This window comes from Pongo abelii, chromosome 15 (genome assembly GCF_028885655.2).
Source record: "Pongo abelii isolate AG06213 chromosome 15, NHGRI_mPonAbe1-v2.0_pri, whole genome shotgun sequence".
NCBI lineage: Eukaryota > Metazoa > Chordata > Mammalia > Primates > Hominidae > Pongo > Pongo abelii.
This window is the reverse complement of record NC_072000.2, coordinates 67,744,554-67,803,425: the sequence shown is the minus strand read 5'-3', so window position 1 is coordinate 67,803,425 and position 58,872 is coordinate 67,744,554. Positions and strand designations below refer to the sequence as shown.

At 42.6% G+C, this 58,872-nt stretch overlaps 1 protein-coding gene, 2 non-coding genes and 2 pseudogenes across 3 annotated transcripts; 2 read left to right on the top strand and 3 right to left on the bottom strand.

Annotated features, from left to right (window-relative positions):
- Positions 1 to 5,862: 5,862 nt before the first annotated feature.
- Positions 5,863 to 5,966, bottom strand: LOC112128858 (U6 spliceosomal RNA). Its single transcript, XR_002911311.3, has one exon. It is a non-coding gene; the product is annotated as a U6 spliceosomal RNA (small nuclear RNA).
- Positions 5,967 to 18,270: 12,304 nt separating this feature from the next.
- Positions 18,271 to 18,372, bottom strand: LOC112128846 (U6 spliceosomal RNA). The gene has a single exon (XR_002911302.1). It is a non-coding gene; the product is annotated as a U6 spliceosomal RNA (small nuclear RNA).
- Positions 18,373 to 36,280: 17,908 nt separating this feature from the next.
- LOC100455941 (10 kDa heat shock protein, mitochondrial-like) lies at positions 36,281 to 36,698 on the bottom strand (annotated as a pseudogene).
- A 1,508-nt stretch (positions 36,699 to 38,206) lies between these two features.
- On the top strand, positions 38,207 to 41,131 carry WDR89 (WD repeat domain 89; the record flags this gene model as incomplete). The annotated part of the gene is given in 1 exon segment (NM_001131926.1): positions 38,207 to 41,131. A coding segment is annotated over 1 exon segment (1,164 nt). The 3' UTR covers positions 39,402 to 41,131.
- Positions 41,132 to 42,691: 1,560 nt separating this feature from the next.
- On the top strand, positions 42,692 to 44,401 carry LOC100455576 (2-amino-3-ketobutyrate coenzyme A ligase, mitochondrial-like; annotated as a pseudogene).
- The last annotated feature ends 14,471 nt before the right edge of the window (positions 44,402 to 58,872 follow it).

Genomic DNA, 58,872 nt, shown 5'->3' with positions numbered 1-58,872 from the left:
AGTTGGCTGTAAGTATTTGGGTTTATTTCTGGGTTCTCTTTTCTGTTCCATTGGTCTGTGTACCTATTTTTATACCAGTACCATGCTGTTTTGGTGACTATGGCCTTATAGTATAGTTTGAAATCAGTTAGTGTGATGCCTCCAGATTTGTTCTTTTTGCTTAGTCATGCTTTGGCTATGTGAGCTCCTTTTTGGTTCCATATGAATTTTAGGATGGTTTTTTCTAGTTCTGTGAAGAATGATGGTGGTATTTTGATGGGGATTGCATTGAATTTGTACATTGCTTTTGGCAGCATGGTCATTTTCACAATACTGATTCTACCCGTCCATGAACATGGGATGTGTTTCCATTTGTTTGTGTTGTCTGTGATTTCTTTCAGCAGTGTTTTGTAGTTTTCCTTGTAGAGGTCTTTTGACTCCTTTGTTAGGTATATTCTTTTTTTCTTCTTCTTCTTTCTTTTTTGAGATGGAGCCTTGCTCTGGCTCACTGCAACCTCCACCTCCCGGGTTTGAGCAGTTCTCCTGCCTGAGCCTCCCAAGTAGCTGGGACTACAGGTGTGCACTACCATGCCTGGCTGATTTTTTTGTATTTTTGACAGAGATGGGGTTTCACCATGTTGGCCAGGCTGGTCTCGAACTCCTGACCTCAAGTGATCCACCTGCCCCGGCCTTCCAAAGTGCTGGGATTATAGGCTTGAGCCACCACCCAGCCTGTTAGCTATATTCCTAAGTTTTGTTTGTTTGTCTGTTTTTGCAGCTATTGTAAAAGGGGTTGAGTTCTTGATTTGATTCTCTGCTTGGTCGCTGTTGATGTATAGAAGGGCTACTGATTTGTGTACATTAATCTTGTATCCAAAAGTTTTTCTGGATTCTTTTATCAGTTCTAGGAGCTTTCTGGAGGAGTCCTTACGGTTCTCAAGGTAATTGACCATGTCTTCAGCAAACAGTGACAGTTTGACTTCCTCTTTACTGATTTGGATGCCCTTTGTTTCTTTCTGTTGTCTAATTGCTCTGGCTAGGACTTCCAGTGCTGTGTTGAAGAGGAGTGGTGAGAGTGGGCATCCTTGTCTTGTTCCAGTTCTCAGAGGGAATGCTTTCAGCTTTTCCCCATTCAGTATTATGTTGGCTGTGGTTTGTCATAGATGGTTTTTATTACATTAAGGTATGTCCCTTATATGCTGATTTTGCTGAGAGTGTTAATCATAAAGGATGCTGGATTTTGTCAAATGCTTTTTCTGCATCTATTGAGATGATCATGTGATTTTTGTTGTTAATTCTGTTTATGTCGTACATCACATTTATTGACTTGTGTATGTTAAACCATCCCTGCATTCCTGGTATGAAACCTACTTGATCATGGAGGATTATCTTCTTGATATGTTGTTGGATTCAGTTAGCTAGTGATTTTGTTAAGGATCTTAGCATCTATGTTCATCAAGGATATCGGTCTGTAGTTTTGTTTTTTGGTTATGTCCTTTCCTGGTTTTGGTATTAGGGTGATGCTGGCTTCATAGAATGAATTATGGAGAGTTCCTTTGTTATCTTGTGGAATAGTGTCAAAAGGATTGGTACCAATTCTTTGAATGTCTGGTAGAATTCTGCTGTGAATCCATCTGGTCCTGAACTTTTTTTTTTTTTTTTTTTTTTTGGAGACAGAGTGTAGTGGCACATTCTCGGCTCACTGCAACTCTGCCTCCAGGTTCAAGCGATTCTCCTGCCTCAGCCTCCCAAGTAGCTGGTACTACAGGCACGCACCACCATGCCCAGCTAATTTTTTTTTTTTTTTTTTTTTGAGACGTAGTTTTGCTTTTGTTGCCCATACTGCAGTGCAGTGGTGCGATCTTGGCTCACCGCACCTCTGCTTCCCGCGTTCAAGCAGTTCTCCTGCCTCAGCCTTCCCAAGTAGCTGGGATTATAGGCATGTGCCACCATGCCTGGCTAATTTTGTATTTTTGATAGAGGCGGGGTTTCATCATGTTGACTAGGCTGGTCTCAAACTCCTGATCTTAGGTGATCTGCCTGCCTCAGCCTCTGAAAGTGTTGGGATTACAGGCGTGAGCCACTGCGCCCAGCCTTGTTTTTTCTTTAAGCTATTTCCCTGAATATTTCTCCCTTCACTTCTTTTTTTTTTTTTTGAGAGGAAGTCTTGCTGTGTTGCCCAGGCTGGAGTGCAGTGGCGCGATCTTGGCTCTCTGCAACCTCTGCCTCCTTGTTCAAGCAGTTCTCCCTGCCTCATACCTCTGAGTAGCTGGGATTACAGGCACCCACCACCAGGCCCAGCTAATTTTTGTATTTTTAGTAGAGACGGGGTTTCACCGTGTTGGTCAGGCTGGTAACGAGCTCCTGACGTCAGGTGATCCACCCGCCTTGGGCTCCCAAAGTGCTGGGATTATAGGTGTGAGCCACCGCGCCTGGCCGGTTTTTGTGTTTTTAGCAGAGACAGGGTTTCGCCGTGTTGGCCAAGCTGGTCTTGAACTCCTGGACTGAAGTGATACACCTGCCTCGGCCTCCCAAAGTGTTGGGTTTATAGGTGTGAGCCACTGTGCCCGGCCTGAAATTTAAGTAATTATTAATATGGTAAACATCTTTCTATTTGGAGATTGGAATTATGTCCTGATGATTTTTTACAGTTCTCGTAATTTTAATTTTTGGACCTCCTGCTAGATGGCAGTAGTAATCAATGCCAAGGGCCAGGAAGGAAACTTTTAAAACGGTTTGATAGCTTAAGTCTAATTCTTATGTTTAGTGAAGTTACAACTGATCGTACATGATTTTCAGTTCTTTTTATCCTTCACATCTGATCTACAAAGTACATGTGAAGTTTTTATCCTCTTAATATCCGTTTTTTTCCGAATAGTTCAATAATTATGCCTTTTGTTTGTTATTTCTCTGATATCAGGGTCTTTTACTGTGTTCAGTAGAGAGGAAATGAGTTTAGAACTTAGTAGATTCTGATCTTCCCACATTATAACACCAAAGTGGTTAAAAGAACTAGTTCTGCTGTATGTTTACATGAATATTATAGAGGCTATAAATATTTACATTTAGGGATGTGTTTTGATTTCTATTTCAACGTAGTCCTTTTGAATGGTCTCCTAATTTGGAAAATTAAATAGTGAATCAACCTCAGAATGCAAAAGAAAGTCTGTAGCTGTCAATAAATATTTATAAAATATTGCTTTATTGTCTGAGAGATATGTTTACATGATTATAAACTATCCAGTGTCAGGAAAAGCCTCATTCTGGCTTAATCTTATTTCATCTACCAATTAACAGTGGAAATTTTAAAAATCATTAATATGTTAAAGTGTCTTTCTGCTTGATGAATTAGGGTAGCATTTTTAGGGGAACATTTGTATTGTGAATTCACCTTAGAAGCATCCAGTCCATATACATACATACATATATATATACTTACACACATATTTATATATAAAAGGGGTGGAAAGCCTGTCAAATACTAGTTTATTCTGCAGGTTATCATTTGACATTTCATATTGCATTTCTTTAACATTCTCTATACTCCCACCTAGTGGTATTTGAGTGCTGCTTTTGTGCCAGGCACCATTCTGAGCACTTAATGTGGTAATTAATTTGTGAAACCCTATGGCATTGATATTGCTATCTCCTGTTTAAACTACAGGAAACTGAAACTTATAGTTAGTAAAGCCAGGATTTGCGCTCTGGCAGTCTGACTCTATATCCATTCTCAGCTATCATGCAATAGCTGTCTCAGCTTCCTCATCTAAAACATTGTAATAAAAGGATTATCTTTTAGGATTATTGGGAGGGTTCAGTGAAGCAATTCATGTGCAGAGGCTGACACGGTAACCTAGAATGGTAATGATCAGTTAATATTAGCTGTCATTTGGCTACTTTTCTGGTTTTCTTCCCATTCTTTTTTCATTTTTCTCTATTATAGGATGCTTGGCCTGCTGCTTGCTATCATTCTGTATAATTCATCCAGTTTCCTAGTTTGGGTTTTTGTTTGTTTGTTTGTTTGTTTGAGATGGAGTCTTGCTCTGTCATCCATGCTGGAGTGCAGTGGTGTGATCACAGCTCACTGCAACCTCCACCTCCCGGGTTCAATTGATTCTTGTGCCTTGGCCTCCCTAGTAGCTGAGACTACAGGTTTGCGCCACCACGCCTGGGTAATTTTTGTATTTTTTTAAGTAGAGACGGGTTTCACCATGTTGGCCAGGCTGGTCTTGAACTCCTGGCCTCAGATGATCCACCCACCTCAGCCTCCCAAGGTGCTGGGATAACGGGCAGGAGCCACCACGCCCGGCCTACTTTCCTAGTTTTTAAGTGCTGCTACTTCCTATAGTCTGATAACAGAATCCCATACTTTCCCTCTGAGTTGTAGACTGTTGTATACAAATGTTTGTCCTTGGCCATCCCCAGAAGTCCCTCAGGCTTATATGAGTAAAACTAAGGGCATTTCTTTGGTTTTTTTCCCCCATTTTCTTGATTTTTGGATTTACTTTTTTTTGTTTGTTTTTGTTTTTTGTTTTTTTTTTTGAGGCAGAGTCTTGCTCTGTTACCCAGGCTGGAGTGCAGTGGCGCACTCTCGGCTCACTGCAACCTTCACCTCCCAGGTTCAAGCAGTTCTCCTGTCGTAGCCTCCCAAGTAGCTGGGATTACAGTCATGTCCCACCACGCCTGGCTAATTTTTCTATTTTTAGTAGAGACGGGTTTTCGCCAGTTTGGCCAGGCTGGTCTCAAACTCCTGGCCTCAGGTGATCTGCCTGCCTAGGCCTCCCAAAGTGCTGGGATTACAGGCCTGAACCACCGCGCCTGGCCTGGATTCACTTTCTGACTCAACTCCGCTTGGTCATCCAACGCAAGAATCAGCCTGGATTCCTTCTCCACCTGCTCCTCCCCTGTGCTTCCAAATCGAGTCAGTGCCAAGCTTCACTAATGTTAACTTGCTGAATATTTCTCTGGCCAGGTGTGGTGGCTCACATTTGTAATCCCAGGTATGAGAGACTGGGAGGTTGAGGCAAGAGAATCACTCGAGCTCAGGAGTTCAGGAACAGCCTGAGCAACATAGCAAGACCTCGCCTGTACTAAAAATTAAAAAAAAAAAATAAGTTTTTTTTCTTTTTTTAATTGGCCAGGCGTGGTTGTGTGCACCTGTATTTTCAGCTATTTGGAAGGCTGAGGTGGCATGATCGCTTGAGCCTGGGAGATTGAGCCTGCAGTGAGTGGCAGTTGCACCACTGCACTCCAGCCTGGGCCACAGAGTAAGACTCTGTACAAATAAATAGTCAAACTGTAATACAGTATTCATAGTGAATAGAAGCAAAAAGAAAGAAAAGAAAAATATTTCTCAAATTTGCTTTTTTTCTCCATTCCTACTGTTGGGAACTCCATTATCTCTTTTAGTTTGATTTTTAGTTGACACATAATGTACATATTTCTGGGATATAGTGTGATGTTTTGATACACGTATACTTTATGTAATGATCAAATCAAGTTAATTAGTGTCTCCATCATCTCACATGTTGATCACTTTGTGGTGAGAACATGCAACAGTCCTCTCCTATCTATTTTGAAATAGACAGTACAGGCTGGGCCCAGTGGTTCCCACCTATAATCCCAGCACTTGGAAGGCTAAGGCCAGGGGATTTTTTAAGACCAGCTCTGGCAACATAGTGAGACCTTGTGTCTACAAAAAAAATATTAAAAAATTAGCTGGGGCATGGTGGCATCACCTGTAGTCCCAGGTACTCAGGAGGCTGGGGTGGGAGGATTGAGGCTGCAATGAGCTGTGTTTGTGCCACTACACTCCATCCTGGACAACAGTGAAAGACTGTGTCTCACAGACACACACACACACACTAAAAAGGACAATACATTAAAAAATATGGAATACTTACGAATTTTCATGTCATCTGTGTGCAAGGGCCATGCTCATCTCTGTGGCCTTCTGATTTTAGTATGTGTGCTGCCAAAGCAAGCGCTCCTTATCCTTGTCTGGACTTTTTTTTTTTTTTTTTTTTGAGACGGAGTCTCGCCCTGTTGGCTAGGCTGGAGTGCAATGGCACGATCTCGGCTCACTGCAACCTCCACCTCCTAGGCTCAAGCAATTCTCCTGCCTCAGCATCCCGAGTAGTTGGGATTACAGGCGTGTGCCACCATGCCCGGCTAATTTTTGTAATTTTTAGTAGAGACAGGGTTTCACCATGTTGGCCAGGCTTGTCTTGAACTCCTGACCTCAGGTGATCCTCCTGCTTTGGCCTCCCAAAGTGCTGTGATTACAGGCGTGAGCCACTGCACCCAGCCTCTTGTCTGGACTTTTTAATGGCCTCTATGGTCTCCCAACCTTCAGCCTTACCTCTCCCTGTTTAAATCCATCTACATCGTAAATGTGAGCAATTTAGTATGTGACTCTGGGTTGGGCGCAGTGGCTCACGCCTGTAATCCCAGCACTTTGGGAGACCAAGGCAGGTGGACCACCTGATGTCAGGAGTTCGAGACCAGCCTGGCCAACATGGGGAAACCCCGTCTCTACCAAAAATACAAAAATTAGCCGGGCATGGTGGCATATGCGTATAGTCCCAGCTACTTGGGAGGTTGAGACAGGAAAATCACTTGAACCTGGGAGGCAGCAGTTGCAGTGAGCCAAGATCGCGCCATTGCACTCCAGCCTGGGTGACAAGGCGAGACTCCATCGCAAGAAAAAAAAAATGTGTATATGACTGAGTATGTAATATTTTTGCTACTGACCCCTTCCAATTCATTTATTTATTCAAATAGTTTAGCGTAGCTGCTCTAGGTAAAAATAAGATACTGCTTTAGTCATTCCCTATAACCCACTGAATGTTCTAACTCCTTTCTTACCGAATTGGTTCTGTGAGAAGAAATTAAAAAAAATAAAGTTTGACGTTTTAGTTGGGTATACAAGATAGAAAACTCTAAGACCTTCCCTGCTGCTTGCTTCAGTGTCGTCTCCTTTCCCATCCAACATCACACATTATGATCAGCAATACCAAACTTTCTCTTCCCTTGCTTCCAGTACTTTTCATGCTTGCCTTTCCTCATATTCAGCATATTAAAATGTTCAGTGACCAGACATGAGTAACACACATTGTGGACTGTGGAAGATCCTGAATGCCAAGTCAAGAAAGTAAACTGTTCCTGAGGGAGAAAGGAAGAACCACTGATTGTCAGACTTTGCTATCATTCATGGAAATTGGGAGCATGGGTTGAAGAGAGAAGCTAATGAAGTAAATTTTGGATAATCTGAATTCTAAGTTCTGGCAGCACATGCACAAGCATTTAGCAATTCTAGAGCTTCAGAAAGAGAATAAAGAGATGAAGTTTGGAGTTAAAGATCTGGAAGTGATTATACTAAAGACTTGATCCGGTATATGCAAAATTAACATTTCAAAATGGAAAGGGACAAATGTTCTACTTAAATCCACTAATGCTTTGAGGACAGAATCAAGTTCTAGTTATCACCGTCTCTCTAGCACCTAGAAGAGTGCCTAACACTGGTGTTTAATTATTAAACATTCTACTAAGCTTGGGTTGCAGTGGGATTCAAGAAGAAGGGAACCCAAGAAAGTGATAAAGGGAAGAACATTTTAGGACATCACCAGGGATGGAGAGTCAGTATTTGAAACTTTGACTAATAAGAGTTTGTGTAAAGTCCTTACTGCAGGCAAACATCCTTTTTTTTTTGAGAGACAGAGTCTCACACTGTCACCCAGGTGCCATCTTGTCTCATTGCAGCCTCAGCCCCCAGAATCAAGCGATCCTCCCACCTTAGCCTCCCAAGTTGCTGGGACCACAGGCATGCATGTCACCATGCCTGGCTAATTTTTTGTACTTCTGATAGGGATAGGGTTTCACCATGTTGTCCAGGCTGGTCTCAAACTCCTAGGCTGAGGCAGTCCTCCTGCCTCGGCCTCCCAAAGTGCTGGGATTACAGTCATGAGCCACTGCACCCGGCCAGCGGCCTTTTATTATTTTTTTAGTTTTCTTAAGGTTGACATCAAATTGCTAGGATCACGGCTACTTCTCCAGAGATTTGCATTGCTCACTTTTTAAATTAGGGTGTCTCCCCAAATGTTACATCTCTAGGATCTGTCCTCGCCATCTTATCTAAAAGATCTGGACCCTGTCTCATCTCTTCTCATCACATTACATACCTTAAACTCTGGTTTATTTTTCTCATAGAGCTTGCCATTTTTCTTGTTATATATTTATTTCTTTATAGCTGAGTTGAATGATGAATGAATGTTGCAGCCTCAGAATAACAGTCAACTCAGTAAAACTGTTAGAACAAAATTATAGCATTTCTTTGGTCAGCGAAAATTCTCATCAGATATTTTATGAGTAAAGTTATAAATTCTAAAAAAGAAAAAGTTTTTAAACTATTTTAGATTTTTTTTTGAGACAAGGTCTTGCTCTGTTGCCTGGACTGGAGTGATCATGGTTCCCCTGATTGATCGCATAGCTTCGACCTCCCAGGCTTAAGCAATCCTCCCTCCTCAGCCCCCCCAAGTAGCTGAGATTACAGGTGCACACCACCACATTCAGCTGATTTTTAAACTTTTTGTAGAGAATGGGATCTCACTATGTTGCCTGGCCTGGTCTCAAACTCCTGGGCTCAAGGGATCCTCCCACCTCAGCCTCCCAAGGTGCTGGGCTTACAGGCGTGAGCCACTGTACTCAGCCTATTAGAGAAATTTAATCAAAAAAGTTACTAAAATTTCCGGTCAAGTATTGAAATAACTTTCTCTACTCGACCTCCTAGGCTCAAGTGATCCTCCTACCTCACCTTTCTGATAGCTGGGACTGCAGGCATGCACCACCATACCCAGCTGAATTTTTTTTTTTCATACAGTGGAATTTAATTCAGTGATACTCAGTTATAAGAAGAAATGAGCTTTTAAGACACTGAAAGACATAGAGGAACTCCGTGTGTTTATTCCTTCGTGAAGGAAACCAGAAAAAGCCACTTGCCTTATGATTCTAACCATTTGACATTCTGGAAAAGGCAAAAGTAGAGAGAGAGTAAAAAGATCAATGGTTGATAAAGGTTCAGGATGAGCAGAGGGATGGATAGGCAGAACACAGGATTTTTAGGGTGGTGAAACAGTTATATAATGGTGGATTCATTACGTGTATTTGTCAAAACCTATAGAACTGTACAAAACAAAAAGTGAACCCTAAGGTAAACTATGGACTTTAATTTTTTTATAAAAGCTACTTAATGTTGTTTTATGTGGCAATACTCTAATTTGACCACTTCCCCATTAGTGGATATTCAGGCTGTTAGGTTTTTTTTGTTATTACAATTCTTTAATAAATATCCTTCCTTACATATGCATATATTTAATTTTGGATAGATGCTTATGGGAGATTGTTGGATTCAAGGAGACACATATTTCTAGTTTTATTATATAGTACCAGAATACTTGTCAAAAAGTTTAACAGAGAGAGAGAGAGACTGTGTGTGTGTGTGTGTGTGTGTGTGTGTGTGTGTTTAGAGACAAAGTCTCATTCTGTCACCTAAGCTGGAGTGCATTGACACAGTCATTGCTCACTGCAGCCTGGAACTCCTAGCCTCAAGTGATCCTCTGACCTCAGCTTCCTGAGTGGCTGGGACTACAGGTATACGCCATCACACCCAGCTAATTTTTGTGTTTTTTGTAAGGACGGGTCTCTTTGTGATACCCAGGCTGGTCTCAGACTCCTGGTCTCAAAGTGATCCTCCTGCCTTGGCCTCCCAAAGTGCTGGGATTACAGGTGTGAGCCACTGTGCCCAGCCTAGAATGTTTACAAATGCCCATTTCCCCACACCCCATCAGCCTTGATGTTATCAGTGTTTTTAATTTTTGCCAACCTGATAGGTGAAAATGGCATCTTATTTCCTCAACTGTTAGTAAGACTGAACTTTTTTTTTTTTTTTGAGACAGTCTCACTCTGTATCCCAGGCTGGAATGCAGTGGTGTGATCTTGGCTTACTGCAACCTCTGCCTCCTGGGCTCAAGCCATTCTCATGCCTCTCAGCCTCCTAAGCAGCTGGGATTACAGGCGTGCACCACCACGCCTAGCTCATTTTTGTATTTTTAGTAGAGACGGGATTTTGCCATGTTGGCCAGGCTGGTCTCAAACTCTTGAGCTCACGTGATCTTGTTCTGCCCGCCTTGGCCTCCCAAAGTGCTGGGATTACAGGCATTAGCCACCACGCCCGGCTGAGATTGAACATCTTTTTACGTTTCTTGTTCATTTGAATTTTCCCTTTTATGACTTACTGCTTTTAGCTATTATTTTATGTTTGGATAAATTTCTTGCATAGTAAGGGTATTAACCCTTAATTGTGTGTTATGAAAATTTTCTTCCAATTTCAATTTTCTTTTAACTATATTTTCAATATATTTTACCTTATTTTAGTTATGTTTTTGTCTAATCAGATCTCTCACTTTTTGCCTTCATGGGTGGGTGTGGTGGCTCACGCCTGTAATCCCAGCACTTTGGGAAGCCGAGGCGGGCGGATCATGAGGTCAGGAGATTGAGACCATCGTGGCCAACATGGTGAAACCCCATCTCTACTAAAAATACAAAAATTAGCTGGGTGTGGCAGTGCATGCCTGTAATCCTAGCTGCTTGGGAGGCTGAGGGAGGAGAATCGCTTGAACCTGGGAGGCAGAGGTTGCAGTGAGCTGAGATCATGCTGCTGCTCTCCGGCCTGGCGACAGAGCTAGACTGTCTCAAAAAAAGTCCTCTTCTACCCCAAAATTGTATGTTTTGCTTCTTTGTGTTTAAAATGTGATTTTCCACATTTTCTACAATGAGCAGTTAAAATAGCACTAATTATTATTTATTTGTACTTATTTATTAAAATATAACTACTGTAAGGTCTACAAATCTAGGGTAGAGCTCAGTGAACTTTTACAAACTGAAGACATCTGTGCCACCAACACTCAAATCAGTACCAGCACCCAAGAAACCTCTTGGATGCCCCTTCCCAGTCATTCCCACTAAAGATAACCACCATTCTAATTTCCATCATCATACATTAGTTTTGCCTATGACTTTTTATGTTTTGTTTGCCTTTGGGCATGGGAGATCAGGGTTGTTAAAGTGTAATTTACATTCCATAAAATTTACCTTTTTAAACTTTGTAAGTATGTAGTTTGATGAGTTGACATGTGTATGTACCTACACAGTTGTGTAACCAGCACCCTGATGAAGATACCAGAGTATTTTCATCACCCAAAAAGTTTCCTTGTGCCGCTTAATAATCAGTGGCCTCCCCACAACCTCAGCCCCTAACAACCAGTTCCTATCATTTTGCTTTTTCCAGAATGTTATTTAAATGGAATCATACAATATATACGCTTTTATGTTACATATATCTCTGGTTCCTTTTTTATTGCAGAGTCAGATTCCATTATATATGTATGCCACAATTTGTTTTTCCCTTCAGCAGATGACAGATATTTCTGGGGGAGGGAGGGTCTTTGTTGTTTATTTTTTCTGTGCTTAAGCTTACCCATATTTCTGTTTTTTTCTGGGTATTTGGCTGTTATAAATAAAGTGGTGATGAACACGTGCACAGGTGTTTGTATGGACATAAGTTGTCATTTCTCTTGTGTAAATACCTAAAAGTGGGCTTGCTGGGTAAGTGTGCATTTAACTTTTAAAAAACTGCCAAACCACTTTCCAAAGTGGCTATAACATTTTACCATCAGTGTATGAAAGTTCCTGTTGCTTTTGCATTTTTGCCAGAACTTGGTATTGTTAGTTCTTTTTAATTGTAGGCATTTTAGCAAATGTGTAATAATAGGTCATTGCTAATATAATTTGCATATCCCTGATGACTAATATTATTGGGCTCCTCGTGCTTATTTGTCATTCATATATTTTCTTTGGTGCAGTATCTGTTCAAATATTTTCACATGTTTTAATTGAATTATTTGTCTTATAATTTGGTTGCAATAATTCTTTATATATTCTGGATGTAGCAACTTTATCAGATTGTGATTTGCAAATATGGTCTCCCAGTCTGTAGTTGGCATTTTCTTTTTTTTTTTTTAATATTTATTTTTGTTTGTTTTTTGTTTTGTTTTGTTTTTTGTTTTTGACAGGGTCTCACTCTGTGACCCAGGCTGAATTGGCAGTGATGCAATCTCGGCTCACTACAAGCTCCACCTCCTGGGCTAAAGTGAACTCTTCATCTCAGCCTCCTGAGTAGCTGAGACTATAGGCATGCGCCACCACGCCTGGCTAATTTTTGTATTTTTGATGGAGACAGGGTTTTGCCATGTCACCCAGGCTGGTCTTGAACTCCTGGACTCAAGCCATCCACCCCCCAGGCCTCCCAAAGTGCTGGGGATTATAGGCGTGAGCCACCATGCTTGGCCTGTAGTTCGCATTTTCTTGACTGTTCAAAAGCAGGTTTTACATTTTAATTAAGTCAAAATTTTCTTTTGCGGCTTGTACTTTTTGTATTTTAAGAGATCTTTGCCTAACCAAAGGCCATAGAAGTTTTGTAGTTCTTGCTTTTACATTTAGGTCTATGATCCATTTTGAGTTAATATTCTCTGTTCTGACTTCTCATTTGTCTCATATTAGTAAACCATTGCAGCTTTCTTTTTATTAATATTTGCATGGTATATCTTTTTTCTATCCATTTCCTTTTAATCTATCTATGGCTTTATGTTTAAAGTGGGTTTCTTTTAGATAGCATATAGTTGGGTCTTGCTTCTCTCTCCCCACCACCCCCATTCTGACAACCTCTGTCTTTTAAATAAGGTGTCATATTATTTTTATTTAATGTAATTGTTGGTATGGTTGGATTTTTTTTTTTTTTTTGAGACGGAGTCTCACTCTGTCTCCCAGGCTGGAGTGCAGTGGTGTGAGCTCAGCTCACTGCAACCTCCGCCTCCTGGGTTCAAGAGATTCTCCTGCCCCAACCTCCCAAGTAGCTGGGATGACAGGCACATGCCACCACACTTGGCTAATTTTTGTAATTTTAGTGGAGACAGGGTTTCACCATGTTGGCCAGGCTGGTCTCGGACTCCTGACCTCAAGTGATCCGCCCACCTCAACCTCCCAAAGTGCTGGGATTACAGGCGTGAACCACCATGCCCGGCCAGGTATAGTTGGATTTAAATCTGCCTTCTTACTAGTTGTTTTTATATTTTCTGTTTTTCTCATCAGTTCTTTATTTCTTTTTTCATCTTTTTCTTTTTGATTGGGTATTTTTTTTTTTTTTTTTTTTTTTTTTTTTTGAGACCTGGTTTTTCCTCTGTCACCCAGACTGGAATGCAATAGTGTGATCTGGGTTCACTGCAACCTCTGTATCCCACACTCAAGTGATCCTCCCACCTAAACTCCTGAGTAGCTGGGACTACAGGCACCTGCCACTGTGCCTGGCTAATTTTTATATTTTTTGTAGAGATAGAGTTTTGCTATTTTGCCCAGCTGGTCTCGAACTCCTAGGTCGGAGTGACCCACCCACCTTGGCCACCCAGAGTGCTGGGATTACAGGCGTGAGCCACTGTGCCTGGCCCATTATATCCTTTTTGACTTGTTAAAATCTAGCTTCAAATAATGTGATACCATTTTATGGTGTAAGAATCGTACAACATTATCCTTCCATTTCCCTCCTCCCATCCTGTCACTATTATTGTCATGCATTTTATTTATTATTTATTTAGAGATGGAGTCTTGATCTGTTGCCCAGGGTGGAGTGCTATGAGCTAATCTCAGCTCACTGCAGCCTCTGACTCCCAGGTTCAAGCAATTCTTGTGCCTCAGCCTCCTGAGTAGCTGGGATTACAGGCACCCACCACCATGCCTGGCTACTTTTGGATTTTTTGTTTGTTTGTTTGTTTTTTTGAGGTGAAGTCTCACTCTGTTGCCCAGGCTAGAGTGCAATGGCATGGTCTCGGCTTACTGCAACCTCCACCCACTGGGTTCAAGCGATTCTCCTGTCTCAGCCTCCCAAGTAGCTGGGATTATAGGCATGTGCCACCACGCCCAGCTAATTTTTTTTGTATTTTTGTAGAGATGGGGTTTCACCATGTTGGCCTGGCTGGTCTCGAACTCCTGACCTCAAGTGATCCACCCGCCTCAGCCTTCCAAAGTCCTGGGATTACAGGCATGAGCCATCACGCCCAGCCTGCCTGGCTACTTTTTTTGTATTTTTAGTAGAGAGGTGGTTTCACCATGTTGGCCAGGCTAGTCTTAAACTCCTGACCTCAGGTGATCCACCCACCTCGGCCTTCGAAAGTGCCGGGATTACAGGCATGAGCCACCGCATCCGGCTGATGCATTTTACTTTGAGGTGTCATAAATCCCTTGGTTTGTTATTACTAGTTTTTGCTTTAGACAGCAATTATCTTTCAAGGAAAAATTTAAAAGGAAAAAATGTCTTATATTTACCCTCATGTTTACCATTCCCAGTGCTCTTTATTTCTTTGTGTCAATCCAGGTTTCAATTTGTTATCATACTGTTTCTGCCTGAATAACAATTTAACAGCAACAGTTTTGCTGGCAGTGAATCTTCCCAGTTTGTGTTTGTCTGATAGTATTTCTTGTTTGTCTTTTTGAAGACTAGTCAAGTGCAGTAGTGAGAAGAGGGGAAGAGTGGAACAGGGAGTTTGACCTGACTGACTGTGAGCAGTCAGTTGGGATAACTCACTACCTTTGGACCAGACTGATAGTCTTTCTTTTATACTCTTTTTCAGAAGGCATTTTTGCTGGGTACAGAGCTTTGTGTTGGTAGGTTTTTCTGTCCTTTTGATGTTTAAAATTGTCATTCCTTTGTCCTCTGGCTTGCATAGTTTTTGATGTGAAGACTGCAGTAATTCTTTTTTTTGAGACAGAGTCTTGCTCTGCCACTCAGGCTGCAGTGCAATCACGTGATCTCATCTCACTGCAACCTACACCTCATGGGTTCAGGTGATTCTCCTGCCGTAGCCTCCCGAGTAGCTGGGATTACAGGTGCCTGCCACCATACCCAGCTAATTTTTGTATTTTTGGTAGAGATGGGGTTTCGCCATGTTGGTCAGGCTGGTCTTGAACTCCTGACCTCAGGTGATCCACCTGCCTCAGCCTCCCAAAATGCTGCAAAAGGCAGAGGTTGCAGTCAGCCGAGATTGTGAGATTGTGCCACTGCACCCCAGCCTGGGCGACAGAGTGACTCTGTCTCCAATAATAATAATGCTACTGTGAAATTTATGTATACGTTTTTGCATGAACATATGTTTAGCTTTATGAGAAACTGCCAAAGTGTTTTCCACAGAGGCTGCTACATTTTACATTCCCACCAGCAATATATAAGGGTTCCAGTTTCTTCACATTCTTTTTTAAAAAATGTATTTTTTAATTGACAAATAAAAGTTGTATATATTTATGGTGTACAGCAAGATGTTTTGATATGTGTATACATTGCGGAATGACTAGATCAAGCCAATTAACATACCCACTGCCTTACATACATTTTTTTGGGTGTGGTGAGGACATTTAAAATCTACTCTCCTAGCAACTCTTGGCAATTTTTTTTTTTTTTTTTTTTTTTTTGAGATGGAGTCTCCGTGTCACCCAGGCTGGAGTGCAGTGGCACAGTCTCAGCTCACTGCAACCTCCACCTCCCAGGTTCAAGTAATTTTCATGCCTTAGCCTCCTGAGTAGCTGAGACTACAGGCACTCGCCACCATGCCCAGCTAATTTTTTTATTTTTATTTTTTATTTTTAGTAGAGGTGGGGTTTCACCATATTGGCCAGGTTGGTCTCAAACTCCTGACTTCAAGCAGTCTGCCCGCCTTGGCCTCCCAAAGTGTTGAGATTACAGGCGTGAGCCACTGTGCCTGCCCCCTCTTAGCAATTTTCAAATATACAGTACATTGTTACTAACTGTAGTCACCATATTGTACAGTAGAGCTCTTGAACTTATTCCTCTTTCCAAGTGAAATTTTATACCCTTTGATCGACATCTCCCTGATTCTCCCTCCTCCCCAGCCCTGATTAACTACCTATCTACTCTCTGCTTCCATGGGTTTGACTGTTTTAGATTTCACATATAGATATGTATGTTTGTGTATATATGCACTTCTAGATGAGAGCATGTGATATTTGGCTTTCTATATCTGGCTTACTTTAGTTTATAATATAATGTCCTGCAAGTTTATCCTTGTTTCACAAATGACAGGATTTTGTTCTTTTTTAAGGCTGAGTAGTATTCCATTGTGCATGTACACAAATGTGTACCGGAGTAGCTGGGACGACAGGTGCACACCACCACACTCGGCTAATGTTTGTATTTTTACACCACATTTTCTTTATCTATTCATCAACTGATGAACACTTAGGTTGATTCTGTATCTTAGCTATTGTGAAAAAATGCTGCAGTGAACCTGGGAGTACAGATATCTCTTTGACATACTGATTTCATTTTATTTTTTATTTTTTAAGACGGAGTCTCTCTCTGTCACCCAGCCTGGAGTGCAATGGCACGATCTTGGCTCACTGCAAGCTCCGCCTCCCAGGTTCAAGTGATTCTCCTGCCTCAGCCTCCTGGGTAGCTTGGATTACAGGCACGTGCCACCATGCCCAGCCAATTTTTGTATTTTTACTAGAGGTGGGGTTTCACTATGTTGGCCAGGCTGATCTCAAAACTCCTGACCTCAGGAGATCCTCCTGCCTTGGCCTCCCAGAGTGCTGGGATTACAGCCGTGAGCCACAGTGCCCAGCCTATTTTTAATTTTTTTAGGAACCTTCATACTGGTTTCCATTTTGACTGTACTATAGTTTCTTTACATTCTTGCCAATACTTGTTGTTTTCTGTTTTGGGGGGTGCTTAAAAATAACCAATTCATAATTATTTTAGTTTTTTTGTTTGCTGTTAAGGCTTGTCAAGTGAAGCAGTGGGAGTGTGTAGTTACACTATTAGTAGGTGTATAATATATATCTGAATGTTCTCTGGGTTTTTTTCTGTTTTTTGCCTCATTTCTTGATAACTTGTTGGTATTTCTCTGTCTCTTTAAAATTGCATTCTGTACATCATGTGTAGAAGAAGAGTAGAGACTAAGGTAAGTAGCATTTAGCCTTGGAAATGGATATCTGTGCTTCTATTAGACTGTGAGTGTTGGGGTTTGAACAGTCTAGCCTGGTTTGGGTTTTGATGTTACTATAGTTAACATTAATATACCCAAAACTTCAAATTCCTTCAGCTATGAGCTGTTACTGTCTTGTGCTTAGCGTCAGGCCTGGGATGCTGGAGAGTTTTCTCCTTGTCGCTGCTTCACTGTCCCAGCAGGGACTGACCAACCTGGGACCAACCAAACCCAACAGGAGGTTTCTCTTCATGCTCTTCCCCACCACCTCCCAACCATTGATGCTCTTTCCACAGCGTAAGGCTTGGCAGAAGTAGGGAGGCATTCGCTCCATGATTTTTAAAAATACACACACATAAAATATCTCTGTTCTAGACCCACATTTCATTGTTAACTTGACTGGCTAAAAAGACTCCAGGTTAGAGGTAATTTTGACCCAGAATTTTCAAGGCATTATTCCTTTTTTCTCCGAGGGTTGCTATTGAGAAGTCTGATGCTGTTACAGTTCTTCAAATTTTTGATGAGACCCCTTTTCTCCGTGGACACTTGTAGAATCTTTCCTTTATCCCCAGCATTATGAAATTTCAAGATATATGTGGCTTGGTATGGCTTTCTTTTGCTATCCTTTTTGCTGAACACTCAGGTTTTTTTTTTTTTCTTTTCTGTTTTTCTTTCTGGACTTTTCATTTTTAGGATGTTTGACTTTGATTGATCAATCCTCTGATTTCATTCTTTCTTCTTCTACTTTAGTTGGGAGTATTCCTTAACCATATCTTTTAGCTCTTCTGTGGATTTTGTATTTCTGCTATCTTATTCTTAATTTCCAAGAATTCTTTCTTGTTATCTGAATGTTCTTCTTTGTTAAAATACACCTACAAGCCAGGCACACTGCCTCCTGCTTATAATCCCAGCACTTTGGGATGCTGAGGTGGGCAGATTGCTTGAGTCCAGGAGTTTGAGACCAGCCTGGGCAACATGGCAAAACCCCATCTCTTACAGAAAAACAAAAATTAGCCAGGCATGGTAGCACATACCTGTAGTCTCAGCTACTTGGTAGGCTAAGGCTGGAGGATCATTTGATCCTGGGATGCTGACATTGCAGTGAGGCAAGATTGTGCCATTGTACTCCAGCCTGGGTGACAGAGAGTGAGACCCTGTCTCTCTCTAACACACACACACACACCCCTCTAAAAATATGGCATGTTTCACTCACTGGTATGTCATTCTTGTGCAGGGGTCATGCTAATCTGTATCATACCAATTTTAGTATATATGCTGCAGAAGTGAGCACCATGGTTTTATTTTTAAATGTATGCATCTGAGCATAATCACCACCTAGAATTCTCTTGTTCTGTTTCTCAGTTTATATCTCCCCCCAAAATAAATAGTATTCTTACTTCTACCATTATAGATTTGTTTTGCCTTTTTTAAAACTTTGTATAAATGAAATCCTGTAGTACCTTTTTGTGTCAGGCATCTAACCAATTCTGAGATTCATCCACATCGTTGCATGTACCAGTTGTATGTTTTTTATTGCTATGTAGAATTCTAGGCCAGGCGCAGTGGCTCATGCCTGCAGTACCAGCACTTTGGGAGGCCGAGGTGGGCGGATCACTTGATGCCAGGGGCTTGAGACCAGCCTGGCCAACATAGTGAAACCCCGTCTTGACTAAAACTACAAAAATTAGCTGGGCATGGTGGTGGGTGCCTGTAACTCCAGCTATTTGTGAGGCTGAGGCAGGAGTATCGCTTGAACCCGGGAGGTTGCGGTGAACCAAGATCATTCCAGTGCACTGCAGCCTGGGTTACAATGCAAAACTTGGTCTCAAAAAAACAACAAAAAAAGAGAATTCTATTGTATTAACATACCACAGTTTATCAGTAAGGCCTGTATAAACAACTGGATAATTATCAAATTGTCCAGTTACTCATCTTATCTTAAAAGCTTGTAATTAGGCCGGGCACAGTGGTGCATTCCCATAATCCCAGCACTTTGGGAGGCTGAGGTGGGTGGATCACCTGAGGTCAGGAGTTTGCAACCAGCCTGACTAACATGGTGAAACCCCGTCTCTACTAAATACACACAAAAAATAGCCAGGCGTGGTGGCGCATGCCTGTAATCCGAGATACTTGGGAGGCTGAGACAGGAGAATCGCTTGTACCTGGGAGGTGGAGGTTGTAGTGAGCCAAGATCGCGCCATTGCACTCCAGCCTGGGCAACAAGAGCAAAACTCCGTCTCAAAAAAAAAGCTTGTAATTAAAGTATTAATAATATACCAACAACATATTTACCTTGCTGCTTAAGCCAGAAACCTAGGAATCATTTTTTTTTTGAGACAAGAATCATTTTTGACTGCCCTTCTCACACACCACTTGCAGTCTTACCAGAAAATTCTTTCATATTTGTGACCTACATCCAGCCACTTCTGTCATAACTCTTTCTCAGAATTTTGCACAAACCTCTAAACTAACTACTTATACTCTTGCCCTTTAGTCTGTTCTCCAGACAGCAGCCCAAGGAACCCATTCTCAGTGTCTCTTACCTGCTCTCAGCCTACAGTGGCTTGCTTTCTCACTTGAGAATAAAATTCAAAGTTCTTACCATGACCGACAGAGCTCTTCTCTGGCTCTAGTTACCTCTTTAGCCTCATTTTCTACACCTTCTTTCTTTCTCTGACTTTAGCTGCACTGGCCTACTTGTTGTTTCTCTCTGCCTAGGCAGCTCTTGCTCCATGTAATCCACTCCCTTGCCTCCCTCATTTTGTCCTGGTCTCGGCTCAAATGTCACCTCATGGGGAAGTTTCCTTTAATGATTGAATAGAAATGGCTTTTCCTGCTTCATTTTTCTTGCCTTACCCTATGTTGTTATTTTTTATAACACTCATCACTATTTTTATTATTAGAATTAGTTATTGGGCTATATTTCCACCTATCTCCTTCTATCCTGTCCTGCATGAAGAAAGGGACTTCATGACTGTTCTTTGCTGAATTTGTTATGTTCTAGGCCTGTCATGTCATAACCTTTCCAGAATTGTTTTTTTTTTTGTTTGGTTTGGTTTTGGTATTGAGACAGAGTCTCACTCTGTCACCCAGGCTGGAGTGCAGTGGCGCAATCACAGCTCAACTTGCAGCCGCAACCACCCTGGGCTCACGTGCTTCTCCTGCCTCAGCATCCTAAGTAGCTGAGACTACCACCACGCCACCACGCCCTGTACATTTAGCTCTAAAATACAAAAATTAGCTAAATTTTGTAGAGACGGAGTTTAGCCGTGTTGCCCAAGCTGGTCTCAAACTCCTGGGCTCAAACAATCCACCTACCTCAGGCTCCCAAAGTGCTAGCATTATAGGTGTGAGCCACCGCACCTGGCCAAGAATTGTTTTTGAAATCTTTTTTTTTTTTTTTTTTTTGAAGACAGGGTCTTGCTCTGTCGCCAAGGCTGGAGTGCAGTGGCACCATCTCAGCTCACTGCAACCTCCGCCTCCGAGGTTCAAGTGATTCTCCTGCCTCAGCCTCCTGAGTAGCTGGGAGTACAGACACACACTATCACACCTGGCTAATTTTTGTATTTTTAGTAGAGACGGGGTTTCGCCGTGTTGGCTAGGCTGGTCTTGAACTCCTGTCCTCATGATCTGCCTGCCTCAGCCTACCAAAGTGCTGGGACTATAGGCATGAGCCACTGGACCCGGCTGTTTTTGAATTCTTGAGTAGGGTAATTCTTTAGAACTTTTGAGCAGATTTAATGTTGTTAGAGCTTATCAGTTCCTAACTATAATGTATACAATATTTAAGTAGCTGGCTCTTAGATAATGTTAACATCATTCTGTAACAGGATATGGTTCTTTTTGTTTTTCCTCATTTTTTTTGCAGTTATTAAAGATAGCATTTGCTTAATTCTTAAAAGCATCTTTTCAAAATTAGAAAATGAAGAAATAGTAAACATGTAGTACCAATTCAAGAATTGGATTATTCCAAATTGCTTCTAACTGTTCCAAATTAAGACATCTGGTGACTTAGGGAAATTTGGTTTCTCTGTTTGGTTAACCAGCTGGTTGTTCTGGAAAGGAAAAAGGCAGTTAATTGTTCTTGTTGAAAGATTCTGGGCATTTGTGGAATTACCGTAAAGGGTGACATTTGGATGCAAGATTTACATGCAAAACTGGACATCTCAGGATGTTATTGAGGAAAATGTTTTTGTTTTTAAAAAGATGCTTTGAATGTTATATCTGGAACCTCCAGCATAATCTCACACTGCATGAGAAAGTATGTGTCATTTCCTCCCAGTCCTCCCCCTTTCCTTGGTAACAGATTCCTGTACTTTAAAAATTGTGCTTTTCCTGAGAATTTTAGTGTATTTAATGCATGGGATGCCATATGTTGCTGCAACCACTATCTTGGACGTTTATGTGAATAAGAATACCATATTCAGACTAGCTAAGCAGGATTAATTTACAGAGACATTGTCTTAGTCATTAATGAATGTGAAATTTAAAATTATATTAGAGTTGTAGCAGATGTCAGTTTAGCATACCTTCCGCTAAATATTCAGCAGTTTGAATTTGAAACAAATGGCTCTTTGGCAAATTGTCTTAGAGCTAATTCTGTGTTAGTTTAAAACATACACATACGTTTCTCTAAATTATAAATGTTTTCTGGAAATGATTCTCCTGAAATTAAACCAGTGTATGCTTTTTATCCCAAGGTATTGTTTCCTCTAGGACATACTGGTAACGCATATGTGTGATTGTTCCTATTTTACTCTTCGCTGTTTCTCTGAAATGTTAATAACCAGATTGTTAAGATTCCCCTGTGCAGTTTTGCTTCAGATAAGCTGACATCAGATATGTGTAATATAGCCAGGTGTGGTGACATGTGCCTGTGGTCCTATCTGCTTGGGAGGCTGAGGTAGGTGGGAGAATTGCTTGATCCAGGGAGGTCAAGGCTGCGGTGAGCTGTGATTGCACCACTGCACTCCAGCCTGGGCCACAGAGTGAGACCCTGTCTCAAAAAATAAAAAGAAAAAAGAAAAGGATATGCCTGATAAATATTAAGCTACTTGAATGTCTTGTATAAAACTTTTGTGGCTGCCAGTAGATTTTTCAGGTTTGCCACTGGCCTTGTCAGTTTAGACATTAGCAGCTACTGCTTCCATGTGGCTCTGCTAATACTCCCCCCTTAAAAAGATTAATATGCTACATGCTTATGTAGAGACAGTATAGTATAGGAATTAATAGCATGGGCTCTGGAATAAGAATGCTTGAATTCGGAAACCAGCTTTACTGCATATTAGCTGTGCTTTTCTTATCAGTAAAATGGATATAATAGTACTTTGGGATTGTCATGAGGTTGTCATCATCATTAAAATTTCAGTAACAGGCTGGGCGTGATGGTTCATGCCTATAATCCCAGCGCTTTGGGAGGCCAAAGCAGGAGGATTGCTTACATACAGGAGTTCAAGACCAGCTGGGCAACATAGTGAGACCCTGTTTGTATTTAAAAAAAAAAAAAGATGTTTAAAAATTTCAGCAGTGGCCAAGTGCAATGGCTCACACCTGTAATCCCAGCACTTTAGGAGGCCAAGGCGGGTGGATCACAAGATCATGAGTTCAAAACCAGCCTGGCCAAGATGTTGAAACCCCATCTCTACTAAAAATACAAAAATTAGCTGGGATGGTGGTGGGCACCTGTAATCCTAGCTACTCGGGAGGCTGAGGCAGAGAATTGCTTGAATCCAGGAGGTGGAGGTTGCCATGAGCCGAGATCGCGCCACTGCACTCCACTCTGGGCAACAGAGTGAGACTCTTGTCTCAAAAAAAAAAAAAAAAAAAAAATTTCAGCGGTATAAAAAAGAGCTAGAATCCACAAAAAATAAATAGTATGAAAGAAATGACTAAAATTTAAGTATTTTAATACAAGAGCTTCTGGCTCTTGAAATCACTTTAAATTTTTTAAAACAATGAATAACATTAAGAGGTTGGAATCATTGTGTTTTGGAGTTTTTTGGGGTTTTTTTCTCACTTGTCCCCTAAGAAGTTACAGGATGCCACCTCTGCAAGCAGATTTGGAGTTTTAAAACTACATGTTTCAGATCTGTTCACTGCTGATTGACTGATGCAGCCAAATGTAGGTTTTCCTGATCAGCAGATAGCCTTTCATCTGGTGATTGGTAGGCTGTGACTCCTTTCATTTTATGGCTATACCATCCTGTAGGACCAAGGAGTCTTCTCCATCCAGCCAGCAGCTGAGCAAAGAAAAGGTGGAGAAAACCCATTACCTCTTAATCCTAGCCTAACTGCAGCATGCATTGCTTCCACTTGCAAAAACTAGTCACATACTGTGGCTGAGACAGTCCTTGCTGGGGATCTGGAATCTGCCCTTTCATCTGAGATCCCATTGAATGTCCTATACCAAATCCCATTCCAGCAAGTCCCAGGTATATTCCACTCATACGGGCTGCTTCTCATTTCCCAAACTGAGCCTGGAGACATTAAAAAATAGCCCTACCAACTCTTTATGCCTTTGTTGAGCTCCTGCAGTAGTAAGTAGGAGTACTTACTACTTTCGAGAGATTTTTTGAGGTTGCCTACCAACTCCCTCAGTTTGCTTCTTTCCAAATTTGGGAGTATTCGTGAGAATTCTTGAAACTTGGCCAGGCATGGTGGCTCTTGCTTGTTGGCATTACAACACTTTGGGGCACTTTGGGAGGCCGAGGCAGATGGATCACCTGAGGTCAGGAGTTCGAGACTAGCCTGGCCAACATGGCGAAACCCAGTCTCTACAAAAAATACAAAAATTAGTCGGTCGTGGTGGTGCACCCCTGTAATCCCAGCTACTCGGGAGGCTGAGGCAGGAGAATCGCTTGAACCTGGGAGGCAGAGGTTGCAGTGAGCAGAGATCCCACCACTACACTCTAGCCTGGGTGACAGAGGAGATTCTGTCTCAAAAAAAAAAAAACCTTGAAATTTTATTTTTACCTTTCCTTAGTACTGCTTTGGGGAAGGGGATATTGGCATATGGAAGGAGATTCTGTTGGCTCTGCTGTATAATTTCCAGTTTATTATGAAGCTAGAATAGGGATGTGACTAGGGCAGAGATTGTTGGTGGTAGTCCTGATGGGCCTGCTAGAGCCATCTCAGGTCTAGAGATGAGTTTGACTGAAGGGCTTTTCAGCATTGAGACATTCCTAGTGTGTTAGTACCAGAAATATTTTTGTCTAGAACTACAAACATCGATGATATGTTAAAAATTTTTTGTTGGCCAGGCATGGTGGCTCATGTCTGTAATCCCAGCACTTTGGGAGGCTGAGGTGGGCGGATCACTTGAGCTCAGGAGTTTGAGACCAGCCTGGGCAACATGGTGAAACCCCATCTCTCCTAAAAATACAAAAAATTGGCCGGACATGGTGGTACGCGTCTATAATCCCAGCTACTCGGGAGGCTGAGTCAGGAGAGTTGCTTGAACCCAGGAGGCAGAGGTTGCAGTGAGCCGAGATTGCGCCACAGCACTCTAGCCTGGGGGACAGAGCCAGACCCTGTCTCACAAAAAAAAAAAAAAAAAAAAAAAAAATTGCGGGGAGATAATGTTAGGTTTACAGAAAAGTTGCAAAAATAGTACAGAGTTCCTGTATACCCTTCACCCAGCCTCCCTAATGTTAACATAACCATGGAACATTTGTCAAAACTAAGAAATTAACATTGGGATAATACTATTAACTAAATGACAGACTTTATTTGGATTTCACCGGGTCTTCCATGAATGTCCTTTTACTAGTCCAGGATCTAATCAAGGACACCATATTGAATTTCGTCATCACATCATCATGGTCTCCCCCAATCTGTGATGATTTGTTGGTCTTTCTTTGTTTTTCATGATCTTAAAGCTTTTTTTTTTTTTTTTTGTGACAGGGCCTGGCTCTGTTGCCCAGGCTGGAGTGCAGTGACGCAATCTTGTCTCACTGCAACCTCCGCCTCATGGGTTCAAGTGATTCTCATGCCTCAGCCTCCTTAGTAGCTGGGACTAAAGTGTGTGCCGCCACTCCCGGCTAATTTTTGTGTTTTTAGTAGAGATGGGGTTTCACCACGTTGGCCAGGCTGGTCTCAAACTCTTGGCCTCAAGATCTGCCTGTCTCAGCCTCCCCAAGTGCTAGGATTGCAGGCATGAGCCACTGTGCCTGGTCTGATCTTGAAACTTTTGAAGAGTACTGGCCAGGTATTTGTAGAATATCCCTCAAATTGGCCAGGCACAGTGGCTCACGCCTATAACCCCAGCACTTTGGGAGGCCAGGGCGGGCGAATTACAAGGTCAGGAGTTCGAGACCAGCCTGGCCAACATGGTGAAACCCCATCTCTACTAGAAATACAAAAATTAGCCAGGTGTGGTGGTGCACACCTGTAATCTTAGCTACTCAGGAGGCTAAGGCAAGAGAATTGATTGAATCCAGGAGGCGGAGGTTGCAGTGAGCCGAGATTGCACCACTGCACTCCAGCCTGGGTGACAGAGTGAGACTCCCTCTCAAAAAAAAAAAAAAAAAAAAGAAAAGAATATCCATCCCTCAAATTGGGTTAGTTTGAGGTTCTCTCGTGATTAGACTGGGGTTTTCTATTTGGGGAAGAATATAACAGAGGTGAATGAAATGCCTTTCTTATCACATCATACCGGGGGTTCATGATAGGAACATGACATATTGCTGATGATGTTACCCTTGATCAGTTGGTCACAGTGATGTCATCTGAGCTTCTCTGCAATGAGGTTACTATCTTTTACCCTTTCTGTACTCTATTCTTTGGATGCAAGTTACTAAGTCCAGCCTACATTCAAGGGGAGGAGAATTCAGCTCTACTTTCTACAAGGGGTATATCTACATATATTATACTTGAGTTCTTCTGTAAGGAAGATTTTTTCCTTCTCCTTCATTTATTTATTTACTGATTCATTTTTGTCAGGATGGACTCCTGGATATTTATTTTATTCTTTGGATTGTAATCCAAGAGTTTTGTGGTTTTTTTTTAAGAAGGAGTCTTACTCTGTCGCCCCAGCCAGAGTGCAGTGGTGTGACTTTGGCTCACTGCAGCCTTCACCTCCCAGGTTCAAGTGATTCTCCTGCCTCAGCCTCCCAAGTAGCTGGGATTACAGGCGTGAGCCACTGCACTCAGATGAGTATTGTTATTTTGTTGTTAAGATTGTTTTAGATTGGCCAATGGAGTTCTTGGCTCCTATGTCTTTTTGTTTTTCCTTTTAAACTCTTCTTTCTCCAAGGAACTCAAGGGCGTTTTTAATAGTTTAAATCCTAAACATTCTGATTGGTATCTAAGATAAGAAGCTTGGGAGAGTTCACTGAGAACCTTGGGCAGTGAAACACAGTCATCTTTTGAAACATATTGAAGTTCATATGCTTTTTTGGTTTTGTTTTATTTTATTTTATTTTATTTTTGTTGTTGAGACAGAATTTCTCTCTGTCTCCAGCCTGGAGTACAGTGGCGCAATCTTGGCTCACTGTAACCTCCACCTCCCAGGTATAAGCAATTCTCCTGCCTCAGCCGCCCATGTAGCTGGAATTATAGGTGGGCGCCACCACCCTCGGCTAATTTTTGTATTTTTGGTAGAGGATTTCACCATGTTGGCCAGGCTGGTCTCCAACTCCTGAGGCTCAGGTGATCTGCCCACCTCGGCTTCCCGAAGTGCTGGGATTACAGGCATGAGCTACCACGCCTGGCCATATGCTCTTTAGAGGTGTATTTTTCATTATAAAATGAAAAATAAAATCTAAGAAAGCACCAGCTCAATTTGGTGTGGCTATAGTTTATTCAGATTTGAGAGTTGTTTATTTGATATTGTGTTCCTGAAGGTTGCATGTTGTTTTTTTAAATAGTTAATATAAAAGTAACTAAACTGTGTTAAGTTTCTGAACAGCTGTAAGAATCATAGCTTTTAAAATGTGAAATGAATTTAAATGACTAAATCAAATGAAATGAAAATTAGGAAGGAAATTAATATTTGTTGCATATTTTCTTTATGCCAAGCATTGTGCCTTCTGCATACTTCTGCTTTGTGTTTCTATCACCTCTGTCCTAGTACCAGTCTTCGTTTTTGTTTTTTTTCTGGGGGGGGTTTTTTTTTGAGATGGAGTTTTGCTCTGTTGCCAGGCTGGAGTGCAGTGGCGCGATCTCGGCTCACTGCAGCCTCCGCCTCCCGGCTTCAAGCGATTCCCTTGCCTCATTCCCCTGCCTCAGCCTCCCAAGTAGCTGGGACTACAAGCGCACCACCACACCCGGCCAATTTTTTGTATTTTAGTAGAGATGGGGTTTCACCATGTTGGCCAGGATGGGCTAGATCTCCCAACCTCGTGATCTCCCACCTCAGCCTCCCACCGAGGCACCGCACCTGGCCACCTGTCTTCCTATATTGTAATTGTTTACTTTTCTGTCTCCCAACTTCTTAAAGGCGGAAGGCACGGTCTTCATCCAAATTGCCAGCACTAGGGGTTTTGCTTCTTAAACCTATTTGCGTGTGTGTGTGTGTGTGTGTGTGTGTGTGTGCACGCACCACACTGGCTGGTTTTTGTTGAGATAACTTCACTGCAGTATTTACACTGTACTCCAAATTGACAATCTCTGAAAATATTAATATTTATAAGAAACTAGTAACATTGCCTCCTGGGACAGGAAAGCGACTTGAGGACAGAGATGTTCTAAGATAGTTTGGGGACCTTTTTAATTTTGGACCATTGACTATGTTGTATATTCAAAAATATAAATACATTATTAAAACATACAGAAACTTACTAGACAGATTTTTTTATTTTTTATTTTTTTATTTTTTTTTTTGAGAAAGAGACTTACTCTGTTGCCCAGGCTTGTCTTGAACTCCTGGCTGCAAGTAATCCTTCTGCCTCAGTCTCCCAAAGTGCTGGGATTGCAGGCGTAAGTCATCATGTCCAGCTAGAGGGAATTCTATATTAAGTTGTTTTTTGTTTGTTTGTTTGTTTTGTTTTGTTTTGTTTTTGAGGTGGAGTCTCACTCTATTGCTCAGGCTGGAGTGCAATGGCACAATCTCAGCTCACTGCAACCTCCGCCTCTCAGGTTCAAGTGATTCTTCTGCCTCAGCCTCCCGAGTAGCTGGGATTACAGGCATGCACCACCACACCCAGCTTATTTTTGTATTCTTAGTAGAGATGGGGTTTCACCATGTTGGCCAGGCTGGTCTCAAACTCCTGACCTCGTGATCCGCCTGCCTCAGCCTCCCAAAGTGTTGGGATTATAGGCATGAGCCACTGTGCCCGGCCGTGTAATCCCAGTACTTTGGGAGGCCAAGACGGGCAGATCACCTAAGGTCAGGAGTTTGAGACTAGCTTGGCCAACGTGGTAAAACCCTGTCTCTACTCAAAATACAAATATTAGCCAGGCATGGTGATGGATGCCTGCTACTTGGGAGGCTGAAGCAGGAGAATCATTTGAACCTGGGAGGTGGAGGCTGCAGTGAGCCAAGGTCGCACCACTGCACTTAAGCCTGGGTGAGAATGAGACTCCATCTCAAAAAATAAAGTAAGATAAATTAGATCATTTTGCTGGTTTGTTTTCTTATTTTGTTGATGTGTTTAGAATCAGGGATCCTACCATTATTACTGAGCATAGATTTTTATAGAGAGTCTTCTGAGAGTTCCTCTGTGTATCTCATTTTTCCTTTTTATTTTTGAACAAAAACAATAAGGGAGCGAGGGAGAACAAAAGATCAAAGTACCCCTCCCTTTTTCTTTTTGAGACAGAGTTTTGCTCTGTCGTCCAGGCTGGAGTGCAGTGGTGTGATCTCAGCTCACTGCAACCTCCACATCCTGGGTTCAAGCAATCCTTGTGCCTCAGCCTCCCGAGTAGTACAGGAGTGCGTCACCACACCTGTATAATTTTTCTGTTTTTAATAGAGATGGTGTTTCACCATGTTTGCCAGGCAGGTTTCAAACTCCTGACCTCAAGTGATCTGCCCAACTTGGCTTCCCACAGTGCTGGAATTACAGGCATGAGTCACCATGCCCATCCCAAAGTCACCCTTTTTAATATGAATGAAGACCAGGTGCAGTGGCTCACACCTGTAATCCCAGCACTTTGGGAGGTCAAGGTGGATCACTTGAGCCCAGGAGTTCGAGAGCAGCCTGGGCAACATAATGAGACTTAGTCTCCAGGAAAAAAAAGTTTAAAAATTGGTCAGGTGTGGTGGTGTGTGCCCGTAGTCCCAGCTACTTGGGAGGCTAAGGCAGGAGGATCACTTGCGCCTAGAAGGCTGAGGCTGCAGTGAACTGTGATTGTACCACTCCACTCCAGCGAGGGCAACGGGACGAGATCCTATATCCAAATAAATTAATTAAATAATGTGAATGAAATCTAACTTTATTTTTTATTTTTTTTATTTATTTTTTTTGAGAGGAAGTCTCGCTCTTGTCCCCCAAGGTGGAGTGCAATGGTGCAATCTCGGCTCATGGCAACCTCCATCTCCAGGGTCCAAGCGGTTCTCTTGCCTCAGCCTCCCAAGTAGCTGGGATTACAGGCACCTGCCACCACACCTGGCTAATTTTTTTATACTTTTAGTAGAGACAGGGTTTCACCATGTTGGCCAGGCTGGTCTTGAACTTCTGACCTTGTGATCCACCTGCCTCTGCCTCCCAAAGTGCTGGGATTACAGGCATAAGCAACTGCTCCTAGCCCTAGAAATTTGACTTTTAAAAAAATGTTTCTTAAATCTTTATTTATAGGTGCCTCTTACATTAGGTCAGTACTTGGTGATATACCCAAGACTTTATTTGATTATCTCTAATTAGTTAGGGTGGTTCTGGCTGCATTTACAAAAGTTCTGCTGCAAACTGACTTAAATAATCAGAAAATGTTGAAGCTCATAGATATGGTGTAAAAGCATTGTTCATTAGTTGGCTTGGGACCACTTTAGAGTTAGTGTTTCATATCTGGGTACTTTTAGTTGGGAAGGGAATGCATGCCCAGATTGCCCAAAATGTAAGGTTTCTCAACTGGTAAAGGGGGTGGGATTGAGCTATATATAATTGGTTTGAGCTAATCAGGATCTGCCCCTGGAGCTGGGATCAGTCCGGAAATTGTATTGACGCCACATGCGGGATGGGGTGTTGGGAAGGAAGAATTTGAAGAGTTTCATCATTTTGTCCATTGGGGTTTTCTTTTCTTTTCTTTTTTTTTTTTTTTTTTTGAGTCAGACTTTCACTCTTGTTGCCCAGACTGGAGTGCAAATGGCACGATCTTGGCTCACTCCAACCTTCGCCTCCTGGGTTCAAGCGATTCTCCTGCCTCAGCCTCCCAAGTAGCTGGGATTACTGGCATGCGCCACCACACCTGGCTAATTTTGTATTTTTAGTAGAGATGGGGTTTCTCCATGTTGGTCATGGGAGTCTCGAACTCCCGACCTCAGGTGATCCGCCCGCCTTGGCCTCCCAAAGTGCTGGGATTACAGATGTGAGCCACCATGCCTGGCCTGGGGTTTCTTAATTGCCCTTCAGTAAAATATGTATAACTGACTTCTCCATCCCTGATAACTTTTGGGGAATATAATTGTGCTGGTAATGTGCATGTGGGGATTTCTTTTACTGTTCTCTACTCCATGCAAATTCCATAATAAAAAGTTTTATCACGCCTGTAATCCCAGCACTTTGGGAGGCGGAGGCGGACAAATCACGAGGTCAGGAGATTGAGACCATCCTGGCTAATACGGTGAAACCCCGTCTCTACTAAAAATACAAAAAAATTAGCCGGGCATGGTGGTGGGCACCTGTAGTCCCAGCTACTGGGGAGGCTGAGGCAGGAGAATGGCGTGAACCCAGGAGGCAGAACTTGCAGTGAACCGAGATGGCGTCACTGCAGTCCAGCCTGGGCAACAGAGCAAGGCTCCGTCTCAAAAAAAAAAAAAAAGTTTTAAAGAGAAAAGTAAAAGTAGATCACATGAAAAATTAAAAGTAAAGGATGATTGCTTATTGTAACCCTTTTCTGGGTTGTTACATATTTTTACAATCATACACTGCTTCCTTTCTCTTCTGATACATAGAATTTACATGTAATTCCTCCTCTAAAGCCTCATGGTCATATCCCTGGATTAAAGTTGACAGCAGTACTTTAATACTTACATAGAAGATCAATAGCTTAACATTGGAACGAACACAGATTCACAGGTTTTGAAGTTACAACTTGAATTTCAAACCAGACTCCTCCAATATGTTAACTTAGTAGCTATGAGAGCATGGGCAAATTAGTTTCCGAGCTTCAATTTCCTTTGTAAAATAGTGATGATAATATCTGCCTCATAGGGGTAAATGATTGGGATTTAAAAACTGGATAGAAGTTTCGAGCACATAGCCTAGCATTTGTTGAACTCCAGTTATGATTACAGTCATTCATTGCCTAACAATGAGAAATGGGTCATTAGGCAGTTTCATCCTGGGAACATCATGGAGTATACTGTACTTACCCAACCTAGATATTATAACCTACTACATACTTGGGCTGTACGGTATGACCTACACTACACTGTACAGGATTTTACTCTACTGAATACTGTAAGCAGTTGTAACATAATGGTAAATACTTGTGTATCTAAACATAAAAAGGTATAATAAAATTATGGTATAAATGATAACAAATGGTATACCTGTAGAGAGCACTTGCCATGATACTTTTTCCTCTTTTGTAACAATACTTAGCTTAAAACACAAATACATTGTACAGCTGTATGAAAATATTTTCTTCATATATCCTTATTCCATAAGCCTGTTTCTACTTTAATTTTTATTTTATTATTTTTTAATTTTACTTTTAAAACTCTTTTGTTAAAAATTAAGACACAGGCTGGGGACAGTGGCTCATGCCTGTAATCTCACCACTTTGGGAGGCTGAGGCAGGAAGATTGCTTGAGCCCAGAAGTTTGAGACCAGCTTGATTAAAATAGTGAGACCCTGTCTCTACCAAAAATACAAAACTTAGCTGGATGTGGTGGCCTGAGCCTGGGAGGTTGAGGCTGCAGTGAGCCATGATGGTGCTACTGCGCTGAGTGATGGAACAAGACCCTGCCTCCAAAAAAAAAAAAAAAAAAAAGACACACACATTAGCCTAGGCCCACACACGGTCAGGATCATCAATTTTGTGGTCTTCTACTCCATGTCTTGTCCCACTGGAAGGTTTTTAGGAACAATAACACATGGAGTTGTCATCTTCTATGAGAACAGTGCCTTCTGGAATACCCTTTGAAGGACTTGCCTGAGGCTGTTCACAGTCAACTTCCTTTTAATAAGTAGAGAAAGTACACTGTAAAATAACGATTAAAAGTATAGTCTTGCCGGGCATGGTGGCTCATGTCTGTAATCCCAGCACTTTGGGAGACCGAGGTGGGTGGATCACCTGAGGTCAGGAGTTCGAGATCAGCCTGGCCAACATGGTGAAACCCTGTCTCTACTAAAAACACAAAAATTAGCTGGGCATTGTGGCAGATGCCTGTAATCCCAGCTACTTGGGGGGCTGAGGCAGGAGAATCTCTTGAACCCGGGAGGCAGAGGTCGCAGTGAGCTGAGATGATGCCACTGCACTCCAGCCTGGGTGACAAAGCGAAACTCCGTCTCAAAAAAAAAAAGTATAGTATTGGACTTTTAAACCAGTAACATAAACCCGTAACATAGTCCTTTATTGTCTTTATGAAGTATTGTGTACTGTACATAATTGTATGTACCATACTTTTATATGACCGGCAGTGCAATAGGTTTGTTTATACACGCATCACCACAGACACATGAGTAATGCATTGTGCCATGAATTTGCAGGGACCACAATTAGATGATGGAACTTTCCCAGCTCATATATATATATGTGTGTGTGTGTGTGTATATGTATATATATGTATGTATGTATATATGTGTGTGTGTATATGTGTGTGTGTGTATATATATATATATAGAGAGAGAGAGAGAGAGACAGCACGTGTCTTGCTCTGTCGCCGAGGCTGGAGTGCAGTGGTGCAATCACAGCTCCCTGCAGCCTCAGCCTCCCGGGCTCAAGCATTCCCCTGCGTCAGCCTCCCCAGTAGATGGGACTATAGGCATGCGCCACCATGCCTGGCTAATTTTTGTATTTTTTGTGTAGAGATGGGGTTTCGTTATGTTGCTCAGGCTGGTTTCAAACTCCTAGGCTAAAGTGATCTGCCCGCCTTGGCCTCCCAAAGTGCTGGGATTACACAACATGGGTTACCACACCTGGCCTCCATTATAATCTTAACTATCATAAATGTGGTCTATAGTTGACCACAGCGTCCTTACATGGTGATTTTAATGTGTGAAAGTTGAATCAGTTAGGCATTAATGTATTCAGCAACCACTTATTAACAAATAAGCAAGAAAGAGGTAATAAGTTCACCACTAAAACAGGACTTTTAAAAAATTACATTGAGTAAAAAGAGCAAATTGCAAGAAAGATACATATAAATATGGTGCCATTATTCTAAATTCTTAATTATTGGAGTGAAGTTTTTCTTGTGTCTGTAATGTTCCATTTTGTTAAACTGAGGCAGATACAGTAAAAAATGTTAATATTTGTTAAGCATAGGTGGTACATGTTTGGGTGTCTTATTTTTTTTCTACACCTTTGTACATTTGAAATACTTCATAATTAAACATTTTAAATTTTGTTTGTCGGTGTTTTTTTGAGACAGGGTCTTGCCCTGTTGTCCTGGCTGGAGTGCAGTGGCATGATCTCGGCTCATTGCAACCTCTACCTCCCGAGCTGAAGCAGTCCTCCCGAGTAGCTGGGAGTGCACTACCACACCTGCCTCATTTTTGCATTTTTTTGTAGAGATGGGGTTTAGCCTTGTTGCCCAGGCTGGTCTCGAACCCCTGGGCTCAAGCAATCCACCTGCCCTGGCCTCCCAACGTGCTGGGATTACAAGAATGAGCCACTGCACCTGGCCATCATTTTTAATTTTTAAATAAGTGAAACAGGATAAGGATGTGATAGGAAATGACAGGGGCTTTTTCACGTTGATTGGCGGGGGAGAGACTCTCTCTGGGCAGGTGACATATGCTGAGACCTGAATAACAGGAAGGAGTCACTCATGCAGACATGCAGGGAAAGAATACTCCAGGCAAACAGCTGTTGCTGCAGTCCTGAGGCAGGAGCAAGCCTGACGTGTTCAAGGTAAGGCCATTTCGTCTGGCAGGAAAACCACAGAACAGTTGTACTGTGCTGGTTACCTCAGCAGCTGTGGAGGTGACTACCCCAGCATTACTGGAAAATGGTCATTTCATGTCTGAATACTTAAGTTGAAGGAAGCACACCATTTTTAGAGCTACCTAACGCTTCCTCAGAGTTTCTCTCATGTACGGCTTACAGACTGATGGGGTCCTATCAGAAGGCTACAGAAGCTGGCTTAAAGGGTCTTAATGGCCAAGTCTAAACACTTTGAGCATCAAAAAGCAACAAAGCAATAGATTATGATACACAGTTTTTAAGAGTCATGATTTCCTAGTCAAAGAAACAGAGAAAGGAAAAAAGCTCTTGTTTATAGAAGAATGCCTGCTAAGGTAGAAAGAATGATAGAAAAGAACTGTTTTGCAGATTCTAGCATAATCATTGATTTAGGCAAGGACAATCAATAGATCTTGAACTCTTTGGATGAAAGTTGTTGAAGAATAGGATATTCAAAAAATTCCATGACATGAAAAACAAAAGGTTGGAGAGATGCTGTTATGGTGAAGTATTTAGGAATGGAGTGATACTTTGTCTGCAGCTAACTCTCATCAAAAGGTTCATTTTTAAAAAGCAGTGGTGTGTGTGTGTGTGTGTGTGTGTGTAGAGAGAGAAAGCAAATTTGGCAAGAAGTTAACAGTGAACCTAGAAGGTGAACTGTGTGTGTGTATTAGAGCTTTTTGTGTGTGTGCACTTATAAATGTTGAAAATTAATGAGCTGTGATGCCATCTCCAAAGGAAAAAATAAGTAAAAATAAATGTTGAAAATTAAAAGTTGGAGGGAATGCTTATTTCTATTTTAAACCCAAATCCAGACTGGGCGTGGTGGCTCACGCCTGTAATCTCAACACTTTGGGAGGCCCAGGCAGGCAGATCACGAGGTCAGGAGGTCGAGACCATCCTGGCTAACACGGTGAAACCCCATCTCCACTAAAAATACAAAAAAATAAATAAATTTTAAAAAACCCAAATCCAACTTACTAATATTTTTTGCTGTTTGATGTAATTGTGCTATTTGGAGCTCTCTGATAGATCCAAATTCTCCCTTATATGATATTAGTGATATCAGTCATGGTGATACTGGTAATTTTTATATTACATCTTTTTTTTTTTTTTTTTTTTTTTTTTTTTTGAGATGGAGTTTCACTCTTGTTGCCCAGGATGGAGTGCAATGGCGCGATCTCGGCTCACTGCAACCTCTTTCTCCTGGGTTCAAGCGATTTTCCTGCCTCAGCCTCCCGAGTAGCTGGGATTACAGGCATGTGCCACCATGCCTGGCTAATTTTGTATTTTTAATAGAGACGGGGTTTTTCCATGTTGGTCAGGCTGGTCTCGAACTCCCGACCTCAGGTGATCCGCCCGCCTTGACCTCCCAAAGTGCTGGGATTACAGGTGTGAGCTACCATGTCCAGCCATCATCATCATTTTTTTTTTTTTTTTTGAGTCGGAATCTCGCTCTGTTGTTCAGGCTGGAGTGCAGTGGCATGACCTTGGCGCACTGCAACCTCTACCTCAAGCAGTTCTGCCTCAGCCTCCCGAGTAGCTGGATTACAGGTGTGCACCACAACACCCAGCTAATTTTTGTATTTTTAGTAGAGACGGGGTTTTACCATGTTGGCCAGGCTGGTCTCGAACTCCTGACCTCAGTGATCCCTGCCTCGGCCTCCAGAAGTGTTGGGATTACAGGCATGAGCCACCACGCCCGACCTATTACATCTATTGTGTATGTATTATGATATGCCAGACATTGTGCAGAACACATGGCATGCATTAGTTAATCCTCCTAACAGTTCTTGAGTTAGTACTCATTTCTCCTTTTAAAGATGAAAAGACAGATGCTTAAGAAGATATCACTAAAGCAACAGAAAAAACATTTCATCTTAAGAATGAAAATGAATTTGTTAGGCTAGAAAGAATATTCACTGATGAGAAAGCACAATAGCAGAATTTATTTTATTTTTTTCATTAGTTATCATTAGTTTATTATAAAAGAAATATGGAAATTATTTACATGATGAAAGATTTCAGAACTTCAGTGGAATGGAGAGCTTCATGTTGATGCCATTTCAATAGTGACTTACTTCAGTCTACGTGCTTTCCAAGAATGTCACCATCTCTAAATAGGAAATAATCCTTGTCATCTAGAACTACTTTGGTGCCTCCATATTATGGGAGAAGAACTTTATCTCCAACTTTCACACTGACTGGTTGAATCTCTCCACCCTTTCCTTTAGAACCTGATCCAACAGCGACTACTGTTGCTTGCAATACTTTTCCTTGAGATTTTTCTGGAAGCATAATGGCTCTTTTGGTTACAGTTTCAACAGCACTCCTTTCAACCAATACTCGGTCAAAGAGTGGAAGAAACTTAAACGCTTGTCCTGCCATGACTTCCTCCTCCTCAGACTCGTACCCTGCTCTAGTGTCAAGAATTTATTATAGTGTTACTAGGCATGCATGTTTTTCTGGCCTTGAACTTGTCCTACATACAGCCCACCCTGGAGAGGCAATCTAGTATGGTGGTTTAGAGCACAGTCCGTGAAGCCTGAAGCCAGAATGCCTAGGTTCAAATCCCACTTCTACCATCACAAGCTGCTACTTCCTTAGAAGCACTTCTCCGGGATTCTATACTGGGAACCTCTGTTGTATTCGTTTCCTATTGCTGCTATAACAAATTACTGCAAACTTAGTTGTTTGAAATAACATAAGTTTATTATCTTAATGGTTCTGGAGGTCTGAAGTCCAAAATGGATGTCACTGGGCTAAAATTAAGATGTCAACAGGGCTGCATTTCCATTTGGAGGCTTAGAGGAAAATCTTTTCTTGCTTTTTAGTTTCTAGAGGCCACCCTCAGCCTCTGTCTTCAAAACCAGCACCATTGTATCTCTCTGTGTCTTTGCCTTTCCTCTGTGGGAACCTCTTCCTCTGACTCTTCTGCCTCCCTTTTCCACTTTTAAAGACACTTGTTATCATATTGGGCCACGGTGATAACAGATAATCTAGGATAATCTCCCTATTTTAAGGTTAGCCTTAAATTAGGCTGATTAGCAACCTTAATTCCATGTACAACTTCAGTTTTCCTTTGTAACCTAACATATTCACAGATTCCAGGGATTAAGGCATGAATATTTTTGGGAAACCTTTTTTTTTTTTTTTTTTGCCTACATATCTGTGTTTAAATTCTAAAGTTGTGTAAGGCAGCTGGGGCCAGAAGATTATTCCAAAGTGGAGATCCTTGCCAATCCTGAAGATGACTTGAGTAGAACCAGTAATTGGGTTTGAGCTAAAAGGAACTACTGGGTGGCGTATGTACATGTTTTTTATTCTCTTACTAGCGTAAAATATATATAGTAAATTCAGCATTTTTTTTCTTTTTTGAGGCAGGATCTCACTTTATTCCCCAGGCTGAAGGACAGCGACATGATCATGGATCACTGTAGTCTCAACTTCCTGGTCTCAAGCAATCCTCCTACCTCAGCCTCCTGAGTAGCTAGGACTATAGGCATAGGCCACCATGCCCTGCTAATTTATTTTTTGAAGAGACGGGGGGGTCTCCCCATGTTGCTCAGGCTGGTCTCTAATGCCTGGCCTCAGGCAGTCCTCCTACCTCAGCCTCCCAAAGTGTTGAGATTACAGGTGTGAGCCACCACTCCTGGCAGTAAATTCAGTATTAAAGAGTGATTGAATTAGAAGGCAACTGAGTTTTAGTTACGTCATAGGAAGGAAATTATTATAGTATTAGAATACATTTCTGTTGATTGATTGATTCATGCCAGCCCTCAGAGGAAAATGTTCTTGATTTAATTGCAATTTTAGAGAAACTTCAAGTTAAATTTTTTTATGTATCTCCATTGTTAAGCATTAATTTTTATTTTTATTATTATTTTTTTTTACAGAGTTTTACTATCCTTGGATGCTGCTGTTGATATGGAAAAGATTGAGGAACAATTTGCTAATCTGCACATTGTTAAATGTTCCTTAGGAACCAAAGAGCCCACTTACCTTCTTGGTATAGACACATCAAAGACTGTCCAAGCAGGAAAGGAAAACTTGGTTGCTGTTTTATGTTCTAATGGATCAATCAGAATATATGATAAAGAAAGGTTAAGTGTACTACGAGAATTTAGTGGATATCCTGGACTTCTTAATGGAGTCAGATTTGCAAATTCCTGTGACAGTGTATATTCAGCATGTACTGATGGCACTGTAAAATGTTGGGATGCTCGAGTAGCCAGAGAAAAACCTGTTCAGCTCTTCAAGGGTTACCCTTCCAATATTTTGATCAGTTTTGATATTAATTGTAATGATCATATTATTTGTGCTGGTACAGAAAAAGTTGATGATGATGCATTGTTGGTGTTTTGGGATGCAAGGATGAATTCTCAGGATTTATCTACAACTAAAGACCCACTTGGTGCATATTCAGAGACACACAGTGATGATGTCACTCAAGTACGTTTCCATCCCAGCAATCCCAACATGGTAGTCTCAGGTTCATCTGATGGCCTGGTAAATGTATTTGATATTAATATTGATAATGAGGAGGATGCACTGGTTACAACCTGTAACTCAATTTCATCAGTAAGCTGTATTGGTTGGTCTGGGAAAGGTTATAAACAGATTTACTGCATGACACATGATGAAGGATTTTATTGGTGGGATCTTAATCATCTGGATACTGATGAACCAGTTACACGTTTGAACATCCAGGATGTCAGAGAAGTAGTTAACATGAAAGAAGATGCTTTGGACTATTTGATTGGTGGCCTATATCATGAAAAGACAGACACATTGCATGTTATTGGAGGAACAAACAAAGGAAGGATTCATTTGATGAACTGCAGCATGTCAGGACTGACCCATGTGACTAGCCTTCAGGGAGGGCATGCTGCTACAGTCCGTTCTTTCTGTTGGAATGTGCAAGATGATTCTTTGTTGACTGGAGGAGAAGATGCACAGTTGTTACTTTGGAAACCTGGAGCTATAGAGAAGACCTTTACAAAGAAAGAGAGTATGAAAATAGCATCCTCTGTGCACCAACGAGTACGAGTTCATAGTAATGATTCTTATAAAAGAAGGAAAAAGCAGTGATAATGCATTTGGCACTTTGTTTGGTAGGTTTTATAGTTTCAAATAGTCCTTCTTGTTTACTACCCATGGTAGACATGTTTAAAGCTTTATGTAAAAACAAGCCAGTTAGCAAACAGTCCTGGAAAAATATGGTGAGAATGGTTTAATTCCGGTCTTCACATATTCTAAAAAATTTTAAAGCCTCTAAGTATAAAATCAGTGAGTTGAAAGTAAAATTTCTCATTTAAAGAACCCATCTGTTAATGTAGTAAATGTTGGCTTTAAAGAAATAGCTCTGATAAGGACTTTTTAGAAGGAGATACTTGGTAAAACTTAATAAAACAGGTGGTTGGCTGCATTTTTTAGGCCCAGTTTTTTACATTCTGAATTGTCTTTGTTGTGTATAAAACCAGATCAGACTATATTCTTCATCTGAGGAGCATCTATATGTTTAATACACCTAATGTATTATGTTGGAGTATTTAAATGTAAGTATTTTAATGAGTAAATAGAATTAAACTTTTTAAGAAATAAAATGATAGGCATCTATGTAAAATGAGAAAATATTTAGTAAATATTTGCATCTTTAATATTGTTAGTAAGTAGTAAACAGGTGTTTTGCTGATTGAAAGGAAGTTATCTTGGTAAATTGAGACTCAAAGTGAAATACAAAAATGAAAATATTTATACTAGGACTCAACTTGGAGAAATTGCTATTCTTCCTGTTGTCCAAACCATAAATCTGAGGATAACCTGGACTTTTCTCTTCCCTCTTCTCCTAACCAGTTTTTCACCAAGTCCTGTGCCATTTCACCTCCTAACGTCTGTCAGCTATCCTTTTGCCTTTACCTCACCACTGTTACCCCAGAGAAGACTTTCATTATTTCTCACCTGGATTACCAGCTCGATCTCTAATCTGCTTCAGTTCATCCTTCTTGCTACTTCTAGGCTAAACATCAAAAACAGATCTGGTAGGGGCGGGGAAATGAGGGGGAAGAAACAAAAACGTGGTGATGCCTCATGCTGCTTAAAATCTTCAGTACATTGATGTTTTGATGGAGGACTACATAAGCGTTAAAAATTGTGTTTTTCAGAATCTTTAAACTATAAGACAGTGCTGTGTAGTGAATAAAAAAATTAGTTTGAAAGATATCTGGGGAAATCGCATTCATAAAACAATTGGAAGTGAAACTATCAAAACAATAGGGCTTTTTAAAATTAAAAATATTTAAAATTCAAAAGTAATTAATAGTGTTGGAAGATGCGGGTGAGAAAATATTCCTGAAAGTAGAACTGAAAGAGACAGAAAAGATGAAAGCCACAGAAGATAAATACAGGGGTCTAAAACCAGACTAACAGTTTTAGAAAGTGAAAAAAGTTAAAGAAATGGCAGTGGGTTATTAGAAATAACATAAACGGTTGGTATGGTTTGTCTGTGTCCTCACCGAAATTTCATCTCGAATTGTAATCCCCATAATCCCCACATGTCTAGGGAGAGACCTGGTGGGAGGTGATTGGATCATGGGGGTGGTTTCTCCTATGCTGTTCTCCTGATAGTGGGTGAGTTCTCACAAGATCTGATGGTTTTATAAAGGACTCTGCCCCTTTAATTCCTCACTCTTTCTCCTGAAGCCTTGTGAAGAAGGTGCTTTGCTTCCCCTTTGCCTTCCCCCATGATTGTAAGTTTCTTGAGGCCTCCCTGGCCATGCTGAACTCTTGAGTCAATTAAACTCTCTTTCTTTTATAAATTACCCAGTCTTGGACAGTTATTTATAGAGTGTGAAAATGGACTAATATAGTGGCTATTCCAGAAGTTCAGTCTTTAGATTGAAAGGCACAGCAGAGTGTCAAGTGTAATGAATGAAAAAGATCCACATCAAGGCATAGCACTGTGAAGTTTCAGAACCCCCAGAATAAATAGAAAATCCTGCAAGTGCCCGGAAAAAAAAAAATCACTTAGGAACAGATTTACAGTTGTGTTAGACTCATTAGCAGATCCGGATGACAAAAGATGGTGGATCAATGCCTTCAGAGTTCTCAGGACAGATTCCTACCTATTTGAATTTACAGCTCTCCAAACTCATGCAGCAAATAGATGATAAATTTTTTGAGATATCCCTTGTCAAATGAATATTTCCTAGTTGTTCTCTGAACCTCAGGAACCAAATTGATATAGGTAACAAAGTATCCATTTGTAACCAAACTCTCACTGGCTAAACCCAGGAAATAGTAGTTCTATGACCAGTCAGGCTATCTTCAGGCGTGAAGTTAAAAACATTGTGGGTTGGCTGGGTGCGGTGGCTCACGCCTGTAATCCCAGCACCTTCGGAGGCCGAGGCAGGCGGATTACCTGAGGTCAGGAGTTCAAGACCAGCCTGGCCAACATGGTGAAACCCCGTCTCTACCAAAAATACAAAAATTAGTTAGGCATGGTGGCACACACCTGTAATCTCAGCTACTTGGGAGGCTGAGGCAGGAGAATTGCTTGAGCCTGGGAGGCAGAGGTTGCAGTGAGCCAAAATTGTGCACCATTGCACTCCAGCCTAGACAACAAGAGTGAGACTCTATCTCAAAACAAAACAAAAGAAAACAAAACATTGCACATACAAAATCTCAAACTTTACTCTTCATGCCATTTTTTTCAAAGGCTGCTGAAGGATACACTCCACAGAAATTAAGGAAGTAAATCAAGGAAGAGCAGAGATAGCAAAAATCAGGGAACCAACCTAGCATTGTGGCAAGATAACAGCTTTGCAGCACTATATTCAGTCCAGACTGGAGCAGGACAGAGGATATCAGGAGGGAGATGTCCAGGGAGAAAATTGAACTTATAGGTTACCCAATGCATTTGACCATGTGGAGAACAGTGTAAATAGTATAAGTGGATTTAACTCACCAATTAAAAGAGACCCTCAAAAAGATAGGTTGGTGCAAAAGTAATTGCACTAACCCATAGAAAGAGAAAATGTTGGCAAATCATAGGTAAGGAACTTGTGTCCAGAACATATGGAGAAATCTTACAACTCAGTATTGAAAAGACAACCCAATTTTTAAATTGATCAAAGGATCTGGATAGACGTTTCTCCAAAGAAGATATACAAATGGCCAGTATGCACATGCAAAGATACTCTATCATTAGCAAAGAAATGCAAACCAGAACACTTTACACCCATTAGGATGGCTATAATATTAATAAAAATTGTGTCTTCTGAAGATCTGAAGAAATTAGAATCTTTATACACTGCTGGTGGGAATGTAAAATGGTGGAGCTGCTTTGGAAAACAGTCCAGAAGTTCCTCAGGCAGTTGTACAGCTGCCATTTGACCAGGCAATTCCACTCCTAGGTATATGCCCAGAAGAATTGAAAACATATGTCCACACAAGAACTTGTACATGAGTGTTCACAGTAACATTCATACTAGCCAAAAGGTGGAAACAATCCAAGTGTTCATCAGTAGATGAATGGATAACCAATGGCGGTGCGCACGGCTTTTGGGCAGGCAGGTGCTCTCTGGGCAGGTAGGAGCAATGTGGGCTGGAAACGCCTGGCCCGCCGCACTCTCCGGGGTGCCCTGCGGCCGCAGCGCGCAGTCAGTGCTGCCCCAGCTGCGCGGCATTCTGGAGGGGGAGCTGGAAGGGATCCGCGGAGCTGGCACCTGGAAGAGTGAGCGGGTCATCACGTCCCTTCAGGGGCCGCACATCCACGTGGGCGGCGTCTCCGGAGGAATCCTCAACTTACGTGCCAACAACTACCTGGGCCTGAGCAGCCACCCCGAGGTGATTCAGGCAGGTCTGCAGGCTCTTTGGAGCTGGCCTTAGCTCGGTCCGCTTCATCCGTGGAACCCAAAGCATCCACGAGAATCTAGAAGCAAAAATAGCCCGCTTCCACCAGCGGGAGGATGCCATCCTCTATCCCAGCTGTTGTGACGCCAACGCCGGCCTCTTTGAGGCCCTGCTGACACCTGAGGACGCAGTCCTGTCGGACGAGCTGAACTGTGCCTCCATCATCCACGGCACCTGCCTGTGCAAGGCCCACAAGTACCGCTATCACCACCTGGACGTGGCCGACCTAGAAGCCAGGCTGCAGGAGGCCCAGAAGCATCGGCTGTGCCTGGTGGCCACCAATGGGGCCTTTTCCATGGATGGCGACATCGTGCCCCTGCAGAAGATCTGCCGCCTCGCCTCTAGATATGGCGCCCTGGTCTTTGTGGATGAATGCCATGCCACTGGCTTCCTGGAACTCACAGGACACGGCACAGATGAGATGCTGGGCGTGATGGGCCAGGTCACCATCATCAACTCCACCCTGGGGAAGGCCCTGGGTGGAGAATCAAGGGGCTATGCAACAGGGCCTGGGCCCCTGGTGTCCCTGCTGCTGCCACGCCCTACTTCTTCTCCAACAGTCTGCCATGTGCTGTTGTTGGCTGTGCCTCCAAGGCCCTAGATCTGCTCATGGAGAGCAACACCATCGTCCAGTCTATGGCTGCCAGGACCCAGTGGTTCTGTAGTAAGATGAAAGCTGCTGGATTCACTGTCTCAGGAGCCAGTCACCCCATCCGCCCTGTGATGCTGGGTGATGCCCAGCTGACCTCGCATGGCAGATGACATACTGAAGAGAGGTATCTTTGTCATTGGGTTCAGCTACCCCGTGGTCTCCAAGGGCAAGGCCCGGATCCGAGTACAGATCTCAGCATTGCACAATGAGGAAGATATTGACTGCTGCGTGGAGGCCTTCGTGGAAGTGGGGTGGCTGTACAGGGCACTGCCCTGAGCTCTGAGTAGGGACGAGCAGAGCCAAGGTCCACCTACCGCCACAGGGTGAAAGGAGGTTTTTGATCAGCCGAGACCAGAGGTTCTGAGCCCTGAACTAAAGTCCCAGAGCTGGGCTGGGATGTGGCCTGTGCTGAGGGCTGTGAGAATGTGAAACAACAGTATGAAAATTTGCTGTGAAAAAACAAAACAGAACAAAACAAACAATGTGGTATATCCATTCAGTGGAATATTATTCAGCCATAAAAATGAATGCTTTTTTTTTTTTTTTTTTTTTTTTTTTTTTTTTTTTTTTTTTTGAGACAGAGCCTCACTTTGTCACCCAGGCTGAAGTGCAGTGGTGTGATCTCGGCTCACTGCAACCTCCATCTCCCAGGTTCAAGCGATTCTCCTACCTCAGGCTCCAAGTAGCTGGGATTACAGGTGCCAGCCACCACGCCTGGCTAATTTTTGTATTTTTAGTATATATGAGGTCTCACCATGTTGGCTAAGCTGCTCTCAAACTCCTGACCTCAAGTGATCCACCCGCCTCGACCTCCCAAAGTGCTGGGATTACAGGCTTGAGTCACCACACCCGGCCCCAAAATACTGATATTAATACATGCTACAACTTGGATGAATCCTGAAAACATGCTAAGTAAAAGCCACAAAAGCCTATATATTGAACCATTCCCTTTATATGAAATGGCCAAAATAGTGAAATCTATGGGGAAAGAACATGTGTCAGAGGTTACCTTGGGCTGGAAGGAGGGGGAAGGATGGGATGATTGGTGGGTGACAGCTAAAGGGTTTGAGATTTCTTTGGGGGGTACTAAAAGTGACTGTGATGATAGTTACACAATTATGAATACACTAGCAACCATTGAATTGTACACTTTAAATACATGAATTGTATAGTATGTGAATTCTATCTCAGTAAAAGCTGTTACCAAAAACAAAAAAAATACCAAATAGGAAACAAAAGCCAGGGAAGCTATCTTAATAACTTATAAGGCTAATGTAATGTTGATCCCAAACCAGATAAAAATGAAAATAGTTCCATTTTGCTTATCAATATGTATTCACATTACTGTAATGGACAAAGGGAAAAAAATCAAGATTATCTTTTTTTTTTTTTTTTGAGACTGAGTTTCACTCTTTTTGCTCAGGCTGGAGTGCAATGGTGCAATCTCGGCTCACTGCAACCTCTGCTGCCTCCCAGGTTCATGCGATTCTCCTGCCTCAGCCTCCCGAGTAACTGGGATTACAGGCACCCACCACCATGCCCAGCTAATTTTTTTGTATTGTTAGTAGAGACGGGGTATCGCCATGTTGGCCAGCTGGTCTTAAACTCCTGACCTCAGGTGATCCGTCCACCTCAGTCTCCCAAAGTGTTAGGATTACAGGTGTGAGCCACCACACCCAGCCAAGATTTTCTTAATTGACACGGAAAAACATGGGAAAGCTTCACAACTATTTATGAAAAATATAAACATCAAGTTAGCAATAGAATATGTGCGTATGTGTATGTTTGTGTGTGTGTGTGTGTGTGTGTGTGTGTGTGTGACAGGGTCTCGCTCTGTTGCCCAGACTGGAGTGCAGTGGTGCAATCTCGGCTCACTGCAACCTCTACCTCCCAGGTTCAAGCAATTCTCCTGCCTCAGTCTCCCGAGTAGCTGGGACTACAGGTGTGCACCACCACACCTGGCTAAGTTAGCAATACAGTACTTAAACCTGGTGAAAGTTTATATAATAAAAACCTACAGTAGGGACCGGGTGTGCTGGCTCACACCTGTAATCCCAGCACTTTAGAAGGCCGAGGCAGGCAGAGTGCTTCAGCCCAGGAATTTGAGACCAGCCTAGGCAACATGGCAAAATCCCATCACTACAAAAATTAAAAATAGATATACAAAAAGTTAGCCAGGTGTGGTGGCGTGTTCCTGTAGTCCCAGTTACTTGGGAGGCTCAGGTGGGAGGCTACAGTGAGCCATGATCTCACCACTGCATTCCAGCCTAGGTGACAGAGTGAGACTGTGTCTCAAAACAAAAACCGAAACCTACAGTAAACATTATACTTAGTGGAGAAATGTTAGATTAAATGCGTTCCTTTTGAGACCACCACTCACTGGGGAGGCTTATAGTAGTATGGATCCTAATTAATATTATAAGGAAAGAAAAACAATTACAGCATGTAAGGATTGGAAGAGAAGAGAAAACAAAACCTCTCCTTTGCAAATGATATCTACCTAAAAAATTCAACAATCGATTCGGCAAGGTCGCCAGTATAAATAAGATCAGCCAATGAAAATCCAAAGCATATCATTTCACAATAGGTATAAAAATGTAAAATATCAAGGAATTAACCAAGGTTACGCAAGGTCTATTTGAAGAAAGCTTTAAAACTCTAAAGAAGACATGGAAAATAACCTAAGGAACATTCTGTGCTTCCAATGAGATGATAATATTATAAAAGTGAACATTCTAAATTTAATGTGAAAAAGCAGATTACATTAATCCCAATAAAAATTCCAGTTGGATTTCTTGATGAACTCAAGCTTACTTTAAAATTTGTATGGAAGGGCCAGGCACGGTGGCTCATGCCTGTAATCCCAGCAGTTTGAAAGGCCGAGCCTGGTGGATCACCTGAGGTCAGGAGGTGGAGACCAGCCTGACCTACAAGGTGAAACCCTGCTTCTACTAAACATACAAAAATTAGCTGGGCGTGGTGGCACACGCCCGTAATCCCAGCTACTCAGGAGGCTGAGGCAGGAGAATCGCTTGAACCCAGGAGGCGGGGATTGCAGTGAGCCAAGATCGCTCCATTGCACTCCAGCCTGGGCGACAAGAGCGAAACTCCGTCCCCCGAAAAAAAGAGATTATTTTCCCTACCAGATACTAAGACATTCTACAAAATCATAGTAGTAAAAACTGTGACATGGCCTAAGAATAATGCAAATGAATAGAGTCCAGAGACAACCCACGGATATATGGCAATTTAATATTTACAAAGATGACACCATGAAAAAGGAAGAGTTTTTATTACATGGTGTTGAGAATACTGGCTTGCTAGAGACAAATGAAACTAAATCCCTTCTCTTTTTTCTTTTTCTTTTTCTTTACTTTTCCTTTTTCTTTTCTTTTTTTTTTTTTGAGACGGAGTTTTGCTCTTTCACCCAGGCTGGAGTGAAGTGGCATGACCTCGGCTCATTGCAACCTCCGCCCCCACCGGGTTCAAGCAATTCTCCTGCCTCAGCCTCCCGAATAGCTGGGATTATAGGTGCTTGCCACCACGCCCAGCTAATTTTTGTTTTTCTTGTTTTTGTTTCCGTATTTTGAGACAGAAATTTGCTATTGTTGCCCAGGCTGGAGTGCAATGTTGCAGTCTCGGCTCACTGCAACCTCCGCTTCCTGGGTTCAAGCGATTCTCCTGCCTCAGCCTCCCGAGTAGCTGGGATTACAGGTGCCTGCCATCGTGCCCAGCTAATTTTTGTATTTTTAGTAGAGATGGGGTTTCACCATGTTGGTCAGGCTGGTCTTGAACCCCTGACCTCAGGTGATCCACCCACCTCAGGCTCCCGAAGTGCTGGGATTACAGGTGTGAGTCACCGCACCCGGCCTAATTTTTGTATTTTTGGTAAAGACGAGGTTTTGCCATGTTGGCCAGGCTGGTCTTGAACTCCTGATCTCAAGTGATCCACCTGCTTCAGCCTCCCAAAATGCTAGGATTACAGGCATGAGCCACCGTGCCCAGCCGAAGTTAGATCCCTTCATAACACAAAGCTATACTCCAGATATATTAAATGGCAAAAGGTTGAAACTATAATAGAAGAAAGTGTTGGAGAGGCTGTGTGTGGTGGCTCATGCCTATAATTCATGCACTTTGGGAGGCCAAGTTGGGCGGATTGCTTGAGTTCAAGACCAGCCTGGGCAACATGTTAAAACCGCATCTCTACAAAAAACACAAAAATTAGCCGGACATAGTGGTGTGTGTCTGTAGTCCCAGCTACTCAGGAGGCTGGGGTGGGAGAATTGCTGAACTCCAGGGTGTTGAGGCCGTGGTGAGCCATGATTGAGCCACTGCAAGCCAGCCTGGGCAATAAAGTGAGACCCTGTCTCAACAGATAAAATAAGGAAATGAAAATTTAAAATGTCCACTTTATACTATTTAGAGTTACAAAAATTGTAAAATTGAATGACACCAAATGTTGAAGGCATGTGGGCCTGAAGAAACCCTCTTGCACCACTGATGAAAGTGTAAACAGCTGGGCGCGGTGGCTCACGCCTGTAATCCCAGCACTTTGGGAGGCCGAGGGCGGTTGATCACAAGGTCAGGAGTTCGAGACCAGCCTAGCCAATATGGTGAAACACTATCTCTACTTTAAAAATACAAAAATTAGCTGGGCGTGGTGGCAGGTGCCTGTAGTCCCAGCTACTTGGGAGGCTGAGGCAGGAGAATCGCTTGAACCCGGGAGGCGGAGCTTGCAGTGAGCCGAGATTGCGCCATTGCACTCCAGCCTGGACGACAGAGTGAGACTCCATCTCAAAAAAAAAAAAAAAAAAGTGTAAATGGATGCGCCTATTCTGGAGAGCAAGAACATACCTAAGTGTTCATGTACTCTCTGACCTAGCAATTGCACTGCTTGGTGTAATATCCTAAAGAGATTTTCATAAAGGTCCATTATTGGGAATTATTTTTGACATCATGGGGTCAGAGACAACCTGGATATCTACACCTGGAGAAAGGTAAAAATGTGGTGGATGTACACAATGAAGTAACAATAGTTAAAAACCACAGACAAGATGTACACTTAGCCACATGGCTCAATCATAAAAAACAGTACCCAGTGAAAGCAGTAAGAATGCATGTGTGGGGAAAACCATTTATATTAATTAAGATATTACAACTAACAGTTCACTTTATGCAAGAACTCATAACAATTTTATATATTAACACCATAGAATGGTTACCTGGCATGGGGGAGAAGGGAATGGGAGTGGGTATAGAAATAAAACGGAGGGAGTTGGGCGGATCGTTTGAGGTTGGGAGTTCAAGACCAGCCTGGCCGACATGATGAAACCCTGTCTCTACTAAAAACACAAAAATTAGCCAGGCGTGGTGGCGCACACCTGTAATCCCAGCTACTCGGGAGGTTGAGGCAGGAGAATCGCTTGAATCTGGGAGGCAGAGGTTGCAGTGAGCCGAGATGGTGCCACTGCACTCCAGCCTTGGCAACAGAGTAAGACACTATCTCAAAAAAAAAAAGAAAGAAAGGAAGAAAAAAGGAAAAAGGGAGGAAGACAGAGGGAGAAAGAGAAGAAATTTGAAAAGAAAGTCACTTTGAATGAATATTGGTGTGTTTGGGAGCTAGTAATAGGCACACAGAAAACATACAAATGTGGCCAGACTAAGTGGCTCACTTCTGTAATCCCACCACTTTGGGAGGTTGAAATAGGAGGATCACTTGAGTTCAGGAGTTCGTGACCAGCCTGGGCAATATAGTGAGACCTTATTCCTACACAAAATTTTAAAATTCCGGCGAGGCACGGTGGCTCATGCCTGTAATCCCAGCACTGTGTGAGGCTGAGGCAGGTGGATCACCTGAGGTCAGGAGTTTGAGACCAGCCTGCCCAACATGGCAAAAGCCCGTCTCTACTAAAAATACAAAAATTAGTTTGGTGTGGTGGCAGGCACCTGTAATCCCAGCTACTCAGGAGACTGAGGCAAGAGAATCACTTGAACCTGGGAGGTAGGGGTTGCAGTGAGCCAAGATCGCACCGTTGCACTCCAGCCTGGGCAATGCTGAGTGAGACTCCATCTCAAAAAAACAACAAAAAAAATTACCTCACATAAGTTCAGAAGTAGGACATTTCCAGGGTTGGTTGTGAACAAGAATCCAAATTCTTACCTTTTTTCTTTTTGGGGAGATGGGGTCTCACTGTGTTGCCCAGGCTGGTCTTCAACTCCTGGGCCTGGGGGATCTTCCCACTTCAGCTTTCCAGTTGGGACTACAGATGACTGCCACCCCACCCAGGTCTCCATTTTTTTGTTCTGCAAATCTTCAGCTTGTCAGCTAATTACCTTCAAGTTAATAAGATGACTGTAACAGTGCCAGTGATCATGTCCACATTCAACAACATCCAATGGAAGAGGGTCTGTTTCTTTGCCTATGATTCTCTTTTTTTTTTTTAGACAGAGTCTCATTCTGTTGCCCAGGCTGGAGTACAGTGGCACAATTACCTCACTGCAACCTCGAACTCCTGGGCTCAAGTGATCCTCCTGCTTCAGCCTCCCAAAGTGTTGGTTTACAGGTGTGAGCCAATGTGCCTGACCAGGAGAAAATCTTGTACCTCTGGTGAACTCACTTTCAACACTGCATTAGTCCAACTACCGCCACAATTACCACTGAGCCTCAAACTCTTTCCCCAACTGGTCTCAAGTGGCCCCAACAACTCATGTCCTTGCCTAATTAGTGAGCCTGTATTTCTGTATACACACCTGCGCATCACTGCTCCCTTGCTCTCTAAGTGAGAAAATTCAGAAATAAGCTGAAAACAAGGTCTACAAAATAGCAAGAATTAAAGGTAACTCTGATGTAGATAATGTTATCTTGGCGGGGCACAGTGGCTCACGCCTGTAATCCTAGCACTTTGGGAGGTGAAGGCAGGCAGATCGCTTGACCCCAGGAGTTTGAGACCAGCCTGGGCAAAACAGCAAAACCCCGTCTCTCTCTGTCTCTCTCTCTCTCTCTCTCTCTCTCTATATATATATATATGCACAAAAATTAGCCTGGTGTGGTGGTGCACACCTGTAGCCCCAGCTATTTGGGAGGCTAAGGTGGGAGGATGGCTTAAGCCCAGGAGGCAGAGGTTGCAGGCAGCTGAGATCATGCCACTGCACTCCAGCCTGGGTGACAGAGCCAGATCCTGTCCCAAAAACAAAAACAAAGATAACATGATCTTGAGCTGTGGAAATTATTAGATTGCATATTCTATTGGACAGTGGCACCTAGGTATTATTTTTTGTTTTTGTATTTGTTGCTATTTTTATTTACTTAAAATTTGCCTCTTTTTTCTTCTCTGATACTACTTTTATGAGTTTATACTATTAATTTGTTTTCTCTTTAAAGATCTGATCACTGCCGGGCACAGTGGCTCACGCCAGTAATCCCAGCACTTTGGGAGGTGGAGGTGGGCATATCACAAGGTCAAGAGTTCGAGACCAGCCTGACCAACATGCTGAAACTCTGTCTCTACTAAAATTACAAAAACTAGCCAGGCGTGGCAGCATGTGCCTGTAGTCCCAGCTATTTGGGAGGCTGATGCAGGAGAATCACTTGAACCAGGGAGGCGGAGGTTGCAGTGAGCTGAGATCGCACCACTGGACTCCAGTCTGGGCAACAGAGCAAGACTCCGTCTCAGAAAAAATAAATAAATAAATAAAAGGCCAGGCGCGGTGGCTCATGCCTGTAATCCCAGCACTTTGGGAGGCCGAGGTGGGCGGATCACAAGGTCAGGAGTTCGAGACCAGTCTGCCCAGCATGGTGAAACCCCATCTCTACTAATAATACAAAAAATTAGCTGGGCATGGTGGTGTGTGCTTATAATCCCAGCTATGGGGGAGGCCGAGGCAGGAGAATTGCTTGAACCTGGCAGGTGGAGGTTGCAATGAGCTAAGATTGTGCCACTGCACTCCAGCCTAGGTGACAGAGAGAGACTCTGTCTCAAAAAAAAAAAAAAAAAAAAAAAAAATATATATATATATATATCTGATCACTGGAAAACCCTACCTTCCTTTAAAAAACTTGAAGTTCAGGGCTGGGTGCAGTGGATCACACATGTAATTCCAGCACTTTGGAAGGCCAATGCAGGCAGATTGCTTGAGCTCAGGAGTTTGAGACGACAAGCCTGGGAAATATAGTGAGACCCCATCTCTACAAAAAACAAAAAAACTAGCCAAGTATAGTGGTGTACATCTGTGGTTCCAGCTACTCAAGAGACTGAGGTGGTTGGATCACTTGACCTGGGAGGTTGAGGCTGTAGAGCACCGTGATCACACCACTGCGCTCCAGCCTGGGTGACAGGGAGAGACATTGTCTCAAAACAAAACCAAACAACAACAACAACAACAATATCTGGAAGTTCAGCCATTGCTCTAAAGCAGTAACATGTTCATCCAACTTTATTAGGTGACTTCCTCAATAAGTTATTGAAAGCAACAGTATAAATGTTAGTTGGTCCACTGTTATTTCACCATTATTGTACTAGCAGACTGGTCCGCATGAAAATAGACCAATAGAGAAATAAGAAATGAAATAAATAGGCCGGGCACGGTGGCTCATGCCTGTAATCCCGGCACTTTGGGAGGCCAAGGCGGGCGGATCACGAGCTCAGGAGATCCAGACCATCCTGGCTAACATGGTGAAACCCCGTCTCTACTAAAAAAAATACAAAAAAATTAGCCGGGTGTGGTGGCGGGCGCCTGTAGTCCCAGCTACCTGGGAGGCTGAGGCAGGAGAATGGCATAAACCCAGGAGGCGGAGCTTGCAGTGAGCCGAGATTGCACCACTGCACTCCAGCCTGGGCGACAGAGTGAGACTCTGTCTCAAAAAAAAAAAAAAAAAAGAAAAGAAAAAAGAAATAAATACATATTACATACATATTTGCTTTCAACTGCCTCTTACCAGCTGGATTACAAAGAAAACCAAAGCCAAGTATTTTCCTTCCTTCCTTCCTTCCTTCCTTCCTTCCTTCCTTCCTTCCTTCCTTCTTTTAAGACAGTGTTTTACTCTGTCATTCAGGCTGGAGTGCAGTGACACCATTTACAGGCAGGCATCACCATGCCCAGATAATTTTTGTATTTTTTGTAGAGACGGTTTCAACATGTTGCCAAGGCTAGTCTCAAACTCCTGATCTCAAGCAATCCACCTGCCTAGGCCTTCCAAAGTAGTAGGATTACAGGCATGAGTCAAGCACCCCTCCTAAGTATTTCAAGAGAAAATTGCACTAAAAATAATTGAGGCCAGGCGCGGTGGCTCACGCCTGTAATCCCAGCACTTTGGAAGGTCAAGGTGGGCGAATCACAAAGTCAGGAGTTCAAGACCAGCCTGGCCAATATGGTGAAACCCCGTCTCTACTAAAAAAAAAAAAAAAAAAAAAAAAAAATTAGCCGGGCTTGGTGGCGCACGCCTGTAGTCCCAACTGTAGTCCCAACTGTAATCCCAGCTACTCAGAAGACTGAGGCAGACGAATTGCTTGAACCCGGGAGGCGGAGGTTGCAGTGAGCTGAGATCGCACCACTGCACTCCAGCCTGGGCGACAGAGCGAGACTCCGTCTCAAAATAATAATAATAATAATTCAAATAACAGCTTTTTGGTTTGGAATTTGGTATTCTAGTTGAATTACACTAACAGATCGTCAGGTTGTAGTTGTTTTTTTGCTTTGTATTTTACTGCTAAATTTTATTTGAACTGTTTTCTGTGATGAAGATGCTGAAGAAAAGTTTGTAGCCCCAAATGTGACATTGGATCAAATGCCTTTTTTAAGCCAAATTGTTTATTGTCAACTTGGCATCACAAACACCCCCATTTTAAGGGTTTCTTTGCGTTGCAGAGAATCTAGGAACTGCATTTCTCAGAACCTCTTTCCTATCCAGTTTAGTCTGGCACATCTACTAATAAGAGGCATTCATGTGAGTATTGAAAGGTCAAAAAGAAAGAGGCTATTATAGGCCGGGTGCAGTGGCTCACGCCTGTAATCCTAGCACTTAGGGAGGCCTAGGCGGACGGATCACCTGAGGTCGGGAGTTGGGGATCAGCCTGACCAACAAGGAGAAACCTCGTCTCTACTAAAAATACAAAAAAAAAATTAGCCCGGCGTGGTGGCGCATGCCTGTAATCCTAGCTACTGGGGAGGCTGAGGCGGGAGAATAGTTTGAACCCGGGAGGCAGAGGTTGCGGTGAGCCAAGATGGCGCCATTGTACTCCAGCCTGGGCAACAAGAGCAAAACTCCATCTCAAAAAATAAATAAAAATAAATAAATAAATAATAAATGAGGCCTTTATTATATAAAGACAAGTAAAGGCAGATAACTGGGCATATATGAATTTTAAGACAGCTTCTAGTTGAGCTTCTAGAGAACTATTTTTTATGCTGCTACAGATTTGATTTCATAGACGTCTGTGAGATTTACAAATTCAGGAGAAGCTCTCAAGAACTTAACAACTACCTACTCCAGTGCTGTAGGTCTGATATTTGATATTCTAGGAATTACAATGATTATGTAAGCCTTTAATTGATTCTATTAAAATTATTTATGAAGGGGCTGGGCATGTGGTGCAAGACTATAGTCCCAGCTACTCAGGAGGCTGAGATCGGAGGATCGCTTGAGGCCTGGAGTTCAAGGTTGTGGTGTGATGTGATTGCACCTGTAATAACCACTGCACTTCAGCCTGAGCAACATAGCAATATCTCATCTCTAAAAAATATGAAATTAATTAAAGAAAAATCATGAAAGGAGGAATCATCTTTGGGGAAAAATAATATCATCTGGGCCACGTGTGTGTGCACACATACACACACAATGTCTGACATTCAATACAAAATAGGGATGCAAAAAGACAAAACCGGCCGGGCGTGGTGGCTCACGCCTGTAATCCCAGCACTTTGGGAGGCCGAGGCAGGCGGATCACCTGAGGTCGGGAGTTCAAGACCAGCCTGACCAACATGGAGAAAGCCCATCTCTACTAAAAGTACAAAATTAGCTGGTCGTGGTGGCACATGCCTGTAATCCCAGCTACTCAGGAGGCTGAGGCAGGAGAATCGCTTGAACCCAGGAGGCAGAGGTTACAGTGAGCCGAGATTGTGCCACTGCACTCCAGCCTGGGCAACAAGAGCAAAACTCCGTCTCAAAAAAAAAAAAAAAAGACAAAACCATAGACTGATAATCTAGAGGGAAAAAAACATACAACAAAAGGAGATCCAGACATTAGCCTTTTCAGAAAAAGGCTTAAAATAATAATTTAGGAACTTCCCGAATGAAAAAAATTTAAAAATAATTACTGATTAACATATGAAACATTTAAAAAGATGAAAAGGTGGATAATTTCAACAGTAACATTAACATATCTATAAAAATTCAAACGGACATTCTGTCACTAAGTTAACTCAATGGATGTATTTAACATCTAATCAGATGCAGCAGAAGACTAAGACAGGTCAATTAAAAATATTCAGAAAAGGCCGGGCACAGTGGCTCATGTCTGTAATCCCAGCACTTTGGGAGGCCGAGGCGGGTGGATCATGAGGTCAGGAGTTCAAGACCAGCCTGGCCAAGATGGTGAAACCCCGTCTTTACTAAAAACACAAAAGTTAGCTGGGTGTGGTGGCAGGTGCCTGTAATCTCAGCTACTCGGGAGGCTGAGGCAGGAGAATCGCTTGAACCCGAGAGGCGGAGCTTGCAGTGAGCCGAGATGGTGCCACTGTACTCCAGCCTGGGTGACAGAGCAAGACACCGTCTCAAAAAACAAACAAAAACCAGAAAAGAAATACAGCCATGCATTACTTAATGATGGGAATACATTTTGAGAAATGCATCGTTAGGCAATTTTGTTGTGAGAACATGATAGAGTATACTTACACCACCTAGATGGTACAGCTCACTGCACACCTAGGCTATATGATATATCCAATTGCTCCTAGGCTGCAAACCTGCATAGCATGTTACTGCACTGAATACTGTAGGCGATTGTAACACAATAGTAAGTATCTGTGTATCTAAACATACAGAAGGGGCCGGGCTCGGTGGCTAATGCCTGTAATCCCAGCACTTTGGGAGGCCGAGGCAGGCAGATCACCTGAGGTCAGGAGTTTGAGACCGGCCTGGCCAACACGGTGAAACCCCATCTCTACGGAAAATACAAAAATCAGCCAGGCATGGTGGCAGGCCCCTGTAATCCCAGCTACTTGGGAGGCTGAGGCAGGAGAATCACTTGAACTTGGGAGGCGGAGGTTGTTGTGAACTGACATCGCGCCACTGCATACAGAAGGTGCAGTAAAAATACCCATTATGATCTTATGGGACTTCCATCATATAAGTGATCTGTCATTGAAATGTCATTATGTGACACATGACTGCAGAAGCATGGTATGTATAAACCTTCCTAGCTTTTTGGGAAGCTTTGCTTTTAGGAGACAATATTTGAACTGAGACCTGAAAGATAAGGAGTTAAAAAGTTGAAGGCAGCACATTCTTGGCAGAGGAAACAGCAAGTATACAAACCTGAGGTGGAATTTAAAAGACTTGGATATATTCATGGAAGATGACATATTGCAACCATTCCCACCCTCATTTTTCTTTGAGAGGCTAAACAATATTAGCAAATAAGCTACATTTTTTATATTGTTTTTTTGTTGTTGAGACAGTCTTGATCTGTCGCCCAGGATAGAGTACAGTGGCATGATCCCAGTTCACTGTAGCCTTAAATTCCTAGGCTCAAGTGATCCTCCTGCCTCAGCCTCCTGAGCAGCTAGGACTACAGGAGCATACCACCATGCTGGCTACTCTTTTATATTTTTAGTTTTTGTGTAGAGACAGGGTCTCTCTGTATTGTCCAGGCTGGTCTCAAACTCCTAGTCTCAAGTGATCCTCCAGCCTCAGCTTCCACAATGGTAGGATTACAGGTGTGTGAGCCACCACACCCTGTCTGATATTGCATTATTATCTAAGGAGCCCCTGCCTTTGAAGTCATTCTCCATTACACCACACTGATTATTTCCTTCCTAGCAATGATCACAGCCTATACTTTTGCTTACTTGTTTAATACCTGTCTCACTTGCAAAAATGATTGGGTCATTGAGGGCAATGATCTTGTCCACTGTTCATTACTGTATTCGTTAGCCAATGCCTGACACTAATGAATACTTGTAGGGTGACTGAATCTTACAAAATATATTCTTTCAGATTTGAAGTTAATTAGCAGATTAAACACCAAGAATAGTTTGTATATTTGTATTTGCTGTACACTAGAAGAAACTGTCCCTCTAAATTAAATAGTATAATATTGGAGAGAGGGGCCAAAGGAGAAACAAAGTCAAGTGTTAACAGTTAAACTTTTTTTTATTTTTTATTTTTGAGACGGAGTCTCACTCTGTCACCTGGGCTGGAATGCAGTGGCTCGATCTCGGCTCACTGCAACCTCTGCCTCCTGGGTTCAAGCGATTCTTCTGCCTCAGCCTCCCAAGTAGCTGGGATTACAGGCACCCGCCACTACGCCCAGCTAATTTTTTGTATTTTTAGTAGAAACGGGGTTTCACCATATTGGCCAGGCTGGTCTTGAACTCCTGACCTCGTGATTTGCCTGCCTCGGCCTCCCAAAGTGCTGGGATTACAGGCTTGAGCCACCATGCCCGGCCAGCAGTTAAACTTGATAAACTAACCTGATGCCCTGATGTGGAGAAAGTAGGACAGATGGAAAAGTGAAGAAGCTGGAGCTGATGCCCCAATGCCCCACCATGCCAAGATATGGCCAGACATGACAGTGGGAAAGCCAAGTTATAGAGAAATCCATCGTTATCACCATGCCTTCCTTTTGAATCATGCTTTAGTGTTGGCAATCCTGCACACACATCATTGCATTTAACCCTTGCAAAACTCTTTGCAGTAGGAGGCATGATCTTCATTTTACCAGTGAGGACACGGAGGCTTAGAGGTTAAATGTAAGCCCGAGGTCACACAGCTAGGAATTAGCAGTGCCAGGTCTGCAACCCTGACCTTCTAATTGACTCCACTTCACCACCCTTTCTACGATACCCACAGCTGCTTCCGTATTAACTATGTTGACTTTTCTTTCTTTCTTTTTTTTTTTTTTTGAGATGGAGTTTCGCTCTTGTTGCCCAGGCTGGAGTGCAGTGATGTGATCTTGGCTCACTGCAACCTCCATCTCCCGGGTTTAAGTGATTCTCCTGCCTCAGCCTCCCGAGTGGCTGGGATTACAGGCATGAGCCACCATGCCCAGCTGATTTTGTATTTTTAGTAGAGACGGGCTTTCTCCATGTTGGTCAGGCTGGTCTCGAACTCTGATCTCAGGTAATCCGCCTGCCTCGGCCTCCCAAAGCGCTGGGATTACAGGCGTGAGCCACTGCACATGGCCTGACTTTTCTTAAGAGACAGGGTCTTGTTATGTTGCCCAAGCTGGCTTTGAACTCTTGGGCTCAAGCAATCCACTTGCCTCAGTCTCCTGAGCATGTTAACTTTCATTTTTGTGTGTGTATATGACAAGGTCTTGCTATACTGCCCAGGCTGATCATGAACTCGAGGCTTCGAGTAATCTTCCTGAATAGGCTGGGATAACTATGGCTCTAGCCACTCTACTGGAGTTAAAGTATTAAAAAAAAATTTTTTTTTAATTGCGGGCCGGGCACCGTGGCTCACGCCTGTAATCCCAGCACTTTGGGAGGCTGAGGCGGGCAGATCACTTGAGGCCAGGAGTTCAAGACCAGCCTGACCAACATGATGAAACATTTATCTACTAAAAACACAAAAATTAGCCCCGGGTGTGGTGGCATGTGCCTGTAATCCTGGCTACTTGGGAGGCTGCGGTGGGAGAATGGCTTGAACCCAAGAGGCGGAGGTTGCGGTGAGCCAAGATCATGCCGCTGCACTCAGGCCTGGGCAACAGAGTGAGACTCTGTCTCAAAAAAAAAAAAAAAGAAAGAAAGAAAAGAAAAAGAAAAAGAGAAAGAAAA